This window comes from Magnolia sinica, chromosome 14 (genome assembly GCF_029962835.1).
Source record: "Magnolia sinica isolate HGM2019 chromosome 14, MsV1, whole genome shotgun sequence".
Classification (NCBI taxonomy): Eukaryota; Viridiplantae; Streptophyta; class Magnoliopsida; order Magnoliales; family Magnoliaceae; genus Magnolia; species Magnolia sinica.
The window spans coordinates 650,187-722,275 of record NC_080586.1 but is presented as its reverse complement, the minus strand read 5'-3'; the positions used below and the strand labels follow the sequence as shown (position 1 = coordinate 722,275).

General features: G+C 38.4%; 4 protein-coding genes and 1 long non-coding RNA gene across 7 annotated transcripts; 2 read left to right on the top strand and 3 right to left on the bottom strand.

Moving 5' to 3' along the window:
* The first annotated feature begins 2,266 nt into the window (after positions 1-2,266).
* Positions 2,267-7,264, top strand: LOC131225827 (mannan endo-1,4-beta-mannosidase 4-like). Its single transcript, XM_058221419.1, has 5 exons — positions 2,267-2,808; positions 3,140-3,334; positions 4,676-4,798; positions 5,552-5,748; positions 6,856-7,264. The coding sequence occupies exons 1-5, from the start codon at positions 2,476-2,478 to the stop codon at positions 7,211-7,213; spliced, it is 1,206 nt and encodes a 401-aa protein (XP_058077402.1). The 5' UTR covers positions 2,267-2,475; the 3' UTR covers positions 7,214-7,264.
* A 17,943-nt stretch (positions 7,265-25,207) lies between these two features.
* On the top strand, positions 25,208-39,904 carry LOC131225435 (uncharacterized). Its single transcript, XR_009161352.1, has 2 exons — positions 25,208-25,268; positions 39,736-39,904. It is a non-coding gene; the product is annotated as an uncharacterized LOC131225435 (long non-coding RNA).
* On the bottom strand, positions 26,725-31,162 carry LOC131225432 (mannan endo-1,4-beta-mannosidase 4-like). Its single transcript, XM_058220967.1, has 5 exons — positions 30,195-31,162; positions 29,822-30,016; positions 29,113-29,235; positions 27,408-27,613; positions 26,725-27,235 (listed from the first exon to the last, which is right to left on the bottom strand). The coding sequence occupies exons 1-5, from the start codon at positions 30,519-30,521 to the stop codon at positions 26,881-26,883; spliced, it is 1,206 nt and encodes a 401-aa protein (XP_058076950.1). The 5' UTR covers positions 30,522-31,162; the 3' UTR covers positions 26,725-26,880.
* Positions 39,904-44,895, bottom strand: LOC131225434 (mannan endo-1,4-beta-mannosidase 1-like). The gene is made up of 5 exons (XM_058220968.1): positions 43,973-44,895; positions 43,622-43,816; positions 42,941-43,063; positions 40,514-40,716; positions 39,904-40,340 (listed from the first exon to the last, which is right to left on the bottom strand). The coding sequence occupies exons 1-5, from the start codon at positions 44,297-44,299 to the stop codon at positions 39,986-39,988; spliced, it is 1,203 nt and encodes a 400-aa protein (XP_058076951.1). The 5' UTR covers positions 44,300-44,895; the 3' UTR covers positions 39,904-39,985.
* A 12,305-nt stretch (positions 44,896-57,200) lies between these two features.
* LOC131225328 (glucose-1-phosphate adenylyltransferase large subunit 1-like) lies at positions 57,201-69,319 on the bottom strand. 3 transcript variants are annotated; one of them, XM_058220851.1, is made up of 16 exons: positions 69,012-69,319; positions 68,457-68,823; positions 67,702-67,824; positions 64,387-64,560; positions 64,031-64,123; positions 63,728-63,811; positions 63,574-63,629; positions 63,357-63,450; positions 63,091-63,203; positions 60,531-60,603; positions 60,247-60,327; positions 60,069-60,155; positions 59,876-59,980; positions 59,432-59,538; positions 59,279-59,339; positions 57,201-57,849 (listed from the first exon to the last, which is right to left on the bottom strand). In XM_058220851.1, exons 2-16 carry the CDS (start codon positions 68,709-68,711, stop codon positions 57,748-57,750), a joined length of 1,608 nt encoding a protein of 535 aa, XP_058076834.1. In that variant the 5' UTR covers positions 68,712-68,823; positions 69,012-69,319; the 3' UTR covers positions 57,201-57,747. The 3 variants fall into 3 exon arrangements, with proteins under 3 accessions (XP_058076834.1, XP_058076832.1, XP_058076833.1); XM_058220849.1 differs by having other exon boundaries at positions 68,457-68,746; XM_058220850.1 differs by having other exon boundaries at positions 68,457-68,742.
* Positions 69,320-72,089: the final 2,770 nt, after the last annotated feature.

The following is a 72,089-nucleotide window of genomic DNA, read 5'->3' as shown; positions in this document are numbered from 1 at the left end:
CTCATTTTAAGGCATAAGTAGAATCATACCTCAAGTGAACCACATCACAGGAAACAAAGGTGATTGAAAACTTGTGATTTACAAAAGTTTTGCATCACGTGCATGTGTATATTTTTCATCCATGTAGGCTGGTATGATCTAATTAACAGGTTGGATTGCAAATAAAAATTACAGTTGGCCTTAGGAAGTTTTTAATGGTGGGCCTTCAACACCAAACATCCACTGTGTGAACACGTGGCATACATCAGCTCACACAAAAACGTCCACTCTGTCTAATCCACTTTATACAAGGAATTAGATTAGTTGAACGAGTCTAACCTACGATTCATGGGAATTTCTTGTTGAATTCAGATGATTGACTATTTTAAATTTCAAACGTCCATTAACTACTAACCAATCAGCTCACAACTTGTAAGGTTTAGTTATCTCTACTCCACGTGTGCAATTTTTAGAGCCTGCATATATCAACTATCATATTCTACCAGAGAAAAAGAAAAAAGAAAAAAAAGAAAGAAAGATCAGTGGCTATTGGTGCATTTTCAGCAGATAGATCACCAAGAGGACCCTTTGGTGGACCACGAGATCGCTTGGTGGCTGACCAAGTTTAGATAATTTAATGGATGGCTCAAATCTCATACCTGTATGTCAGTTTGGCAAATATTCTCAGGGATGGATAAATGCGTCCATCCTATGTGATATTTTATAAAGTTTTCTATCCACAGGAAAGCTATCAGATGGATGGTCCAGATCATCCAATTTTCATCCGGTTAGTGGGCTAGCTCTCACAACATCCACACCCCTGCTTACAGGAACGGGTTCTGATTTGTTGCATGCGCGTGGTGGTATAAAGTAAATCCAGACCGTCCATCTTGTTGACTTTTAGCTTGGATGCATACGGTACAAAAAGGGATATGGGACCTACGTGTTCGATTTGTGGTCCTTGGATAGACTTTGAAAATGATAACAAAAGGGAAGCTTCTTTCGATCAGATGGATGGTCAGGATTCACCGCAGCAAGGCAATGTGTATGGACACTTAATTGGGTCAATATCTTACATCAGAACCATTCATCAGATGGGTCCCACTGAAAACTTATCCTTCCAAAAAAAAAATCAATGTGTTCTAGCCATGGATATTGAACATGGGCCATTTATCATATTCTTTTATCCCAATTCTTTAGATTGTCTAGTTGTTTGTACATGTGTGGCCCACCTTATGAGTGGGATCACACGTCCGAATATGTCCCTCTTTTTCATATATAGTGGAGTTTAGACCGTCTAAAACAATCCATTTCTTATGGAAATCAATCAAAATTCCTTTCAGACGAGATAAACAGAGAGTTGATTTCTCGTGAAAATTGGACGGTGTCAACATTCCCAACTAAAATCTGCCAATCAAACAGTAAAATGGGATATACTAGAACCGGCCGACCGAATACTGGTGTTACACGGACGCGAATTAGGTGGTGTTGGCATGATGTATTGGGATCTGTGGGGCCCACCGTGATGTATTGGTTCCGTATCCACACTGTCCATCTGTTTTGCTAGTTCATTTTAGGAGATGAACCCAAAAATGATGTATAGCCGAAACTCAAGTGGACCACACCACAGGAAACAGTGGAAATAATGACACTCACCATTGAAACCTTTCTAGGGCCCACTGTAATGTTTATTTTCCATCCAACCTGTTGATAAGGTCACACAGACCTTGATGAAGGGAAAACACAAATATCAGCTTGATACAAAACTTTTGTGGTCCCCAAGAAGTTTTTAATGGTAGATGTTCAATCACCACTGTTTCCTGTGGTGTGGTCCACTTAGCTTCAGATCTACTTCATTTTTGGGTTTATGACCTAAAATGAACTGGAAAAACGGATGGACGGAGTGGATATAATACACATATATACATCAATATGGCCACAAACGCCACTTTTCTACACTTCACTCCACAAAATGTGAACTGTTTATCGAATATTTTTTGTCTGTCGGTTTAAATCCGAATGATTGTATGGATAGGATCATGAGATTCATAACGTTTTAATACATGTGCCCTCAACGGTAGGTGTGATTAGATGGACGGTTGAGGTGGGTCAGTGGAGAGACGGCATTACCATATTCCTATTCTACTGGCTCTACCACTTCATCAGTGGCTCATCACGAAAGCGTGCTTTCCAGCTATTTCGTCTCTCAGCAAGTATGGGGTATTCATCACATACTATCTCCGTTGGGAATCTGGGGCCATTTGATTCCTTACGCAATAAAAACAGCCATAGAAAAGGAAGGGAAACCCCTTGTCTTTTTCAGGTTCTCAGCACTCTATAATCTCAGAGAGGATACCCTTCTACCCATACATTCCAGAGAAGCATCTCTCTCTCTCTCTCTAGTGTTCATGTAATTTTGGTAAACTACGTTGTCAAAAGGCATTAGCTGCTTCTTCTTTCATCTTTATTGTTGTTGTTTCTTCTGGTTTGTGGAATATGAGGGTGAGGTGGGCCTTTGGTATTATTCTTTTCGTAGTTTTCATGGTAATCCAACATGAAGTAAAAAAACCTGTGAGTGTGGATGGAGGCTTTGGGAAAACCATTGGAACCCATTTTTTAATGAATGGGAGGCATTTTTACATGAATGGTTTTAATGCATACTGGTTGATGTACATGGCATCTGACCCATCTTCGAGAGGGAATGTGACTAGTGCCTTCCAACAATCCTCTGGCTATGGAATGACAATGGCAAGGACTTGGGCTTTTAGAGATGGTGGCTACAAACCCTTGCAGATTAAGCCTGGCGTTTATGATGAGATTATGTTCCAGGTACCGTAACCCATTAGGGTCATACCCCCCCAAACCTTTTTTTTTTTTTTTCCATTTCAAGGACTAATTTTGCACTTGTTTACAAGATCCGAGTGGTTCATCAGTTGGGCATCAGTTACCATTGTAAATGCTCGCATGGGGCCCACCAGATGAACGACCCAGATTTTGCACCCACGTGCCAAATTCGCATGTGGGGGCACTTGCAAGTAAGCCTTCATCTTAGGTTCATCAATCAATAAAGAAGAGAAAGGAAAGAAAAAATAAAGGTCGTTAGAAGTTGATGAGTTTTTTTTTTTTTTTTTTTTTAAATTTAAATTATTATTATTATCAGGGATTGGATTTTATGATTTCCGAGGCTAAAAAGTATGGAATCTATCTGATTCTGTGTTTGGTGAATAACTATCCGGATCTTGGGGGAAGAAAACAATATGTGAAGTGGGCGACAGAGCAGGGCCAGTCCCTGACCTCCGATGATGACTTTTATACCAACAATGTTGTTAAAGGCTTCTACAAGAACAATGTCAAGGTACTGAATACTCTCTCTCTCTCTCTCTCTCTCTCTCTCTCTCTCTCTCTCCATATTGTGTCTGTGTGAGAGGCCGCATCCATTCCATCCATAAGGTGTGATACTTCTTGCTTGATTTAAAACATAGGAACGTAGTCTCTTTTCTGTTGGGCGCAGCCACACGCATGGGGTGGTGAGAGAAAGAGAGGGAGAGTGTCTGTGTCCTACATGCACATTCTTTTTTTTTTTTTTCTTTTGATGTTCTTAAAGCAGTCACAACTCTCCCGTGGCCAGCATCCTTGGCTGCCTCGCTCTCCTATATTTTTCCTTCCTTCTCTTAAAAGTAGTAACATATGCACGTCTCTGGTTGCAGCTAACCATGGATTGCCATGTGTAGTGGGCTGGCTTATTTTTTATTCCGTTCATTAGATGCGCCGAATCATGGTGAATGGGCATTCTAAAACGCAGGGATTGGCTTATTTTTTATTCTGTTCATTAGATGAGCCCACGCACTGTTCACAGTTTTCAAAGTTAGTCAGAGGAGCTTTACTTTTAGATGATGCAGGGATTGGTGTTCTTAGACATTAGTAATTGGGGGCTAATATTCGTCCCATCACCTCAACTTTTTGTAGAGTATTTTTCGCTTAGTGGAGGGTTATTTTAACCCTCGTCCTGTTTATGTCACATGATAGGTGAGGCCTCCATCCTTTTTGTTGGGCCCAACCGGAAGGCTGTACATTTTGTTGATCAATGAAATCTCTCTGCCTTGCGCATTTAAAAAAAAATAAAAAAATCATGGTGAATGGGGCATTCTAAAAATCCCTCTGTTCCAAAAACATAGGTGGGCCACGTGATTTTACTGGTGTTTAATTTAGGCATGATTTTGCATGGTTTGGTCCACTTGGGGTTTGGATCAACCTTAATTTTGGGATCCAACGAGAAAGATTTAAGGGGCACACATGATGGACGGAGTGGATGTAATACACACATCATAATTGGGCCCACACACAAAATTGTAGGATAAGCTATGAGGTGAGTGGATTGCTTAATGAGTAAACTGTGGGGTCCACCGTACGTGATTTATGTATTTTATCCGCTCTGTCCATCCATTTTACCATAGGATTTTAAAACATGGTGGAATGGAAATTAAAACATCAAAGTGGGACCACATGTTAATTTGTACTGCAATGGATCCTGCCTCAATAGTGATACCATGTAACACCCACTCGTGAGATGCCCATGTCGGTGCCTATGTTGGAGAATTTTAACGTTTAAAATGGGTGGGTCCTACTGGAAGGGCCTAATCAATGGTCTAAAAAGTCTTCTCAAAATTTCTTCTTATTTTATTTAATTATTTATTAGGCTGTTCTTACAAGGATGAACACGTTTACTGGGGTGGCTTACAAGGATGATCCCACCATTTTTGCATGGGAACTCATAAACGAACCTCGCTGCGAGAGCGACCTCTCTGGAAATACTTTACAGGTAAGAAATTCCACACACACATACATTTCTATTTTAATTTTTAAGGGGATACCCTTACATGATAGCGAAAAAAATGTCAAGATCATGGAAACTGCTACATAAGCTTGTGTTTGGCTGCACAAAGTGAAGTGAATCACAAATTCTAAGTTTGATAAATGAAAAATATAACTTTTTGATTCAGTAATGCATCCAAACACACCATAAATCAGGCTCGCGCTGGTGTTTGGCAATTGAGTAAGAAAGCACTCAATGAAGACAATATGAAGATCTTTCACCGCCTCTTTTAACCGCTTGTTTTCATTTTTTTTCCAATTATATTCGTATGTACATTTTTCTTTTCAATTGTTTTTTGAAAAGAGAAAATTTAAGACACAAGAATAAATAGGTTTTCTAGCATATGGACCTAGATCATCAAGGGTGAGTATGGTTGCACCAAATATCATAAAATTTTATGAAAAATCAGTCAAATTAGGTGGAAATTTTCATGGTATTTCATGAAATTTGGTGCAACCAAACACACCCTAAACTTTTAATTACAAGAAACACCATATTCATATGTATTAATATAACACTACATGGATGCTAATGGTTGCACCAAATATCATAAAATTTCAAGAAAAGTCATTCAAATTAGGTGGAAAATTTCTTGATATTTCATGAAATTTGGTCCAACCAAACACACCCTAAGCTATTACAAGAAACACCATATTCATATGTATTAATATAAAACTTTTTGGGTTCTGTATTTTATAGGATTGGATTGCAGAAATGGCAGCTTTTGTGAAATCCATTGACAGTAACCATCTTCTAGAAGTTGGACTTGAAGGGTTTTATGGCGAATCCCAGAAGCAATCTAATCCTGGTGGTTACCAATTTGGAACAGATTTCATCTCCAACAATCAGATACCAGAAATTGATTTCGCGACGGTGCATGCCTACCCAGATCAATGGTATTTTTTTTTTTTTTTTAAATTTCTTTTTCTACATCTACAGTTGCTGTGCATGGACCCCACCAGGACATGTTTATAGCATTCAACCTATTCAGAAAGGTTGCCCCACACTATAAAAGTTGAAAGCCTAAAAAATCAGGCTAATCAGATTTGAGTGTTTTTTGAATGGTTGCCCATTGTTTTCTTTGGTGGAGCCAGATCAAGGGCATTGTGTGCCACCAATTTCATGTCTGATTGATATATATGGTTCCCCTGTTTGAAATGTTTTATTTGATTTACGTATGTAATTTTTTTAAATTTTTTTTTTAAAATGAAAACTGCCGTGAAGGCTTCTCATTAACAAAAGGGAGCCAGATATACATTTCAGGAGCCCCTAGGAATAAAATCTCCCGGGGGCGCCTATCATATAGAAGAGAACAAGAAAAAAGACACTATACAAAATAAAAACTGAGACAGGGGCTTGGGCAGACCCCCAAAGAACTCGGCCCCTCTAGGCTTCCCTAACCGCACCAAGACCAACCTTGTCCAGAAATAGAAGACCTCAAGCCCGGGCTGGGAGATCAGGCAACGTGGAAAAGATTTGAGAAGGCTTCTTATTTTTTATTTCTTGCTTTTGGGCTGTTGGATTCCATTAGTTGTGGATTGTTTGCTTTGTTCGATTTCTATTATTTGTTCCATGGTTTTCATTGTGATATATGGTCTGTCCCAAGCCTAGCTGCCCCAATAGTACATATTGCATTCTTCTCCTAACGATTGATTTATGTTCTCTCTCAATCATGGACATCATTTTTTTTGTTGATAAATATATAATTTTTATTTTCATATTTATTTTAGAAAGCATGATTTCAAAATTTAAGGGGTCATGATAAGATATAAATGAAAATCTCATATTTATTGGACAACTGTTACTTTCATCTCATAAACTACAAATAAAGCTATTTTCTTTTAAAGGTGTATGGTTTTTTGTGTATCCAAAAGGCCACACTATCTTTTTCCTTTGGATTAACTGTATTGGAACACACATATTTCCTTTAAAAATTGCGTTAGTTGTACTAACAAAATTCCAAATATGGTGTACTTTGTTTCTTGATTGGTCATTGCTCAAAGGTTAGCAGACTCAAGTGAAGAGGACCGGCTTAATTTTCTACATACTTGGTCTGAAGCCCACATTCAAGATTCGATTATGGTCCTTAAAAGACCGCTCCTGCTCACTGAATTTGGAAAATCATCGAAGGCTTCTGGGTATACCATTAACAAAAGGGATGCTGTTTTTGAAACTCATTACGACATTATCTACAGCTCTGCGAATAGTGGTGGCCCATATGCTGGTGGGCTCTTTTGGCAGCTCTTGGACCCTGGAATGGATTACATGAGAGATGGCTTTGAAGTTATTATCCCTGATAGCCCATCAACGGCTAATATTATTGCTCAACAGTCAAAGAAGATATCGGCCCTTAATAGGTAGAAAGCCCAAATCAATGAAATGTGATAGATTTACTTTTTCTTTCTTTTTTTTTTTTTTCATTTTTTTTTTTTTTTTTTATAAATTTTTTTATAATAAAGGTGGGATGATGCCACCACCACTATATAAATGAACAAAGATATACAGCCTTTCGGACTGGGCCTAACAAAAAGGATTTGGACCCAGCCTATCATATGAGATCTATACAAGGCTAAATAGAAAACAGTGAGAAAGAAAGCCAAGGGAAGGCAAGGCAGCGACTGGGAGAGCAGATGAAGGCGAGCCGAAGCACCGAAGAGAGCCGGTCCAGCCCCTTAAATTCATTTTTGTTGGAAGGAATGATAGAAATCAACTTGGTTCAATATGTTTAGAATAAAGAAGTGGTGCACTTTTCTGGAACTAGGTGCTTACAGATCCGTGTGAGATCCAAGCCTCTCATCACACAATACATGATTGGTAGATGTGTTGGTCCAAAAATCATGTTCTGAGTTGTTGGTTAATTTCTTGAACTTGTCTGTTGTTTCGGCATTTGTACCTGGCTTTTCTTGCTAATTAATGCTAACTTAACATGCAGTTCCATATTTGTATGACATCCACTCCCTGGAAATGGCAGTCATTGCCATGGAGACCAAATTAGGCTAGTAGATTCATCAAACAGGTCTCACCAATCAATTTACAGGTGCGGCCATGGAAGATGAGCTCTCATATATTCAAGGGTATTTTTGAAATTTCTGAAGTAAAAGAGCCATGCCCCACAATACCTTATTGTTATTATTATTATTTTCTAAAATAGTAAATGTAGATACATGGCTAACAAGAACTTACTAAGTCCATTTATCCAAGGTTATTTTGTACGACACTACAAGAGTTATTCAAATCTTGATAGTAGCACTCAATCAAAGATTTACAAAACAAAGAGGAATACTTTATAATTCTAAATTGTGCAATCTCATCTTTTAATAATTAAGAGTTGTCAATCCTTACTTTTGACGATGTGGGGTGCAGCAGGCCAGTGATAAAGATGGAATTCTAAACAGTTATTGAGATTGGGAAATCCTTACAAAAAAAACATAAATAAATTCTACTAACTTGATAAGATATAATTTTTTTATTTTGAGGTGAAGATGATAGGGCGTGTCAGTTTGACTCTAAAATGCTAATTACACAAGCATAGACAGAGAGAGATGACATTGAATTATTCTTAATATATTTATGTTTATATCAACAAAGAGGATGGTGCTTCTTCTTCTCCTCCTCCTCCTCCTTTTAGAGATAGCTACTGTTATTAAGATGACTATTTACAATAAGGCACTTTAATATCCCTCTGGTAAGAACGAATGTTGTAGAGTGCATGCACCAGGTCTAAAGACCCAGGTGCACCCGTCATTAGCGCATCGGTAGTAGTAGTCACTGTAGTAGTCCTAGGTCAGGACTAGACATGGTCTCTTCAACCCTTTAAACCAATACTGGCAATACTGAATTGGTTTCCATATAATTGAATAAAAATCATAGGGTAATAAAATGATTGCTGCACATCTCCTACCCCATATATTTCCAACTTGCTTGATTTCAATTTCTCCTTGGATTCCTCGCAAAGGATATACAATGGTACACTCAATTCATTCTTTATAAATTCTTGCTCTTCCAATGACCCATTCCAATTGCCCTTCCAATTCCGAGACGACAGCTAGCAGCATGAGCACCACCAGCAAACTACTCCATGCAATCCTCATTCCTTGTTTGTTCTTGGGATGAGAAGGTAGCTGATGGAGTTGCTGCTCTAATACTCTCAAATACCTTACCAATCTCTCTTAGTATTATATAGCCCATACAATAAGCTTGTGCAATAAACGCGTGGGCCTATTACACCTGACTATTACTGTCATTTATTATTTATATTATGGCGCCTCGTTTGCCATGCATCTGCATGTGGGGAACGTACGTTTCTTTTCATCTGCACCGTTCAAATTTTGAGTCTTCTTGTAGATCAACACTGGCTCAGATGATCTTAACATTTTCATTTTGGTCATTGAGTTCCAACCACTGGATGTTTTATTTTACCGTTGGCTTGATCACTGCAAGTCAGTGATGGTCTGAATCGCTTGATTGGGATGATTTTGTGTCTGCATTCTCCACGTCATAGTCTATGGTCTGGGTTTATATGCATTTTTAAGCTGCGGATGTAATGGATGAGACACCATAGCTTAAACAAAGGTGGTATACTCTCAACGTGGTCTTCTCCCGAGGGCAGTTCTTACTCCTGCAACGTCAAAGCTGAAACGGAATCGGATACTTCGCTCTGAATTAACTGTGTGTATGCTTTATTGTAAAGGGAATTTAAAAAACTAATTAATACGAAATTTACATTGTATGGCCTTTTAAAAAATGGTTTCAAAAAGCTACCTCAATAATATATATATATATATATATCATTCATCTACCTTCTATTACATTTTGTTAACTTTTTCACGAATAGGGCATGAGAGCAGATGGATGGGCAGCTTGGGTGGACCCCAAAATTGTGTTTATGTAAAATCCACCTCAAGTATCAAGTGAGTCATCTCATGTTAGGTGGACCCCATGGGCAATGATCACACTCACATTTAATTCTGTGCGTGGCATTTAATGGTTGAAGTGGATCTTATATAATTATCATGGCGGGCTCTGTAAAAATTAAGGGTATATATGCTGTTTCATTTCGTGAGGTAGTGGATGTCACCCAAACAACACAAGCATTTGGTGCAGATCGGTATGCTGGGATTCCAATGTTTCTCTTGCTTAGAAAAACTAACAATAAAATACAAAATAAGAAAAATAATGAAAATTAATTGCATTAAATGATTTTTTAAATATTATTATCTGTGACGTTCAAATTCACAAACATAGTTTAAATACGTTTGATTCATTAATCACACATTGATATATTATAAAAATACTTTGAATAACTAGGCTGACAGACATTTATAAGAAGCTCCAGTACAGCCCAGTTTATCTTTTAATTCTCCCTTTTTAGGTAGGCAATATTTTAATGGGTAGTTCCTTGATGCATTCTCAGAGTGTGGCATTTGATATGAAGGCACTCAGGAAATGTACATTTGACCTTTAACTCAAGTTGAACGATGAACCCGAAGATAGGACGTCATATGAAATTTAGTTTGATTGAAATTAATATAAGCTCACACTAATGGTCATCCTTATGTTGAATTAGAATTCATACCTAATTTTAATTCCACCGTCAATCAAATGTCCACAGATAAGAAATTTAGGAAGTCAAATTATTGATTTTTTTTTTTTTTTGGGTTCACAAGCCATCTTAGATAAGACCCACGTTTGTCTGGCCTCAGTAAAATTTTTACCTTTTATCCTTTTATGGGTGGTTATGACCGCCGGTAAATGTCATTTTTCTTATAGCATCGGGAGTAGTGATTTATAAAACAAAGAGGAATACTTGAAAACAAAAGTGTTATTATAATGGGGTGGTGTAAGCATGACTCCCAAAGGTCAAAGGAGTTGGAAGGAAAGGAAAACAAATAATCCTAAATTGTGAAATCTCATCTTTATGTTATAGGCTGTCAATGCTTACTTTTGATGATGTGGGGGCAGCAGGCTATAGGGATACATGAATCCTCTGTTTTGCAAGTCTCAACGACCCACCCCAAAGATGGGATTCTAAGCAGTTATTGAGATTGGAAAATCCAAGAGAAAAAAAAAAGTAGCATAAGAAAATGTTATTGTTGCCTTTAAAATGCTCATTACATAAGCATAAACAGACATAGATGACATTGAATTATTCTTAATATATTTATGTTTATCTTAAAAGAGGGGTTGATGCTTCTTCCTATCCTTTTGGTGATGTCTACGACTGTTATTATGATCGCTATTTACAGTGACGAAATGTAATTTTAGGCAATTTTGGATCATAACTTTGGTTGTAGACTAAATCACGTCGAAAGACCCAGCTGCACTCTGTAGAGCATCGGTTCATGTCAGTTTTGTTGTTGTAGGTCATCAGCACACACGGTCTCCTCAACCCTTTAAACCAGTACTCGCAAAAATCATTTGGTATCTCCTTCCTCCAAGGGGCAAAACCGTAATCAAATGCGAAGTATGTAGCTCCTAGCGGAAGCGTAAACCATTCCTTTGATCTCAATGCCTGCTTCGAAGGCGCGCAACGGATCCGGAGCTGTTCATTCAAAAAATGGGTTACTATCTTTACACTCGCAGTGTCGTACCACGCCGATTCTGATTCCGATACAGCAACCAGCAGCATGACTGCCACCACCGCATTACTCCATGCATTCCTCATTTCTTGTTTGTTCTTGGGATGAGAAGGTAGCTGATGGAGTTGCTGCTCTACTACTCTCAAATACCTCATCTCTCTTACTATTATTTAGGCCATACACTATAAGCTTGCGCAATAAACGCCTGGGCCTATTACACCTGACTATTACTGTCATTTATTATTTATATTATGGTGCCTCGTCTGCCATGAATCTGCATGTGGGGGACGTACGTTTCTTTTAATTTGAGCAGTTGAAATTGTGATTCTTCTTGTGGATCAACACCGACCCAGATGATCTTAATCTTTTCATTTTGGTCATTGAGTTCCAACTACTGGATGTTATATTTTACCGTTGGCTCGATTACGCTGACAGTGGGTGATGATCTGAATCGCCTGATTGGCATGATTTTGTGTCTGCATTCTAGACGTCATAGTCTACGGTCTGGATTTATACGCATTTTTTACATTGTGGATGCAATGGATGAGACACCACAGCTTAAACAATGATGGTGTACTTTCAACATGGTCTTCTTCCGAGGGCAGTTATTTTTCCTGCAACATCAAAAACCAAAACGGGTAATATTTGTTTTCTCAGTTCATCCCTGTAGTAGTGACGTTACGAAAGCTATGGATCGCATTTAAACATCACTGTCGACCCATGGAGGTTTCAACGGTAGGAATTTCCCTACCCACCGTTAGTGCGGCCCACTTTAGTCTTGGATCATGCTCACTTTTGCTCCCAACTCCTAAAATGAGCTAAAAAAACGGATGGATGGGATAGATTTCTCACAAACATCACGGTGGGCCCCACCTAGGTTTCTTGCGCAAGGCCGCAGGAAATCCGCGTACCCATACTTTGTTCTGTATTAATTGTGTGTGCGTTATGGTACATGGAATTTTAGGCAAAAAAAAGAAAAGAAAAAAGGAATTTACATTTCCAGACCTTTGTCAAAATAGTTTTTAAAACACCACCTCATAGTAGATATAATTATTATTCGTTACATCTCTTTAACCCCGGTTGGATGGGCTTGCGAGTACAATGGATGGGCTGCTTGGGTGGACCCCACACAATATTGTTTATGTAAAATCCACCCTAACCATCAGGTGAGTAACCTCATGGTAGAAGAAGTACCTAAAAATCAGTCCCATCCGTGATTCAGGTGGACCACATGAACAATAATCTCCCTCCAAACTGTTTCACCAAAGCCCTCCTAATACTTATGCTTCGGGCCTAATTATGTGTGTGGCATCTAATGGGTGGAGTGGATTTTGAATAATCATTAAGGTACGCCCTGTAAAAATCAAGGGTATGCATCTCTCTTCCAACTGTTTTCTTTTGTATGGCCCACCTGATTCACAAGTAAGCCTAATGTTCTGGTTATGTGCCTAAAGTAGGATTACATGTCTAATGGTTGGAGTCGATTTTGATTAAAGTAGGATTAATGGTTGGAGTCGATTTCTGATATACATTAGGTTGGCCGTGCTAAAAATAAAGTCCCTGTAGTTTTTTTTATTAAGCATCCCGAACATGCTGAAATTTAATAAAATCGTGATTTGAGGAAGTCTGTCCCAACATGCAATAAAATATTTGCCAAATGGACCTTAGAAGTTTCATTATTCAAGGAGATTGGAAGAATATGTGTAATTCGCAATGAGTACAATTCTGTATTTGCCAACATGTGGACATTCTCAAACTATGGACATTTGAAGGCAGATCTGGCAGCAAGCTTTGGACTCTCTTTAGCCTCTTGTTTAATGATGTAGAGCAGGTCATGGACAGTTTCATGGCCAATATGGATTGAAAAAGGCACGATCGGAAGTGGAAGTGATCTAGATTGTCCAGACCTTAAAATGCCTATCTCTCGCAAATCAAAATGAGTTATTCAACGTACCATATATGATTTTGGTGTAGGACGAGCTATGTAGCCACCCAACCCCGCTATGCCGGTTTGCGCACACCGAATTTGCGAAATACCATCTCATCGAGAGTCAAACTCCCGTTTTAATTTCGCTTTTACTATTTATACTAAGTTTTAGTTTGAGTATAACTCTTCATCCATTGGGCTTTAGGAGTTGCGCCCAACATGAAAAGTGCTTAGAATACTTAGAAGAATAGCATGGTGAAGCCAAATAGGACACTTACTATTTTTCCCCGAAAACCATGAGGTCTAGTGGAAATCCATCTATAAATAGAAAGTTTACTATTCATAGTAAGTCGTGATTTCTAGGAGTTTTAGATGTAGTTTAATGTCGAAACTTTTTTCATGGCCTAATATCCCTATTTAAAGGGTTGTAAACTTGTTTATTTGGATCATCAGTCAATTTATGAATTTTCTAAAATTTATTTATAATTTTTCTTGTTTTCCTTGTTTTTTTTTTTCTCGTGGATTCAAGAAGTCTCCGCGACGAGTCTAGAGAAGCTCTATCAATTCGGAGTTGTTATCCTTGAGGAAGACAGTGATCAACCTCATCACGTTCATCCCTGTGTCATTTAATGTTTACCCGATCATTAACAACCAACCCATTAGAGTCAGGGCCCAACAATGGCGCATCTGAAGGAAATGTCATTGATTTTTCTGTCATTGAGAGGCATTGTTCCATTTCTCATATTGTGGGATATATGGATTGCAAGGAACAAAGCTAAGTATGGAAATGATAATCCTAGCCAAGACATCTCTATAATTATATGGCATATGAAGGAGATTATCTTGCACCTCAAAGCTAATTATGAGGGCACAATCTTGAAAATTATGTCATTGCCATTGACAGCATCTTTACTCTCTGGTTCAATCCAAAACCCCCAGCGGTAACTAAGTGGAAGCAGCCGCCAGATGATTGGCTGAAACTAAATGTTGATGGGCCAGCCAGGGCTGTATGGATCAGATGGGATGACTAATATTTTCTTTTAGCAAGCACTATGGCTAGTTCCTAATTAACATGGTTGCTGAGATGAGAGCTCTCCTCCATTGAGTTTATAATTTGGAGATTGGATTTGATTAACAGATTGCAACCCCATGACAGTGGCCCCTGTGGATGGATGGCTTCTATCGTTTGACGGAGGCCAAAATTAAGCTTCAGCACCTGTACTTGAAGCTATCTCACATCTTTTATTTTGGGGGGGGGGGGGGGTGGTGCTGATGAGTGACAATAAGACCAGAATCGGGAGCATTAGATGTAATGAATGTCTTTTGCAAAATGTAATTAATATTATTATAGAGAGCATATGGTTGGTGTGCGGTGGCCGCGATCCGCCTTCAAAATATAAAATATGAAAATTAAAAAATATATATAATTATCCAAATTTCTCTAGGTAAACTTGTGGATCATCATGAATAGAGAGAGCCTAGCCATGAGTGCCCACCTCCCTTCCCTGCATGTGGATCATTATGATGCTTGACCCAGAGACATTTAGAAGTTTGCATGTCGCACAAATAAACTAAAATTAAACCATCCAAATTGTAGGGCTGTAGATGAGTCATCATCCCAAAATCGATCAGATCGCTTGAACTTGACCACTTATTTTTTTCAAGGACCCCCAAGTGCAGAAACGAGATTGTTCACTAATTTAATTATCATTTTAACTGTTAAGTAAAGGCCTGCCAATCAAATAGTTACAATTAACTAATTAAATTTTTGGGATATTGGGTTTATGTAATCCATTAGTAAGTGGACTCACCATTTCTAAGGTTTCTTATTGTTGTCCTATCAACCACTACAATCTGGGAGAGTATCATCTTTTTCTCTCTAGAGAACTGATCACCAACAACCGACTTGGTGCTAACTTAGCAAGTAGCTCCATATTTCTTGCTAATGCTAACTTAGCATGCACATCCATATTTGTAAGAGATCCAGGCCCTGAAAATGGTAGTCATGGTCATTGCCATGGAGAACAAATTAATTAGGTCAATAGATTCATCAAACAGTTCACACCATTCAATTTATAGGTGTGGCCATAAGAGATGATCAGCTCTCAGATATTCAGTGGTATTTTTGAAAATCCGAAAGGAAAGGAGCTACATCTCATAGGACCTTCTTTGTTCTACAATAAAGGAACTTTTGGACGGCACTACAGAGTTACAAATCTTGGGAGTAGTCAATTAATCAAAGATAGATTTATAAAACAATGAGGAATACTTGGAAACAAAAAGCGTATTCATGATGGGGTAGTGTAAGCATGACTTCCAAAGGTCAAAGGAGTTGGAAGGAAAGGAAAGCAAATAATCCTAAATTGTGCAATCTCATCTTTATGTTATAAGCTGTCAATCCTTACTTTTGATGATGTGGGGGCAGTAGACTAGGGAGACATGAATCCTGAGATTTGCCAGCCTAAATGGACCCACCCCAAATGTGTGATTCAAAGCAGTTATTGAAATTGTTAAATCCAAAAGAAAAAACCAAGTAGCTCAAGAAAATGTTATTGCTGATTTCGGCATTAAGATGATAGGGCGTGTCAGCGTGCCCTTAAAACGCTTATTAAACAGGGAGTGAATTAGCTGTTACCGGGTAAGAGATTAGTGGGTGTTACCTTAACCGTGTGGGGCCCACCTTCTTGTATTTTTTTTGTATATCCATTCCATCCATCTTCTTTTCCATCTCATTTTAGGTTGCCAATCTAAATCTTAAATATCAGGTGGACCATCCCAATAGAAACAGTGATGACTAACCATTAAAAACTTTTTGTGGGCCACAAAAGTTTTGGATCAATTTGATCTTTCTACTTTCCCATCATCCAGATCTTTTTTACAATATAAACAGATTGGATTGCAAATAGACATCACGAAAACATTACGATGGGCCCTTTGCAATTTTTAATAGTGAGGCATTCAATCACCATTGTTTCCTGTGGTGTGGTCCACCTGAGATTTGAATCTACATAACGTTTTCTATCCCTTCCTAAAATGTCCTGTAGAAACGGATGGACGGTGTGGATATACAACAAATCATCAAGGTGGGCCCTACGGTAGGGGTAAAATGTACTAATCTGTCACCAGGGTAACACCCAATTCGCTCCATATTACACAAGCATAAACAGACAGAGATGACATTGAATTATTCTTAATATATTAATGTTTATCACAAAAGAGGGGTTGGTGCTTCTTCTCTCCTTTTGGTGATGGTTACTGTTATTATGGTCGCTCTTTACAATAAGGCACTTTAATATTTGGCATTGGATTAAAAACAGTACTATAGTAGATCGCATCAGTCTCAAAGAACCAGTTGCACCCTCCATCACATCGGTAAATGTCAGTTATATTGTTGTAGACCATGAGCACACACGTTTTCTTCAACCTTGGAAACCAGTACTCGCAATACCGATTTGGTATATCACTCCAGTGAAACCCGTAATCTAATGCTGTGTACTTTTCTCCTAGGTCTAGCAAAATCCATTTCTTTGATTTCAATTCCTGCTTCGAATCCGCACAACGGATCCGGAGCCGTGCATACAAATTGCGGGTGTGAATTACTACTAATGCACCATTCCACCACGACGATTCTGATTCCGAGACAGCAACCAGCAGCATCACCGCTACCAGCGCACTACTCCATGCATTCCTCATTTTTCTTGGGATGAGAAGGTAGCAGATGGAGTTGCTGCTCTACTACTTCCAAATACCTTACCAACCGTTCTTACTATTATATACCATTGCTGTCATTTAATTTTTATATTATGGTGCCTCGTCTGGCATGCATCTGCATGTGGGGGACGTACGTTTCTTTTTCCTGCAACATGAAAGTTGAAACGGAATGGTATACTTTGTTTTGAATTAATTGTGCGTGCGTTATAGTAAAAGTATTTATTTATTTATTTTTTTAAAGGAATTTACATTTACAGATCTTTTTAAGATGGTTTTTAAAACAGTACCTGAATGGATATAATTATTATTCGTTACATCTCTTTAACGCCGGTTGTACAGGCTTGCGAGCAAATGGATGGGCTGCTTGGACGGACCCACGTATGTAAAATCCACTCTGACTAGCTATCAGGTGAGTAACCTGATGCTAGAGCAGTGCCAAAAAGTCAGTCATATCCGTGATTATGGTGGACCACATGGCCAATTATTGCCCTCCATACTATTTCACTTGGTTTGGCACACCTGAATGATGGATGGGCCTGATATTTATGCCTCAAGTATAATTTTGTATGTGGCATCTAATGGGTGGAGTGGATTTCGTATAATCATCACAGTCAGCCCTATAAATATCAAGGGTATACATCTCTCCCAACTGTTTTCTTTTGTGTGGCCCAAATGATTCACAAGTCAGCCTAATGTGTTGGTACTAGCACGAAAGTGGGATTACATGTCTAATGGGTGGAGTGGATTTCATATATATATATAACGGTTGGCCCCACCAAAAATAAAGTTCTTGTATAGAGATTATTTGAAATAAATAAATAAATAATAATAATAAGAGGAAAATTTAATGGCATGCCTCTTGGTTTTAATGGGACGCACTATGGTATTGATGTAAAATCCACTCCCACCATTCTATATTTACTCCCATATTAATGGGATCCGCACCCATCATGAACGGGTGGGAGGGCAAATAAATATCATGGTGGGCCCTAGGAAGGGTTCAACAGTAGGCATCATTATTACAGCTGCTTCCTATGGAATGATCCACTTGAGCCTAGGATCTGCCTTTTTTTTTTGGGCTCACACCCTAATAATAAATTGTAAAAATGGATGAATGACTTAGATAAAATCAATATATCATGGTGGCCCCACGAAGCCCCTGCCTGGACTGATTTAGGTGTGGTTAGGAGCAGGAAAGAGTCCGCTTCCATTAGAGTCAGGGTCCAGCAATGGCCTATCTGTATTGAAATGTCATCCATTTTTCTCTCATTGAGAGACATTGTTACATCTCTCATATTGTGGGAAATATGGATTTCAAGGAACAAAGCTAAGTAGGAAAATGAAATGATTAATCCTAGGAAAGATATCTCTATAATTATATGGTGGATGAAGGAGATTTAGCTGGCACCTCAAACTAATTGTGAGGGTTTGTTGGAGAGAAGGAAAGATTATGTTTCTATATTTGTAAGTAGTGCTAATATGGGATGTGCTATTTTTGGGATTCATTATTTTTATTTTTTTTTCTTGGCCCATAAGCTTCTTGTATCTTTATGTATTGAGGTGCTCTTGTTACGAGCAATATGAATAAAAAAGCATTTTCTCTTCTTCTCTTTGGATGTAGGCTACCAAGCTGAACTATGTAAATTTCTATTATCTTATGTCTGTGATTGTGTTTGTTAGCCTTTTGATGCTATTATAGTGTAAGGTTATATGTCTGAATTATGGAAGTAGCAAATATGCCATCGGAATATATTCTCTCACGGGGCTGTTTATGGTGTGAGTTGTGTGTCTTTCCACTTGGGTGTGAGTTATGTCCTTCAATCATTGCCTACTTCTATGCGGAGTTCCACATTGCACGTGTGGGGAAATGTTAAAGTCCCTTGATATACATTGATACACCATCCTCTAACCGTTGAAGCTTTTAGAGACCGTGATTGTTTGACATGACTCAACCTTGGAAATTATGTCCTTGCAATTGACAGGCATCTGTACTCAGCTGGTACAAATCTAAACCATCAGTGATAACTAAGTGGAAGCCACCGGAATAATTGGGTGAAACTAAAAGTTGATGGGTCCATCAAGGTGAAACGGCCACCAATGCAAGCACTATGGGCTAGTTTTTAACATAAATGTTGAGATGAGAGCCCTTTTCCGTGGAGTCTCTATTTTGTTTTAAAAAGGAATGTCTAATTTGGAGATTGAATATGAGAAATAGCTTGCTATCCAATGATGGGGATGACTTGGTATTGTTTGGCAGAGGTCAAAATCAAGCTTAAGCACTTAATCCTTCAAGCTATCTTACATCTTTCACGAGAGCAACTCCATTGCGAACGATCCTGCCAGCCCTAAGGAGGGTTCTGATTTTTTTGTGCCGATGATAGCCAGGGTAAGTCCAATGGAAACCATGAATAAGTTTACTATTTATAGTTAGTCACAAAATTTTAGGGAGTTTGATTATGAAACTTCTTCTAAGGTTTGGTATCAGTATTTAAAGGGCTGTAAATTCCTTTTTATCATCTATCAATCAAAATTTAAATTTTTAGAATATTTTTTCTATATATATATATATATATCCTCATGGATTCGAGATATCTGAATGAGGAGTTAAGAGAAGCTCTGTGGATTAGGAGTAGTTATCCCCTTGAGAAAGACGGTAATCATCACATCCATCCCTGCACTAGTAAGCAGCTCCATATTTCTTGCTAATGCTAAATTAGAATGCAGCTCAATATTTTTAAGACATCCACGCCCAGGAAATGGTAGTCATTGCGATGGAGACCAAATTAGTCCAGTAGACACAATGGACAGGTCGCACACCATTTAATGTACAGGTGTAGCCATGGGAAATGAGCTCTCATATATTGAAGGCGATTTTGAAATTTAGAAAGGAAAAGAGACATGTCTCAAAGTACCATGCTATACAATAATAAATATAGATACATGGGTAACAAGAATTTATGAATTGACTCCACTCACCAAATTATCTAAGAAGCTTTTGGATGGCGCTATAGAATTACAAATCTTAGAAGTTTTCAATTAAAGATTTATAAACAGAAAGAAATACTTTGAAACAAAAGTGTACTTATACTCCGGCGGTGTTAGCATGACAACCAAAGGTCAAATGAGTTTGAAGGAAAGGAGAGCAAATAATCCTAAATTGTGCAATTTCACCCTTTTGCAAAATCTTGAGATTTGCTAACATTAACTTGTTTGACATGCCGGATTAAATGGTACTGAATTACATTAGGTGGAATTAACACCTTTCATGCATAATGAATATTGAATGTAGGAAATGCCATGGTATTTTTGATGGTCTCGGGATCAAATTCTTCCTTGAAACTTGTGTTTGGCTGACCATAGAGTTGTAATCAATGTATCAGATTTCATAATCGATGCTAGTCTCTTAAACACATATGCAACTTGAATTTCACATGTAAAAGTCATATATAGATGGACAGCATGTATGAAACACATACATCAACATAGGGCCTACAAATGTAGTAGATTTTGAAATGCGCCAAAAATCCTACAATATTTATTATTGTGGCGGGATGATGTGATACCTGGAAAAATCCAATCCTGCCAAACATCAAATAAAATTTGCATGGACCAAGTGCAATTCCATCCCACCTAATCCCATGTTCCAAACAGGCATCAAAGATGCATGGGATTCTAAGCAATGTTTTATATTGGGAGATTTAAAAAATAAAAATAAAAATCCAGGCAGTCAAGAGAAAATGTTATTGATTTTGGTGTTAAGATGACAGGGCGTAAACAAACAGAGACGATATTGAATTATGCTTAATATATTTATGTTTATCACAACAAAGGGAGCAGTACTTCTTCCTCTCCTTTCGGTGATAGCTACTGTTACTATGATCAGTTTTTACAATAGGGCACTTTAATATCCGGACGCTTTTGGGGTTCAGAGCTAACGTTGGTGATTGTATCATGTGTAAAGACCCAAATGCACCCTTGGCCAATGCATCGGTAGTAATAGTCACTGTTGTAGTCGTAAGTGACGAGCTCACATGGTTTTTTCATCCCTGTAAACCAATACTCGCACACCTGTTTTGGTTTCCCAACGTGAAGGTAACCCCAATCCTCTTCAAATACTTTCTGCTTCCCATTCGGCCTAAATATCACCCATCTTGTTCCTGGAAATCCCATGGGTGGTACGCAACGGATCCACAACGGTACTTTCAAACGGTTCGATATGTATGCTACCCCTGGTTCGAACAAGGCCGATTCTGATTCCGAGACGGCAACTAGCAGCATGACTGTTACCAGCACACTACTCCATGCAATCCTCATTCCTTGTTTGTTCTTGGGATGAGAAGGTAGCTGATGGAGTTGCTGCTCTAATACTTTCAAATACCTTATGCCAGCCTCTCTTACCATTTTATATCCCATACCCCAAGCTTGTGCAATAAACGCCTAGGCCTACACCTGACCGTTACGTTACGGACGCGGATATCTGTGGGGCCCAACGTGATTTAAGTGTTTTATCCACTCTGTTCATCGTATTTATCAGATCATTGTGAGGTATGAATCAAAAACTGAGTCAGGTCCACCGCTCTAGTGGAACACACCAAAGGAAGCTGCAGTGATAATGACACCCACCGTTGAAACCTTTCTAAGGGCCACCGTGATTTTATTTTATTTTTTACCATCCAACCTATTCATAAGGTCATGTAGATGTGGATGAAGTGAAAACACAAATATCAGCTTGATCAAAACAACTTCCCCAGCTCCCAAGAACTTTTTAATGGTGGACGTTTAATCCCCACTTTGTGGTCCAATTAAGCCTTGGTGTCTTTTGTTCAGTGTCCTTTTCATGGAATGAAGGCTTTGTTTTTATTTATTTATTTTTTTTTTAAAAAAAGCCTTGGACCTTCCTCATTTTTTGGATTATACCTTAAAATGATATGAGAAAAGCGATGAACAGCGTGGATAAAATACTTACATCACGGTGGGCCCCACAGATCCCTGCCCGGTGTAGGACGCAATCCGCGTCCGTTACTCTGATTTATTATTTATATTATGGTGCGTCTGCCATGCATATGCATGTGGGGGACGTACGTTTCTTTTCATCTGCGCCGTTGAAAGTATGATTCTTCTTGTGGATCAACACCGGCCAAGATGATCTTAACCTTGTAATTTTGGTCCCTTTTTTTTTTAGGTTTTTTTTTTAAACGCACGCACACACACTCACACCGTTGGATGCTACGTATTTTAGCGATGGAATCGCTTGATAGGCGTACAGTCTCGATTGATATATGTATTTTTCCGCTGTGGATGAAATAGATGAGACACCACAGCTTAAACAAAGGTGGTGTACTTTCACTGTTGTTTTCTCATGAGGGCAGCTCCTCTGCCGCACAGAATCGTATGCATTGAATTGGATTAATGTGCATGCGTTTTACAGGAAGCTACCTAATTAATATGGAATTTTATATTTTGGTACTTATTTCAAAACAGTTTTTACAAGCTATAATTACGTTCCACTGCTGGTTGGATGGGTGTGGGAGCAAATGGATCAGGATGCTGATTGAGTACTTACCGGCCCCTGATGTCTAGCTAGCTAGGTATGGACAAGAGCTCTGAGAGGCGATCTATGAGTTTTATCCACACCGTCCATCTTTTCCTGTATCATTTAAGGTAAAGCTAAAAAATGAGGCTCAAGTGGGCCACATCACAGGTAGCTCTGGCACTAATGACAACCACCGTTGAAACCTTCTTTCCACCGTGATGGTTAATTGCCATCCAACCTGTTTATATAAGGTCACAGAGACCTGGACGAAGGGAAAGCATAAATATAAGCTTCATCCAAAACTTTTGTGACCCTTAAAAAGTTTTCAACTGTAGCTTTTAATCCCCAATGGGTGGTCCAGTTGAGCCTTGGATCTGCCTCATTTTTGGGCTTACAGCCTAAAATGATATGGAAAAATGGATGGACAATGTAGATAAAATTCATACATCACAGATAGCACATGGCATTTAGGTCTAAACGGGAATTGCACATCTAATGGTTGGAGTGAATTTGGTATATAAATTTGGCACGGGGAGATATCGTCACGAGGATCACTAACTTTCTTAGGGGATAACTACTCCGACTCCTCAAGGAGCTCTCCGGACTCCTCAAAGAGCTTCTTCGAAACAAAAATAATTCCTAATAAATTCAAAATAAATAGTAAACTTAAACTCAAACACCCTAGACTTGATTTTTGACCCAAAATAGTAAGTGTCCAATTTGGCCCAACCATGTTATTCTCCTAATTATTTTAAGCCATTTTCATGTTGGGCACGACTTCTACTTCTCAAATGAATGGAATCTCGCAAATCCGGCCTGGGCGACGCAACATAGCAGGGGTTGGTTGGCTTAAGTAGGTTCTTCTACCCCAAAAATCATATATAGTATGTTGAAAAACTCATCCCAATTTGCGAGATACAACTAATTTAAAGATTTTGACTGTCCAAATCAAGTCCACCTCGGATCGGGCCTTCTCTGGTCATTCTTTGCCATAAAAGTGTCTGCAACCCACTCTACATCGGCCCAACAAGCCAGCTCTATTTAAAATTTTGATTTTGCCTCCCCCGGTCAATCTATCGATAACCCTACTCACAACCACATACATGGAGTTATATGGTAAGGATTCAATGCAAATACAGAGAGGGGAGAGAGAACTCTACCATGTAATAGAAGAGGAGTCCCTGGATATGTGTTCTCCCAGATGAATCCTAATCTACCCCCTCATGAGAACTCTTTGATGACGTGAAGCTTTCACTTTAAAAGGTGAAACCACTGAGATGTGAGATCCTTAGTATATCTACAATTTGATCATAGAGATGTATATTGGAATGAAATTTCACCAATAATTGCCTTTTTCCAAATCTCTATATATTTTATGGTTTGCATCTTTTCTCATTTTTATTATCAATATTGTTCTGTGTGTGGTTGAGATGAATCTCTTCTCCCAACAAAAGAGAGAGCACTAGTTGATTAGATTAGAAACTAAAAACTAAAAAAAATAAAAATAAAAATAAAAATGAAGTGCATAAAAGGGTTCAAAGGTTGGCTGCTTACTCTAATACCGTGAAAACTTTCGTAAGTAATAATATAAATAACTTTTGATCTCACAATCACAACACAAATAGTTTAGATCTTCTCCTATAAATAGAAAGATATACACAAGAGTGTACAATATAAAGAGATATATCAGGAGATATACACATAGAAGTGGAGATTCAAATACAAAGAGGGAAGGGAATCCTTGGATAGCTCTTTGAGATGATACAAAGATATCTTATCAGTTTTTATAAAATTTTGTTTTTCAATTAGTACAAGTGAGGCTAAAGCCAGGATGGGCCACATGCATTGAATTGTTTAAGCTGAATGAAGTAGGGATGAACGTGGTGAGGTCGATCACCGTCTTCTAAATCCACTAAGCTTCTCTAGACTCCTTACATAAACTTCTCGAATCCACAAGGAAAAAATAAGAAAGAAATAAATTCTAGAAAATAATTACTAAAAATAGTAAAATTCAAACTTTAATAAAAATCCTAATTCTAATAAAACACTTCTAAAACCTAATTTCTAAAGATAAAAATTCCAAATAAACTTTTGCTAGAAGAGTCCTAGCATAATTATAAGTTATTTCTGAGAAGAAAATCTAAAACTCTAAAAATAAAAAAATATTAAAAAATTAGGAATTACCAAAAAAAAATAAAAAATTTCTAAAAATTAATTCATTTTTGAGCTGAAAGTGTGCGTTTTCTAATGAAAGGGATAGATGAGACCCATAAAGTGGGTTAGTTCACCTTAGATGACCCGTTTCAGTAAAGATTGATAGGTTATGCACCTCGTAATGATACCCGGATAAAAAAGTAACGATCAATTTACCGTTCACCTTCTTTTGGCCCAACCATGCTAGGAGTGTATCCGTGACACGTTTTACATAAGCACATGTCCAAGGGTAACAATTCCTCTATTCTAGTGACCATCACTACAAGGGCTATCCACACCAAACTATGGGCCTTGTTCGTGCAACATGAAAATGGAAACACCACTCTACAAACTTTTGGCTGGAACAATTCATAATACCTTGCTATACCTAGTAACAAGAAGCATTTGCACACTTTCTATAGAAGAAAAGGCAAAATCAATCTAATTTTCATTTGTAGCCACTAGCTAGAAGCTGTGGCATGAACTACAATCAGCAACTACAAGTGAAGAAAAAGTAAAGTCTATGTTATTTTTCACTTGGGGACTCTATAACCCTATTGTAAGTCATAGGATTGTAACAGATTGTAATAGCCCGTTAGTTTTTCTATTAGATTAAGGAAATCAATTCGCTATTTTTCATATACATTTTGTAGCAGTTAAATACACATACGAGATAACAAACATTTGTTTGAGATCCTAAAATATAGAGCAGTTTGAAACTGTTTCCTAACACTAAGGAACAACTATTTTGAATGAATTCAAAATAGAGAAACTAACGGGCTGTTACAATCTGTTACAATCCTTTGTTAATGTTCTTGCTCATCGGTTTTCAATTAAGGATCTTGGACAACTATCTTATTTCTTGGGTGTGGAGGTAGTCCCAAATCAGCAAGGTATTTTACTGTCTCAAAGGCGTTACATTCTGGATATTCTGGCTCGAACTCATATGACTGATGCTAAACCTGTGTTAACTCCCATTCCAAATAGCTCACCTTTGATGTTAAAATCAGGTTCTCCTTTGCCTGATCCCACAGAGTACAGAACAGTTGTTGGCAGCCTTCAATATCTCTTGATTACAAGACCAGACCTTGCATTTGCGGTTAACAAGCTCTCTCAGTATATGCACACTCCAACAACTGACCATTGGAGCTTTATTAAACGTCTATTATGCTATCTATGTGAAACTATTAATGAAGACCTCCAAATGCATCGCCAGTCCCCATTGAATCTACACGCTTATTTAGACGCAGATTGAGCAGGTGATAAGGATGATTTTTCATCTACTAGTGCTTATGTCATCTATCTTGGTCGCAATCCAGTCTCCTGGAATTCTAAGAAGCAAAAAACTATTGCAAGATCTTCCACTGAAGCTGAATACAGGTCAGTAGCTAATGCAGCTGCTGAGCTCAACTGGCTTTGTTATCTCCTGACTGATCTTGGTGTTCAACTACCTTGTTGTCCCGTCTTATACTGTGATAATGTTGGTGCTACCCAACTCTGCTCCAATCCCGTGTTTCACTCCAGAATGAAACATGTTGCCATTGATTTTCACTTCATCATGGACCAAGTACAAAATGATGTCCTTCGTGTTGCTCATGTATCTTCAGCAAATCGACTTGCTGATGCACTCACCAAGCCTCTTCATCGTGTCCGCTTTCTTGATCTCAAATTCAAGATTGGACTTCTATCTGGAGCTCCATCCTGAGGGGGCATATCATAAGTCATTGGATTGTAACAGATTGTAACAGTTCATTAGTTTCTCTATTTTTGAATTCATTCAAAATAGTTGTTCCTTAGAGTTAGGAAACAGTTTCAAACTGCTCTATATTTTAGGATCTCAAATAAGTGTTTGTTATCCCATATGTGTATTTAACTGCTGCAAAATGTAAATGAAAAATAGCGAATTAATTTCCTCAATCTAATAAACCCTACATTCTAAAAAATGGTATCAATGAACGAATACAACCCCTCTCTAAGAAGAACCACCAAAGAAACTTTTTTTCCTCTAACAACAACAGCAATGTATGCCATGTTATAGGAAATTTACACCTTTTATAATTAAGGGCTACCCCCAAAATCTACCATATTAATTAAGGGCTGATATTTTGTGTGACTGTTGAGCAACGATATTTGCTGTTGAGGGGCATTCAGCCATGATAACTTCATACCCATCTCTGAAGTTATCCATCCCTTGGGCGAATAGCTGCCAAAAAAGCCCACCACCACATGGGCCACCACTACTTGCTGAGGCATAGACAATATTATATACAATCCCCAGGAAGTTGTCCCTTACGCTTGTCGTATATCCTGGAATCTGAGAAGACTTGCCAAATTCTGTAAAGAGGATTGGTTTTCTAAGGACCGTATTCGCATCTTGGAAGTGGGCTTGTAGCCAGCTTTGAAGAAAATCAAATTGGGCCTGCTCGTTCGAGTTTGGTATCCTGTAAGTGAACAATCAAACATGAAAATAGGACACCATAAGCATAATGCTAGTATGAGTTTGAACAATCTTGATGGGAAAAGTTAATAAATTTATAATTAAGGTAGACTAACTCACTAGTAGTTGCTGGCAAGTGAGTCTGACGAATTCATATTAAACAGAATATACATTACCATTGATCTGGGTAGGCATGAATCGTCGCAAAGTCGATTCCTGGAATCTGGTTATTTGAGATGAAATCCGTTCCGAATAGGTAATTACCAGGATTAAATTGCTTCCTGTCGGGCATCGATTCGCCATAGAATCCTTCCATCCCCACCTCCAATAGATGATTACTGTCTATTGATTTAACATAAGCTGCCATTTCTTTGATCCAATCCTGAAAGATTAGCATACACAATTACCAATAGAGAAGCCCAAATGGAGTTTTGTAAGCTCGCTTGCGTGTAAATCCTATTTCATGCACACAGTCTCATGGCACACGGGCCCTTCACTGGAAACCAACTACTCAGGGCCCATCACGAGCAACCATTAAGAGACTTTTATGTTTGTGATCAGACAAGTACAATAGCAGTAGTTTATCCCTTTCTTTTCAGAGAATCACAACAGAAGCCCCTCTTTCAATTTCTTTCAATATACAAGGATCCAAATGTCAATAAATGGTACACCCACTTTTTTAAAACAGGTATTTAAACCCGGTTGAGGATTCTATTTTTCATAGATTCCATTTAGTGATTTGAATTCCAGTTAGGAATATCCAAATGACTCCAATGAAACTCCACTCTCACTTGAATCTTCAAATATATAATTATCATAGAAACCAAAGTGTTGTTTAAAGATGCTTCTATATTTGGTAATCATGTATCTGAAAATAGGTTTACATAGAATGTGGGCCCTGCATGAAAGCTCCCATGTGGGGTCTGGTTGACATGCATCAGAGTAGTATACATCAGGTCAGCCATCAGCCATTGAGGATGTTCAATTTTGACCGTTGGATATTTTTTTCTAACCATCCATTTTCTCATTCACGTTTAGCATACCAAGTAGTGGGTCAATATTATTTTTGGTTCATAGCTTGTTCACATTATAACTTACCTGATGAATGGCCCCAATATCTGAGAGATGATTGATTCAATGTAATTTCCAACCACTCACACGAGGAGATCCCCATTCTATCAAGTATCATGGATACCTTGGCTGGATCACATGACAATGGTTCATATTTCAAAAAATAAATTAATAATGAGAAATGATCCAATGCTCTTATAATCCAGAGACTTAGTGCAGCTGATCGATCTGGACCGTCCATGAGGTTTTAAACAAATTTGATGCCCACCATGCAAAAAATCACATCAATCGAATAAGTTTACCCATTCCATCAATAGCCTACAAAATGGAAAGTTAAGGTCTTTTATATAAAAGTAGTGATTTTTGACCCTGTCTCAAGTGGAGTTTGCATTTGATAATATGGTGTACTTGACAGGAAAGTCCCTGTTTCAGATAGCTTATGGTCTAGTGTCCCACCACACACTTGACTTGGTCCGCATATGTGCAAGCCAAGTTGCAAGCTTCGAACAACAAGTAAAGGAGTAAGGTGACAAGCATCAGCGACAAAAGGTGTTCGAGTAGGCAATTATTGGCTAGGTTAAAAAATCCCAACTTATAGATGGATCAGATCATCCGGTCAGTCAGTTTATTTCACAGTAATCATGAAATGTGTGGCAGAGCTAATGGATGGTCCAGATTGATTGATTTGACTGTCCAAGTGTCTCGATGCATTTAGGAGAGCACTAGATCATTTCTCATTAATCAAGAGTTAAAAAAGGAGTTTCTCATTAATCAAAAGTTAAAAAAAGGAGTAATACGGATTTTTCTAACCTGGATAGTATTTCCAGAGAGATCGCTTTGGCAGCGAGGTTCGTTCATGAGTTCCCATGAAAAAATGGTGGGATCATCCTTGTAAGCTACTCCTGTTACCGAGTTGACTCTTGTAAGAATAGTCTGCGATAATATTTTAAAAATACAGAGTTGATTAGTAATGAAATTAATCTAAGGATTAAAAAATCATAAGAAATATTAATGACTTTTTTAAAAAAAAAATACCATTTTCATCATTTGTGTGTGTTTTTTGGTGAGTGAATTCTTGTGCCCAATTAATTCAGGACAATGTATGTAATTCATGAACGTCTTAATAGTTTAATACCAAACTGCCCACTTAAAACAGAGAATTTAAGAAGAGCAATGAATGAACTATTTAAATAAGAATCGGTACAAGGATGGGCCAGGAAAACCTGACCCCGCCAAGAAGAAATTGATGATGAATGATGATACATGGTTACAATTTCAGAGGAGAATATGAAGACTTCCCCCAAAACCATGCCAGCATCAGAGAATTCTTAGTCAAAAAAAAAAAAAAACAAACAGGGGATAAAAAAATGAAGCACCTGGAAAGAGTCGAAATTTCAGGAAATCCAAAGAAGAAGAAGAAGAAAAAGGATAGAAAACAAGAATCATGGCATTTCCTTTCATCAAAGAAGTAATTATAAGAAGAAGAAGAAGAAAATCGTGAAAAGAAAAGCTCACATACCTTGATATGGTTCTTATAGTAGCCTTTAACAACAGCGTTCCTATAAAAATCATCATCAGAACTCAAGTATTGTCCTTGCTCTCTTGCCCATTGAACATATTGTTTTCTTCCCCCAAAGTCGTCAAAGTTATTTACCAAGCTCAGTATCAGATAAACACCATACTTTCTAGCCTCAGAAATTACAAAATCAAGACCCTGAAGAAAATTTTAAAATAATTAATTAGATAAATAAAGACCCATCAAAATTACAAGTATACTACATTTTTTCTCCTTTTTTAAAAAATTATTTTACTATTATTGATTTTTTATTGTCATAATTAAATGGTGTGTGTGAATGAGAAAATGTATGTTGGGTTTGTAAGGGTTATGGTACCTTGAACATGTCTTCATTGTAAAAGCCAGGCTTATACTGCAAGGGCCTGTAACCACCATCACTAAAGGCCCAAGTTCTTGCCAGAGTCATTCCATGGGCTGAAGCTTCCTGGAAGGCAGATGTAACTTTCCCCCTCTCAGATGGGTCAGATGCCATGTACATGAGCCAGTATGCATTAAAACCATTCAAATAAAAAGGCCTCCCATTCATCACAAAATGGGTGCCGCTGGTTGTCACGAAACTGCCACCAGCTCTGACCCAATTTCCACCATGGAATGCAAAGAAAACTAAGAAAAGGAAGATGTAAAATGCCCTCCTACCCAACATGTTTGATCAATCCAAAACCAGATGAAAAAGAAAAAAAGAAAAAAGAAAAAGACACCTATATTACTTTTGCAATGTAGTGTACCAAAACCACAGCAGTTGCGCTTTCTATAATTAAAAAAACACCATTTCCAAAAACACCCACTAATTTAAAAGCAAGCTAGAATATGAGAAATAGAGAGAAGCTTCTATTGGTTTGGATAGGAGGTGGTGGTGTTGATGTGGGGTTTATATAGATCTGAAGATGTTTCTATTGGTCTGTATTTATAGAGCAGATAATACAAACGTTTGTTTGAACAGATTACAGTTTTAATTGAAATTTGAAACTTGAATTCAATATGGATAGAGTGGTAACCACCTGAAGATAATTCAGGTGGAGATAAGGTCGGATTGTTAACGACACAAAGTGTTTGTTGGGTAGAGATGGATCGAATGGCCATGAAGAAAGGACAAAGGAGATGAGAGAGATGATCAGACGAACACCGAAAAAGGAGATGTGAAGAAAGGAAGGGTAAGGTGTTCATGTTCTCTGCTCCAGTCTGTTTGAAATTTCCCCATTGATTTGAGTTGGGTACTTTTACCTTTCAACAAGTCACACTCCCGGATTCTCTCCTCTGATTAATTCGTTGGAAAATACCTGCCGAGACGTGCTCGAGTTTGGACCAAGAAAGCTATGCAGGCGAATTGCTTGTGACCCCAGCAACAGGGAGTCGCCGGAAGATATGTGGGGCCCACAGAGATGCCCGTGAAAATCCATTCCGTCCATCAGTTTTGCAGGACCACGGTAGTTATGGAGTTAAAGAATTAGTTAGATCCAAAACTCAGGTGGGCAACACCAAACTAAAGAGTTAGAACATAAACGTTCACCACTCAAACCTTCCTGCACCCGACCATAATGTTTATATGGTATCCAAACCGTTTATAAGGTTATTAACACTCAGATTAACTGCAGGAACAAATATCATCCTTATCAAGAACTTCTTTGCCCCTGTTAGGTTTCCAATGGTAGGTGTTCAATATCTGAACTTTCGTGTGGTGTGGGCCGCATGAGTTTTATAATCCTCTAATTTTTTACATATTGTCCTATTGTATTCCTGCAAAACTGATGAATGGAGTAGATTTATTGTAAAAATCTCTGTAGGCCCACATAGCTTCCTTAGGCAACGCGGCACATCACGGTGGGCCCTATTAAGGTTTCAACCATGGGAATCATCCTCACCACTACCTCCTACGGTGCGGTTCACTCGAGCCTTCCATCTAACTCCTTTTGGGCTCACGCCCTCAGATGATCTTTCAAAATGGATGGACGACTTGGATAAAACAAGTATATCAAGTTGGTCTTGACAGGACCGTCCGTCTCTATTTAGGTCCCGATTTGTACCTGCGGTAGACGTGCCAACAGGGTATATGTATAGGACCTCTGAGTCGTCATGCATAGGGTGCACCGTATTCTGAAGGGAAACGGATTGGCTGGTGGTCGGTGCTCTGTGGCCCCACCATGATGTATGTGTTTCATCCATTCTTTCCATCTAGGTTTCTAGATCATTTTATATATGAGACCAAAAATGAGGTACATCCAAATCTCAAATGGACCAGGGAAACAGTGTTAAATTAACGTCGACCATTAACTTTTTGGGAGACATAAAAGTTTTGGATCAAGCTGATCTTTGCTTTTTCCCTTCATCTGGGTCTTTATGACCTATTCAACATATTGGATGTCAAAAACAGTACAATGAGCCTTAGGAGGATTTTAATGGTGGATATCCAATCACTATTGTTTTCGTGTGATGTGGTGCAACTGAGATTTATATCCCTCTCATTTTTGGGTTCAAGCCATAAAATGATCTTGAAAAATGTACGAACGGAATGGATGAAACACATACATCATGTTGGGTCCCACAGAGCACCGACCATCAGCCACGGGCTGGTGGCAGGGGGAGTAGCCAATCGGTTTCCATCATGAAGAGGGCGCGGATTGGCTACTGACAAGTGACAGGTGAGACTCCTACTGAAGTGACGTCAGCAAGATCTGTGGGCCCCACCATGAATGTATGTTTTGTATCCACGCCGTCCACCCATCTGGAGAGATCATTTTAGGGTAAGATCCAAACAATGAGTCACATCCAAAGCTCCATTGGACCCCACCACAGCAAACAGTGGGGAGATTGACACCACTATTAAAAACTTCTAAAGGCCACCAAAGTTTTCGATTAAGCTGACTTTTGTATTTTCCCTTCTTTAATGTCTTTTCTAACTTTTGAACAGGTTAGATTTCGAAAAAACTTCATAGCAGGCCTTAAGAAGGTTTCAACGGTGGGAATCAACCTTGCCGCTGTTTTCTGTGGTGGGTCCACTAAAGCTTTAGATCTGACTGGTTCTCTGAGTCATGCCTTGAAATAATATCTCCAAATGAATAGACGTTGGGATACAACACATGCATCACAGAACTTGGTGACGTAACTTCGGTAGCGAGATTCTAAACACGAAATGAATGTAAAACTTTGGATCCCACTAATGATGTATGTGTTTCAACCTGTCAGTATCGAATCCGCGTCCTTACGAGGATGACCAAACACGAAAGTCAGATAGGGCCGGCACGTTTGCCTTGTATGTTACCATTTACAAGTTCATTTGGAGCCCTCCATTCTTTTTCACTTAGGTGTGCCCATCTAATATATCAACCGTCATTATTTTTTTCGTAAATGATCGTCTCCACAGAGAGGGCCACCTTATGACGGTTCAGATGTCCCCTACTTACTCACGCTGGTAGACGTTCTGGGTATGAAATTGCTTGTTTTGGTAGAGAGATGATTAAGAAAATGGGAATATATCGCAACGGTTTATCAGATCCTGAAATTCAGTTGTACAGTAAGGAGTAACACGCGTACAGAGTAAACTCTGCGAGGTTCACCATGATTTATATATTTTATCCACTTCATCCATTCATTTTATCTGATAATTTTAGGTCCGAAGCTCAAAAGTGAAGTATATCCAACGCTCAAATGGACCACACTAAACGAAAAAGTGTGAATTGAACATCTACAATTGAAATTTTCTTAGGGCCGCAGAAGTTTTAGATCAAGCTTTTTTTTTTTTTCACTTCATCCACGTCTGTATGATCTTATTAACAGGTTGGATGACAAATAAACATCACTGCAGGGCCTAGCAATGTTTCAAGGGTCTAAATAATTATTCCCACTGTTTCCTGTAGTATGATCCGCTTGATCTTTGGATATGCTTCAATTTTGGCCTCAACCCCGCAAATTATATGGAAAAAACGGATGGACGGCATGGATAGACTACATACATTGATGGTGGGCCCAACTGAGTTTACTCAGTACGATATGATCCCGCCACCACATACGTCCGTGGTGACCTATCATGACATGTTGATTGGGCTAAACGCAGCAGTGACAAATGGACCCGTTGAGTATTAAATAGGCCACGTGTCATTGTTAGAAATGGAGCTTAGTCTAATTATATACTATATAAAGTAATTGTCAAATTCGTCTAAAATATTCCTGATGACCTGGGTATTGGAATTGGAGATTAAATTACTGTCAGATGTTACTTTCAATCAAGCAGAACATCATCCCTTCCAATGGCACTTGCCGACCTAGACCTTATCCCGTCAAATCACCAAGGATATTCCCTTTCAGCCAAGAAAACAGCATTATCAACAACTTTTAGTTGAATTGTCCATGACAACAGACCACAAGAAAATTTTGTGGTTGAAAAAGAAATAAGCTTCATCCAAAACTTGTAACTGATGTAGTCATGCAAAGATTATCCAGAAAAAGTCGGATCAAATGAGGAAATGATTTGGACTATTAATATATCCTCAAATTATTTATTTATTACAAAATAGAATGAGTTTTTTAACATATTATATATAATTTTAAATTAGAAATATTCACTTAATACAACCAACCCTACAATGTTGGGTTGCTTACTTTGGATTTGTGAGATTCCATCAAATCAAGGGTGGAAAGTTTAATTTAGTTTTGTTTTTACTATAAATAATAAATTGTAGCTTTATTATATATATATATATATATATATATATCATAAACAGTTTATAAATAGTAAGTCATGTTTTTAAGGTGTTTGAGTTAGATTATAAGTCTAAAACTCACTCCTACAAGTTCCTTATTTAAAGTGTTATTATTATTATTATTATTATTATTATTATCATCATCGCTCAAGTTATTTTAAATTTATTAGGAATTATTCATGCTTTCATAGCCCGTGGATACGATGAAGCTTTGTGAGAAGTCAGAAGATGTCCATGAATTCGGAGTGGTTATCCTACTAGGAAGATGATGATTGACCTCATCATGTCCCTCGCTACCCCCAATGACCAATTCAGCCATGGACTAATGTGACCCATTCGATCTATGTCAATTTTTATTTTTATTTTGGCTTATGTCCTAGCATAAGCTCCAATTGGATGAGTAGATTTCGAGCTCCAAATGGATGAGTAGATTTCTCACAAATATCACAGTGAGCCTAAGTAGCTTCGAGAGGCAATCCACATCTTATTAGTTAGCCTTTTGGGTTGTGGGACCTGTAATGAAGTATTTAAAGCAGACACAGTTTGGTTGGCAACTCTATCACCTGCCAAGTGATTGGTGTCAAAGCTCCAGCCATTGTGGTGTATGTGTTTTATTTCCACTCATTCAATTTTAGAGCATGAGTACAAAATATAAGGGTGATACAAAGCTTAATTGGACAAAATATGAGGGAGAAAACAGAGATTGAACACTTACTATTGAAAACTTTCTTAAGGGCCACCAAAGTTTGAGATTAAGCTGATATTTGTGTTTTATTTTTATCCATATCAATGTGACCTTATGAACAGATGATAGGTAAATGTTATTGGTGGCCATAGGAAGGTTTCAATGGCGGACATCATTTTCCCTATGGTTTCTTATAATGTGGTCCACTTGAGCTTTGGATCTACCTTATTTTTTAGTTCATGCCCTAAAATAAGTTGTCAAAATGAATGGAAAATGTGGATAAAACAGATAAATCATGGTGGGGCCAATAGAGCTTTGACATCAGCAAGCTGGCTAGTGTCGGGTCACCAACCAAACTATGTCAATCTAAAGCATAAATCCCACACTTGGGATGTAGCTACATCAATCAAATAGGTGTATGTACTGTAGATGGAGCATGGCCTGAAGTTAGATTTTATCATACAATCATAACCTCTGATCAATGGATATTTGTTTGTTGAATTTGGACAGCCAACTATTTTTCTTTTACAACCACCATTAGATGTTTCAGATCATACTTCCATCTTAATGCATAATAGATGACCCATCCATGGTAGGCCCAACTATTGGAATGCTCCAATTTGAGTGCATGTGTGCGACATGTGCAAAATCTGCGCGCGTGCAAGAGGTGCATGTGGGGCTACAGTAGATAGGGCTGAAAGTTGAGCAAGTTGGGTTGGTGCTTAACCCTAGCTAGCCCAAACTAAGGTTCTTATACCTCAACCCTAACTCAACTAGAGGTGGGCAAAATGGATCCAATCCGCCTCGATTCGAACTGAATCGATGGCCTGGATCGGGCATGTTCGAGTAGGATCGGTCAGATCCAAACGACAATTGGATCGGATTCGGGTAGGTAACAAATCCGACCGAACCAAACCGAAATCAGAAAAAACAGCTCAGTGAGTGTGCATGAGGTTGGCCAGGGCGGCACCAGTTCATGGAAGTTGGGTACACTCACATGCAAGACATGCATTGCTTTCTTTTTCCAAGTGGGTCACGATCAGAAAGACCAACCAGGCGCTATGTTCTTCATCCAGTTCATGACTCGGTACCGGCATGGAAACTCTGGGATCCGGTTAAGTCGAATTCAACATATATCACATACCATATATCCAGGATAACTTCAAATTTTTTGCTTGCATCTCACGCAAGCTACTGTCAATAATGACAGTGACAATGACAGGTTGAGTAGCAGCTGAAGTGAAGACATCAGGTTCTATGGGACCCACCATGATGTATGTGTTGTATCCACACCGTCCATTAATTTGTAGAGATCATTTTAGGCCATGAGACAAAGAATGAGTTAGATCTAGATTTGGAGTGGACCCCACCACAGAAAATAGTGGGAAGAGTAACTCTTACCGTTGAAACCTTCTTAAGGTCCACTATGATGTTTATTTGAGATCCAATGCATTCACAAGTTAATACAGACATGAAAGAAGGGAAAATACAAATTTCAGTTTGATCGAAAACTTCCGTGGGCCTTAGAAAATTTTAATGGTGGGCGTCACTCTCTCCACTATTTTCTATGGTGGGGTCCATTTGAGCTTTGGATCTGACTCATTCTTTGGCTCAGGCCCTAAATTGATATCTCCAAATGAATGAACGGTGCAGATCCAACACATATATCATGGCGGGTCCTACAGAAGTTGGTCACGTCACTTCAGCAGCGGTTAGGGAGTCTAGCTACTCAACGTCACCTGTCATAATCCGCTCTCACACGCAACCTACAAGTACATATGTGTCGTGCAAAGGCGAGCACGTACGTGCCTCGAGCTTCTAATTGTACGAACGGCTCAAATGAGATCAAACTTACATGGGCCCCACCATAACGTTTATTTTCCATCTAATCTGTTAATACTGTTAAAAATACATTTATAAAGTGGAAACATAAATTTCATAATGATCCGAAACTTCTGTGATCTGAAAAAAGGTTTCAATGGTAAACGATCAATCCCCCACTTTTTTTTTTGCAGTGTGGTCCAACTGATCTTTAGATCTGTCTTATTTTTTGGCTCAAGCATTAAGACAAGCTCTCCAAAAGGATGGATGGTTTGGATCAATCCTCTACTTCTCTCTTCCAATCCGAACTGTACCCAACCCGATCCAATTCGGTTTTCCTAGCGGAGTCGAACTCGGTTTGAGTCAGACTATTAGTGCATCGGATCAAATCGAGGTAGATGATCTGGATCCGATCTCGGATCGGATCAAGTTTGGGTCAGACTCCATAGAATCCGTATCCGATCAAGTTGGACCCAATCCGATCCGACTCGGTTTGATGCCCAACTCTAACTCAACCCAACCCGAATTCTCAACCCAAGCGGGCTCGGTTGGGTTGGTTGGGTGGATACATGCTAATATTTTCATTATTATATTAATTTATTATATTTCAATATACGTCTTATTTTTTATACTTATGATTTTATTAATTATATACATAGTTATTTATTATAAAAAATTTCATTTTTTTAAACAAACAAGCTAAAATATGGTATAATTAATCATTTAAAAGTCATGTTGTGTAGCACCCAACGTATTTGGAAGAGAGAAATCTAGTGTATTTTGTTAGCTTGAATCATAAAAAATGACGTGGACCAATGAGACCTGACGGCATTGGAATTTCTCGTGCCTTCAACACATACCATCCACACTCAATCATAATTTATAAGTAACTTATATATTGGTTGGGTCGGGTCAGGCAACTCGAGACTTCAACTTGAGCTTGACCCAAGTTTTATTAAGTCGGTGTTTGTATAACACAAGTCCCATACTAAGCCTGATACAACCTGGCCAAGCCCAACCAAAGTCGAGTTGAACCCACCTGACTTTTAGCCCTACCAGCAGACGTCATCCCGAAGAAATCAAAGCACATAAGAAAGAGAATGAATCAGCCGGTTGGACCAAAAGTTATGGTCCACCTGCCTGGCGCCGTGGGGATTTCATAGTGTAAAAATCAGCCACATCCACTATTAGACTTGGCCACACCCGCATTTTGCTATCTATCAATGACTAGAAATTGTTTTATATGATTTACGCCACCTTAACAGATAGAATTTATTTTTGCACTAGGTAATCATCTCAGTGGGGCCAACATATTGGAGGGGATTGATGTTGCATTCACTTAATAGGTTCGAAGTAATTTGATGAGAGGAACGTATAATTGAGGTGGTATCAAATCCAAACGGTTAGACCATAAGGTACGGTCCACCCAGCTGAAGATTTTCAGCTTATTAATTGCATGCATACGACAACCAACCCTTTCAATAGGATGGTCCCTCAATGATATCACCTACTGCAAAAATCAGCACCATCTACTCATCAGGTGGGCCAGATTACAGAGAAGAATGTTTTAGCCATTGGTAAACAGCAAAATTCAAGTGTAGTTCGCTTGATGAGTGGATGTAGATATTTCTGCACAAGATCATCTAGAACAAGGGCTAGCCTATTGGAGGGGGTTGGATTTTCCACAACATGAATGGTTTGAAGTTATCCACAAGGTCGACCACGACTAATAGTCCAACGAGTTGGACTCAAGACGACCTATGTAATTAATAACAAGGCTGAGGAGCGGTTTACCTGGAGAGGCGCACATGCAAGTAGCGTCCTTTGTTGGCATTTCTCCCAAAAACTCCTATATCCGTTATTTGGTTTTGATAATATAAATTTCAGTTTTATAGAATTTCGGGCATTAAAAATAAATGTTAACATTATCAATTAAAACCTTTCTAGTGCTCAGATGTGTGTGCACACGAGCTTATGACTAAACAAGAAAGTAGATGCAAGATCCAAGTCGTTCATTAGGGAGCAACCCCTCTAGAAGCGTCTTGGCAAAATAAAAATAAAAATAGATAGTCTGATATTGTCTAAATATATGTAATGCATGCATAATTTGTTGAAGTATAACAAAATAAATACAAAACCTTTTAAGTAATAGTCATTTTTCCGCTTTGCAGTATAAAACTTGTATTCCACATTGAACTGGAGAATATAAAGCTGTTTGTCAAATATTTCCCTTAGGTTGTAGCATGTTAATGCACATGGGTGACACAGGAAAAGGTTTGAGGAGAAAGATCACTGTCTATATCAAATATGTAAAACTTTAAATTGATAGGGTTATTCTGGAATCCAGAAAATAAAAAGGAATTTTTAAAATTTTATCAATCAATAATCCTCATACTTATGAGTACATCGCTTATGAAGAAAAGCAAAAACTCTAATTATAAATTTTAATTCAACTAAACTAAAATTTACCCAAAATATAAAATCTTAATTTAATCATGCAGGATGAATCTTAGAAAATGAAAACAACACCCTACAAACTTTTGGCTGCAGCATTTCTTGATACCTTGCTATACCCAGTAACAAGAAGCATTTGCACACTTTCTATGGAAGAAAAGGTAAAATAAATCTAATTTTCATTTGTAGCCCCTAGCCAGAAGCTGTGGCATGAACTACAAGCAGCAACTACAAGTGAAGAAAAAGTAAAGTCTATGTTGCTTTTCACTTGGGGACTCTTTAACCCTACATTCTAAAAAATGGTATCAATGGACGAATACAACCCCTCTCTAAGAAGAACCACCAAAGAAGATTTTTTTTTTTTTTTCCCCTCTAATAACAACAGCAATGTATGCCATGTTATAGGAAATTTAAACCTTTTATTAAGTTGGGCTACCCCCAAAATCTACCATATTAATTAAGGGCTGATAGTTTGTGTGACTGTTGAGCAATGATATTTGCTGTTGAGGGGGATTCAGCCATGATAACTTCGTACCCATCTCTGAAGTTATCCATCCCTTGGACCAATAGCTGCCAGAAAAGCCCACCACCACATGGGCCACCACTTCTTGCTGAGGCGTAGACGGTGTTATATACAGTCCCCAAGAAGTTGTCCCTTACGCTTGTCGTATATCCTGGAATCCGAGACGACTTGCCAAATTCTGTAAAGAGGATTGGTTTTCTAAGGACCGTATTCGCATCTTGGAGGTGGGCTTGTATCCAGCTTTGAAGGAAAGCAGATTGGGCCTGCTCGTTCGAATTCGGTATCCTGTGAGTGAACAATCAAACATGAAAAATAGGATACCATAAGCAGAATGCTAGTATGAGTTTGAACAATCTTGATGGAAAAAGTCAATAAATGTATAATTAAGATAGACTCATTCACTAGTAGTTGCTCATAAGTGAGTCTCATGGATTCATATTAAATAGAATATACATTACCATTGATCTGGGTAGGCATGAATCGTTGCGAAGTCAATTCCTGGAATCTGGTTATTTGAGATGAAATCCGTTCCAATTTCGTAACCAGGATTAAATTGCTTCCTGTCAGGCATTGATTCGCCGTAGAATCCTTCAATCCCCACCTCCAATAGATGATTACTGTCTATGGATTTAAGATGAGCTGCCATTTCTTTGATCCAATCCTGAAATAGTAGCATACATAATTACCAATAGCGAAGCCCAAATGGAGTTTTGTAAGCTTGCTTGCGTGTAAATCCTATTTCATGCACACAGTCTCATGGCAAAAGTGTGCGAGATGCAAGCCATCTATTTTACCTGACCCAAAAAAGGCTCGTCCACTTATCAAGTGGGCCACTTTATACTAAACAGGTACAATTAAAGAATGGTTTACCTGTGTCCACATTCAATGGGGCCCCACTTCTGCACTGGCCCTTCACGGGCAACCTACTGGTACGAGCCTCTTCACGGGCAACCATTAAGAGACTTTTTTATGTTGGTGATCAGACAAGGTACAATAGCAGTGGTTTATAGAATTACAACAGAAGCCCCTTTTTTAATTTCTTTCAATAGACAAGGATTCAAATGTCAATAAATGGTACACCCTCTTTTTTAAGTACACAACCCTTTTTCTTACCTCGACTGGATGGGTAAATAAAGAAAATGTGAGTGCAAATAGGGTGGTTACTTCAAAACTACAAGGTAAAATGTAAATATTAATTTCCTTTGATTGATGATAAAACATGGTAATTGGAATCAATATGAAATAGAATACAATAAAATCACGTGAATTGAAATCCTCTCAAAAGGTTGAGAATACGATAAAAATGATAGAAATGGTCGGATTTTTTTAAGTGGGCCCAGTTTGATGACCCACATGAGTCTCCTTTTGTTTTTGGACAAAGTATATATATTTTAAATGGATTATTACAATTTTTATGTGATAAAAATATCTTACTAGTTACTATAATTATTATGTCAAATGTCAAATGGTAATGCATTCCAATTACAGGCATCTAAACACAATTTTTGAATTCCAAACAGGTATTTAAACCCAATTGAGGATTCTATTTCACATAGATTCCATTTACCATGTGATTTCAATTCCAATTAGGAGCATCCAAATGACTCCAATGAAACTCCCCTCTCACTTGAAACCTCAAATATATAATTATCTTAGAAACCAAAGTCTTGTTTAAAGATGCTTTATATTTTAGTAATCATGATCTGAAAATGGGTTTACATAGAATGTGGGTCCTGCATGAAAGCTCCCATGTGGGGTCTGGTTGCCATGCATCAGGTAATATACAACAGGTCAGCCATCAGCCATTGAGGATTTTCAATTTAGACCGTTGGATATTTTTTCTAATCATCCATTTTCTCATTCACTGTTGGCATACTAAGTAGTGGGCCAATATTGTTTTTGGTTCATGGCTTGTTCACATTATATCTTAGCTGATGAATGGCCCAAATATCTGACAGATGATTGATCCAATGTAATTTCCAACCACTCACATGAGGTGATCCCCATTCCATCAAGCATCATGGATACCTTGGCTGGATAACATGATAATGGATCATAATTCAAAAAATTAATTAATAATGAGAAATGATCCAATGCTCTCATAATCCAGAGACTTAGTGCAGCTGTTCGATCTGGACCGTCCATGAGGTTTTATAACAAATTTGATGGCCCAGTACCATACAAAAAATCACATCATTCGCATAAGATTACCCATTCCATCAATGGCCTACAAAATGAGAAGTTAGGGTCTTTTATATAAATTGGGCTTAGGGATTAGATAATTTTGTCTGTAGCAGTCCATCATGGATTGGTTATAGATAATCACTTTTATTAGGCAGTCCATGTCAGGTGCCAAGCCGAAGTAGTGATATTTGACCTTGTTTCAAGTGGAGTTTGGATTCAATAATATAGTGTATTACTCGACGGGGAAGTCCCTCTTTCAGATAGTTTATGGTCGAGTGCCCTGCCACACACTTAACTTGGTTCATTTACCCAAACTCTCGGGCATAAGCATTGCAATAGAACATATGGTGGATCGAATCGTGGGCATTCATGCATGTATGTAAGCTAAGTTACAAGCTCAGGACGACAAGTACAAGGAGCAAAGCGACAAGCATCATTGAAAAAATGTGTTCAAGGTAGGCAACAATCCCATCCATGGCTTGGAGAATTGGTGGCTAGGTAAAGAAAGCCCAACTTATAGATGGATCAGATTTTCCAATCAGTCCGTTAATTTTATGGTAATCACATAATGTGTGGCAGAGCTAATGGATGGTCTGGATTGATTGATTTGACTGTCCAAGTGTCTTGATGCATTTAGGAGAGCACTATATCATTTCTCATTAATCAAGAGTTAAGAAAGGAGTAATACGGATTTTTCTAACCTGTATAGTATTTCCAGAGAGATCGCTTTGGCAGCGAGGTTCGTTCATGAGTTCCCATGCAAAAATGGTGGGGTCATCCTTGTAAGCTACTCCTGTGAACGAGTTGATTCTTGTAAGAATAGTCTGCAATAATATTTTTAAAATACAGAGTTGATTAGTAATGAAATTAATCTAAGGATTAAAAATTCATAAGAAATATTAATGATTTTTATTATTATTATTAAATACCATTTCATCTTTTTGTGTGTTTTTAGGTGAATGAATTCTTGTGCCCAATTAATTCATGAACGTCTTGATAGTTTAATACCGAACTGCCCACTTAAAACAGAGAATTTAAGAAAAGCAATGAATGAACTATTTAAAGAAGAATCAGTACAAGGATGGGCCAGGAAAACCTGACCCCGCCAAGAAGAAATTGATGATGAATGATGATACATGATTACGATTTCAGAAGAGAAGTTGAAAACTTCCCCCAAAACATTGCCAGCATCAGAGAAATCATAGTCAAAAAAAAAAAAAAAAAAGGGCAGAAAAAAATAAAGCACCTGGAAAGAGTTGAAATTTCAGGAAATCCAAAGAGAAGAAAAAGGATAGAAAACAAGAACCATGGCATTACCTTTCATCAAAGAAGTAATTATAGGAAGAAGAAGAAGAAAATCAAGAAAAGAAAAGCTCACATACCTTGATATGGTTCTTATAGTAGCCTTTAACAACAGCATTCCTATAAAAATCATCGTCAGAACTCAAGTATATTCCTTGCTCTCTTGCCCATTGAACATATTGTTGTCTTCCCCCAAAGTTCTCATAGTTATTTACCAAGCTCAGTATCAGATAAACACCATACTTTCTAGCCTCAGAAATTACAAAATCAAGACCCTGAAGAAAATTTAAAAATAATTAATTAATTAATTAAAGACCCATCAAAATTACAAGTCTACTACATTTTTTTCTCCTTAAAAAAAAATAAAAATAAAAATTAAATGGTGTGTGTGAACGAGAAAATGTATGTTGGGTTTGTACGGGTTATGGTACCTTGAACATGTCTTCATTGTAAGAGCCAGGCTTATACTGCAAGGGCCTGTCACCACCATCACTAAAAGCCCAAGTTCTTGCCAGAGTCATTCCATGGGCTGAAGCTTCCTGGAAGGCAGATGTAACTTTCCCCCTCTCAGATGGGTCAGATGCCATGTGCATGAGCCAGTATGCATTAAAACCATTCAAGTAAAAAGGCCTCCCATTCATCACAAAATGGGTGCCGCTGGTTGTCGCGAAACTGCCACCAGCTCTGACCCAATTTCCACCATGGAATGCAAAGAAAACTAAGAAAAGGAAGATGTAAAATGCCCTCCTACCCAACATGTTTGATCAATCCAAAACCAGATGAAAGATTTTTAGATTTTTTTTTTTTTTTTTTAAAGGAACCACCTATTTTACTTTTGCAATGTGGTGTACCAAAACCACTGGAAAGAACTTTAGTTGAGTTGAGTTGGTTGAGCAGTTGTGCTTTCTATAATTAAAAAAACACCATTTCCAAAAATACCCACTAATTTAAAAGCAAGCTAGAACATGAGAAAGAGAGAGAGAAACTTCTATTGGTTTGGATAGGACGTGGTGGTGGTGATGTGGGGTTTATATAGATCTAAAGATGCTGCAAGAAAACAAAGGGATTATGTGCTTTCTGTTGTGGTGGTTTGTTGGGTAGAGATGCATCAAATGACCATGAAGAAAAGACAAATGAGATGAGAGGGATGTTCAGATGACCACCGAAAAATGGTGATGAGATTAAAAGGAGATGTGAAGAAATGGAGGGGAAGGTGTTCATGTTCTCTGCACCTTTTCTGTTTGAAATTTCCCCATTGATTTGAGTTGGGTACTTTTAGCTTCCAACAAGTCACATGTATGTCTCCCGGATTCTCTCCTCTGATTAATTCCTTGGAAATGGATATTTTTTGCCGATAAACCGTCAAAATAGCAGCCCAGACCTGTTCGAGTTTGGACCATGAAAGCTATGTAGGCGAATTGCTTGTGACCCCAGCCATAGGGATTCCCTGATCGGAAGCTATGTAGAGCCCACAGAGATTCCCGTGAAAATCCACTCCGTCCATCAGTTTTTTGGGACTACAATAGTTAACGAATTTAAAAATTAGCCGGATCCAAAACTCAAGTAGGCAACACTAAACGAAAGAGTTATAACATAAACTTCAACCATTCAAACCTTCCTGGACCAGACGATGATGTTTATATGCTATCCAAACTGTTTATAAGGTTATTAACGAGATAAATTGTAGGAACAAATATCATCCTGATAAAGAACTTCTTTGGCCCCTGCAAAGTTTCCAATGATAGGTGTTCAATCTCTAATCTTTCGTGTGATGTGGCCCACATGAGCTTTATAATCATATAATTTTTGACATAATGTCCTACTGTGTTACTACAAAACTGATGAACGGAGTGGATTTGTAGTAGAAATCTCTGTAGGCTCCACATAGCTTCCTACCACAAGAACCCTCGTGTGGACGGGGCACAGGCATTCGTGTCCGAAGGGCATTGAACTTCGTTAGCGGGGATTGGATACTACCCTCACGCGGACCCAGCTAGAGATGGACGGGGGCCATGTGGGGCCCACCTTAATGTACTTGTTTTATCCATGCCGGCCATTCAATTTTGACAAATCATTTTAAGATATAAGTCCAAAAATGAGTAGACAGAATGTTCAAGTTGACTACACCACAAGAAACTGTGAGGATTGAATGTCCACCGCTGAAAACTTCTATGGAGTTCCAGAAGTTTCGGATCAAGCTGATATTTCTATTTTCCCTTTGTTCAGATCTATGTGATCTTATGAACTGTTTTGATGGCAAAAAAACATCACAGTGGGCCCTAGGAAAGCTTCAATGGTGAAAGTCATCATCACCACTACTTCCTACGGTGTGGTTTACTCGAACCTTCAATTTAACTCCTGCTTTTGGCTCACTAACTCAAACGATCTATGGATGGACGACTTGGATAAAACACAAATATCAAGGTGGCCCACGAAGAGCCCTTGACAGGACCGTCCGTTTCTAACCATGTCCCGACGGCCGTGTGGTAGTTCCGCGCCCGAACTTTGGACAGTTTCGATAGCCCCACATGCACCCCTCTCCGTAGGCACCTTTGTGCTTGCGGTACACGTATCAACATCTATGTATAGGGCATCCGGACGCGGATTAGCTACTGTCAGGTGCAGACTCGCTAATGAAGTGACGTCATCAAGTTATGTGAGCCCCACCATGGTGTATGTTTTGTATCCACACTTTCAATACATTTTGATAGATCATTTTAGGGTATGATACAGAGAATGAGGTAGCTTCAAGGATGGAGTGGACCCCACCACAGAAATCAATGGAGAGAGTGATGCCCACCGTTGAAACCTTTCAAAGGTCCACCATGATGTTTATTTGAGATTCATACTGTTCATGTGTTAAAGCAGACATGGAAAAAAAAAAGGGAAAACACATATATCAGCTTGATCGAAAACTTTTGTGGCCCTCAGGACTTTTTAAGGTGGCCGTCTCTCTCCCCACTGTTTTCTGTGGTGGGTCCACTTGAGCTTTACATCTGACTCATTCTTTGAATTACACCTTAATATAATCTCTCCAAATGAATAGACGGTGTGGATACAAAACTTACATGATGGTGGAGCCTACAAAAGTTGATGACGTCACTTCAGCAGCAGGTCTTGCTAATCAACCTGTCATTGTCTAATCCGCGTCCACATGACGTCTGAGTGGTGCATACGTTGCAACGTATCCTGAAGGAGTCGGGATCCTCTGTTATCTGGTCAACAGGGATTTCCTGTTACCCTAATCCTCATTGGTCCACGTCACCACATACTTGGAAAAATACAAAATAAAGCTTAGACGCCAAACCATTAGGGTAACAGGAAAACCCTGTTGACCAGATAACGTAGGATCCGGACTCATCCTGAAGATGACCATACACAAAAATCAGATAGGGCCGACGCGTTTGCTTTGGATGTGACCATTCACAAGTTCATTTGTAGCCGTCCATTCGCTGCCCATCTAATATATCAACTGTCCTGAATTTTTTGTAAATGATCGTCTCCACGGAGAGGGCCACCTTATGCCGTTTCAGATGTCCCCTACTTCCTCCATGCTGGTACACGTGCTGTCTATAAAAGTGCGTGTGGGAGAGGGTTGATAAACTGGGAGAGATGCTGAAGAAAATGGGAATATATCGCAACGGTTTCTCAGATCCTGAAATTCAGTTGGACAGTTAACAGAAGAGCATCATCGTTTTGAGACGCCGATTGCGTGGTGATCCCAACATGATAAGTTGATTGGGCTAAACGCACTAGTCACAAATGGACCCGTTGAGTATTAAATAGGCCACGTGTCATTGTTAGAAATGGAGTTTAGTTTAAATATATACTATAAAGTAATTGTCCACTTATCAAATTCACCTAAAATATTACTGATGATCTCAGTAGTTAGTAAAATTGGATGATAGATTACTGTCAGATATTACTTTCAATCATGCTTGTCATGACCTTATCTCTTCCAATAGCACTTGCCGACCTAAATCTTATCCCGTCAAATCACCAAGGATATTCCCTTTCAACCAAGTAAACATCTTTATCTATTAATTAACTTTCGTAGTTGAATTGTCCATGACAGCAGACCACAGGAAATTTTTGAACCCGGTCCAAGACTAGTATGACTGATATAGAGTAGGTTGCAGGCACTTTCACGACAAAGATCATCCAAGGAAGTCCAACCGAAGGAGGAAACCATTTGGACTATTATATCCTCAAATCACTCGTGTGGAGCTGGGCAAAATCTGGACCAATCCGACATATCCAACCTGATTTGACGGATCCAATCTGAATTGAAGATCAGGATCGGGTCGGAACGAGTTGTCTCACTCAGATTCGACTATACATCAGATTGAGTTTAGATCAGTGATCAATTCGGACCGATCTAACCAGATCCGGTTAGGTCTATGTAGGAGTACCTGGTGCATGACATAAAGATCTTCTTCTCCTCAAGAGAACTCCAAAATAACTACTATGGATGAAAAAATTAAAATAAAATAAAGAAAGGTATAACCATTTCGGCTCTCTTTACAGCGAAATGATTAGATCTGTTGCAGGTTTTTTGCCCCCTCTTTTATCTTTCTCTCCATCACCGTCTCCTGCAGAAATTTGATACTCTGGCAGAGTGCAATGGATGATACACAGTACTCACAGATTATTAAAAATTGCATATATATTATGTACAATTAATTCAATTAAACCATCTAAAATATATATCCTAGCTTAGATTTATCTTGAACCAAAAATTTCCCTTATTTGATGATTTGATAAACAGATTAGTGGATATTTATTAGACGCCTAGAAATGAGAACGTCGAACGATGTTCATGAATTAGAGAGAGGATATTCGACTAGTTTCATTTCTTTGAGTTTATTTAAGTATCAATTGGTTACATAGTTTAGTCAGTTTTATTTTGAGTTAATACACACTATCTGTATCATTTTTAAGTGTCTGCGTATCAATCTTCATAGGCAGTCAGAGTATCAAATAACTCTCTTTAAAAAAAAAAAACCAACGATGACATGACTGGGCACGTAGGCGGATTTCCTGCGAAAGCCTTCCGCAAGAAGTTCCTGCGTCCTAAACTTAGGTGGGGCCCAATGTTTTTCAGGAATCCGCTCCGTCCATCTATTTTTTGAGCTCATTTTAGGAGAGTATATTAAAATTGAGCAGGATCTAAGACTCAAGTGGGTCATGGCTCGCTGTTGGAATTTTTTTAGTTTTTTAAAACTTTCCAAAGAAAGAAAAACAGAAGCACCGATCCGAACCGTACCCAATCCGATCCGACTCGGTTTTCCTGACCGAGTCAAACTCGGATCAAATCAAGCCAGTAGTGTACCAAATCGGATCGAGTTAGATGACCCAGACTCGGTCCCGGATCAGATCGAGTTTGGGTCCGTCTATGGAAATTTCGGACTGAGTCGAATTAGACCCAATCCGGTCCGGCTCGACTTGATGCCCAGCTATACACTCGTGTATTACAAAATGGGATGAGTTTTTTAATATATTATATATGATTTAAAAATAGAAAGATGCACTTAAACCAACCAAACCTACTACACTGGGTTGCTTATGCTAGATTTGCCTGATTTCATCGGATCAACTGTCAAAATAAGCTGTAGTTTCTTTTAAAAAAAATAAAAATAAAAATAAAAATCATAAATAGTAAGTTTTAGTCCGAGTATAACTTTTGATCTTTTAAGATGTAGAAGTGCTGCACAATATGAAAATGGCTTAGAAAAGTTAGAAGAATAATGTGTTGGGCTTAAACTTAATATTTTTAGCTGAAAACCACATAGTCTAATAAAAATAGAGGTAGTGTATAAATAGTATGTCACGTTTTTATCATGTTTGTGTTAGAGTATAAGTCTAAAACTCAATCCTGCATTTGAGTTCCTTATTTAAAGATTTATAATTTCATTTTTTTATCATCAATTAAGTTATTTCAAATTTATTAGGAATTATTCATACTTTTATAGCTTTTGGATGCGATAAAGCTTGGAGTAGTTATCCTATGAGGAAGATGATGATTGACCTCATCATGTCCCTCCCTACACCAATGACCAATTCAGCCATGGACTAATATGGCCCACTTGAATTTTCGATCTATTTCATTTTATTTTATTTTGGCTTATGTCCTAGCATATATAAGCTCCAATTGGATAAGTAGATTTAGAGCTCCAATTGGATGGGTAGAATTCTCACGAATATAGTGTGCCAAAGTAGCTTCGAAAGGCAATCCACATCCTATTAGTTAGGCTTTTGGGTTGTGGGACCTGCAATGAAGTATTTAAAGCAGGCATGGTTTGGCTGGCAACTCTATGGTTTGGCTGGCAACTCTATCACCTGCCAAGTGGTTGGTGTCAAAGCTCCAGCCACTGTGGTGTATGTGTTTTATTTCCACTCATTCAACTTTAGAGCATGAGTACAAAATACAAGGGAGATGCAAAGCTCAATTGGACAAAATATGGGGAGAAAACGGGGATTAAATGCTTACCATTGAAAACTTTCTTAAGGGCTACCAAAGTTTTCGATTAAGCTTATATTTGTGTTTTCTCTTTATCCAGGTCAATGTGACCTTATGAACAGGTTGGATCATAGGTAAATGTTACTGTGGGCCGCATAGGAAGGTGGACATCATTATCCCCATGGTTTCTTATAGTGTGGTCCACTTGAGCTTTGGATCTACCTTTTTTTTTGGTTCATGCTCTAAAATACTCTGTCAAAATGGATGGACAACGTGGATAAAACACATAAATCATGGTAGGGCCCACAGAGCTTTGACATCAGCAAGCTGGCTGGTGTTGGGTCACCATCCAAACTGCATCCATCTCAAGCGTAAATTGTACACTTGGGATGTAGCTACCTCAATCAAATAGGTGTATGTCTTGTAGATGGAGCATGGACTGAAGTTAGATTTTATCATACAATCATAGCCTCTGATCAATGGATATTTGTTTGTTGGACCGTTAACTATTTTCTTTTATAGCCATCGTTAGATGTTTCTCATCATACTTCCATTTTAATGCATAATAGATGACCATCTATGGTGGGCCCAACTATTGAAATGCTCTAATTTGAGTGCATGCGCACCACATGTGCAAAATCTGTGTGCGTGCATAAGGTGCATATGGAGCTAGCAGATGGGGCTGAAAGTTGGGCAGGTCAGTGCTTAACCCTAGCCTAAACCAAGGTTTCTATACCTCACTCTAACTCAACCCAATCCAACCTTCCTTGGGAATTTTCAACTCAAGCCCAACTCAAGCCAGGTTGGTTGGGTGGATGCATGCTAATATTTTCATTATTATATTAATCTACTATATTTTAATATATGTCTTATTTTTATTTTTTGTACTTACAATTTTATTAATTATATATGTAGTTATTTATCGTAAAAATTTTCATTTTTTCTAAACAAATAAGCTAAAATATAGGATAACTACTCATTTAAAAGTCATGTGTGTAGCACACAATTTATTTGGGAGAGAGAAATCTGGCGTATCTTGTTGGCTAGAGTCATCAAAAATGATGTGGACCAATGAAATCCAATTGCACTTGAATTTCTTGTGCCTTCAACATAGGCCATTCATACTCTATTATAATTTATAAGTAACTTATATATTGGCCGGGTTAGATTGGGTTGGATTAGGTCAGGCAACCCAAGACTTCAACCTTAGCTCGACCTAAGTTTTATTAAGTTGGTGTTTGTATAACACAAGCATGATGTTAAACCCGGTATATCCTGCCCAAGCCCAACTAATGTTGGGTCTGTTACTAGTTGGTCAGATTGAACCCACTTGACTTTCAGCCCTACTAATGTACGTCTATCCTCAAGAAACCAAAGAATAGAAGAAAAAGAATGAATCAGTCAGTTGGACCATAAGTTATGGTCCACCCGCCTGCCGTGGGGATTTCATAGTGCAAAAATCAGCCACATCCACTATTTGGCTGAACCTGCATTTCGCTATCTATCAATGGTTAGAAATTTTTTTTATATGATTTACCCCACCTTAACAAATAGACAAAATTTATTTTTGCACCAGGTATTCATCTTAGTGGGGCCAACATATTGGAGGGGGTTGATATTGCATTCACTTAATAGGCTAAAAGTAATTTGATGAGTGGACCGTAACTGATTGAGGTGGTCTCAAATCCAAACGGCTAGACCACAAGTTACGGTCCACCCAGCTGAAAATTTTCAGCTTATTAATTGCATACGACAACCAACCCTTTCAATAGGATGGTCCCACCATGAGATCACCTACTGCCAAAATCAACACCATCTACTCATCAGGTGGGCCAGATTGCAGACAAGAATGTTTTAGCCATTGATAAACAGCAAAATACAAGTGTGGTTCACTTGGTGAGTAGATTTAAGTATTTCTGCACAAGATCGTGTAGAACAAGGGCTAGCCTATTAGAGGGGTCAGATACAGCATAAATAGTTTGAAGTTATCCACAAGATGGACCACGAGTAATAGTCCAACGAGTTGGACTCAAGACGACCTTTGTAATTAATAGTAGGGCTGAGGAACGGTTTAACTGGAGAGGTGCACATGCAAGGAGCGTTCTTTGTTGGCATTTCTCCCAAAAACTCCAATTTCGGTTATTTGGTTTTGATAATAAATTTCAGTTTTATGGAAATTCAGGCATTAGAAATAAATATTAATAACATCATCGATTAAAACGGAACGCTGAAACCTAACCGCCTGCAAAGCTCATGCAGCCAACATGTCACGTGTCTGTGACGTTCAACCCATTGAGATGGTACACGTGAATGCACACGATTAACACAAGAAATGGTGTGAGGAGGAAGAACACGGTATATATTAAGTATTCAAAACATTAAATTCATAGGGTTAATCTTGAATCCACAAGATAAAAAGAAATTTTAAAATTTTTATTAATCAATAAAGCACATACTTCCAATTACATCACTTACTAATAAAATTAAAATTTCTAATTAAGAGTTATAATTCAACTAAACTAGAATTTACTTAAAATAATAAAATTTACTAAAAATATAAAATCTTAATTTAATTATATTGTATAATTCCTAACATGATTAGAAACAATTACTAAACAAATTGCATATGCTAAAACTTTGAAACAAATGAGATATATCTAAATTAAAACTTACTAAAAATAGTAAGTTTTTTTTTTTTTTTTTTTTTAACTTCAATTTTCAATTGGAAGAACGATTTTTATTTTTTTTCACAAATTGAACTGACGTAACCAACTTATGACGGTTAGTTGATTCCGAATGACCTATTACAATAAAAATTTATAGGTCATGCGTAGCGTAACAATATCTAAATCAAAAGTTATAATTATTTTATAGTTCACACTTTGAAAGACAATTTCTTTTCACCTAAAATAAATTTCTTCAATCTAAACACACATAGGCTTAATTGTGTTAGGTCCTACATAGGATTGGCCCCGAATCTAATAAACTATGTCTGCTTCCATTTAGACTTCTTTTGGGCCAATTATTCCAAGAATAAGTATGTAACCTGCCCTACATCAACAAAGCCAGCTAATGAAGAAAGTGTTATTGCAAGTCAACATATGGAGCGTTTTACAATGTTGGATGAACCTAAACTTGTGGGCCCCACCATGGGTAGATCATTATATATTAAACTCCTCAAAATGAGTTCATTTCATTTTAGTTAATTAAAATTACATCCAGGTTTGCTTGGTTACAGCAAATTTTAAGATATCAGTTCATTTTGGCTAACTATAATTATAAGTCAGGGTGTGTTTGGTTGCACCAAATATCTTAATTAACTAAAATAATCTTGGTAAGCCGACATTCAATAGGAAGGTCACCAATTAGATGACATAGATCTTCGATGTTGGATAACTAAAACATGGGCCCCATTGAATTGACTAGGACCAATGGCACAGGACATTGCATATCCTCGTACGAATATCATATAGCTGCTCTGTGGATGTTTTTGGGACGTCTCCTTTTTCTTTTTTCTTTTTTTCTTTTTCTTTTTTAAAATCCTATTTTCTCAACTTCGATCCGAAGCAAATTCATGTAAATCCGGTTCGTTGAGCTTTTCGTCTGAATCTGCAACAACCCACGAAAGCCCTCACGTGACCTTCTCAAGTTCCAAAGCTCAATGTCTCTATCACGTGACCATCCCAACCATCGATGCATTTAATTCTACAGGGTTTGTATTATACGGTGCTCTTGTCCAACCGTCTGCACCGTGCTGTTCAGGTCTTCCATTTATACAAGTGGGGCCCATTGTTCAATAATGAAAACCATTGATGTGATAGGCCTCACACTCAATGCACCGAAATTTCCCGAATTGTCAGCTCTCATAGCCTATTCAGACTTCTCTCGTTCAATCTGAAATGTTAATTTATTTTCTGAACCGAATCTCTGTTAGCTCAACCATTTCAAGGGTGATATTGTTCATCTTATAGATTTTTTGTTCGTGGTCCATTCTAGTAGGGGATCAATGGTTTGGATCATGGAATCATGGCCGCTACTTGTGCAAACTGAATAACTGAACAGTATGGAAGGGACTTTTCCACGTGCAGTGGGGACCATACGAACGGTTAGATATATTTGATATAAGGTAAGAGAGCTTTGCTAATTCTACACGGGTGCGGAAGGCAGCTCATGTGCAGGCCACACATGTAACAGACTGGCACATTAGTACGAGATCAAATCCATTTACTAGAGGCAATCCACTATGTAGAAGCTCGTGCTAAGGAATTAGGTTGATTCCATGGTCAGGTGGTAGACAGCTTACAAAACAAACATCTGAAAAAAATATTTTGCTGAAGTTTTCTTAATCGTCCAGCTGTTCTGACATTGTCACCCACTAACTGAATGGACTAGATTTCTTTTTAAAAGAGAAAAATACATGGTCAGACCCACTTGGATATTGCACAAGTAGAGGTGGGCATCGAGCCGAGTCGAGTCGAGGTGGGCCAAGCTTGGCTTGGCTTGTCCATGATGTACTCGAGTTCGAGCTCGAGCTCGAGCTTGGCCTCGAGCTCAACATTGAAGCTTGGCTTGTTTGCCAAAGTTGTCGAGTCGAGTTCGAGTCGAGCTAGTGGTTCGAGTCGAGTCGAGTTTACCTCGAGTCGAGCTCGAGCTTGTTGGGTGAGAGAGTAATGGATTCTGTTCTTGATCCTCCTCCATTGATGAAAAATTCAAATATGTTAAGAGAATCAAAGCAAAACCCGATGAAAAAACCAAACAAAGCTTCGAATCGGATGAGAAAACCTGTAAGAATCGATCTGTTCTTGATCTTCTTCCACCAGCAAAAATCCAAGTACTAGAAAAAAGAAAGAGAGCAAAACACAGATTAGAAATCTAAAGTAAAGAGCTCTAGCCAATAAGATCATTGGATTTCCTTGAAGCTCAAACAAATTTGAGAAGAACCCATCTCGAATTTCTTGAGTTTCTCGCCTAAGAAGTAGATCTCAAGAGATTGAAATCGTACTATTGTGGAGCTGAAATGAAAACTAGTAGTGGTGGTCGGGGCGGGCGTGCAGCTAGCAGTGGGCAGAGAAAGAGAAGAAAGGGAAAGGGAAGGGGGTGCGTGCAGTTGAGTAGAGACTCTAAGTTTTTTTTTTAATTTTTATTTTTATTTTTATTTTTAAAGTTTAAACTTAAAACTTATATTAATATAATATAATATATAAATATATATATATATATATATATATATATATAATATTTAACATTTAATATATTTATTAATCGAGCCGAGTCGAGCTCGAGTTCGAGCTTCGAGTCGAGTTGAGTTCGAGTCGAGTCGAGTTGAAATATCCCCTGGTCGAACTTGGCTTGAACTCAACTCGAGCTTCAAATAATTAGCTTGGCTTGGCTTGAATCGGCCATTCAAGCCGAGTCAATCCGAGCTGACTCGAGCAAGCTTTTCGAGCTAGCTTGACTCGTGAACAGCCCTATGCACAAGTCAACATTGCTTTTAAAAAATAAATAATAAATAAATAAATAAAATTGTTAGCTTGTTAGTACACCCCACTGTCAGTTGACACTTCACTGTTAGCCACCCCCACTAGGGATCGATACCAAGACCTCACTGTTGAAACAAGGTATCTTTCACTCAGTCTACCACTTGAGCTATGGATCAAGGTGTCCAAGTCAACATTGCTTGGTGGCGTATATATAAGCTGATGTGGTATTAACAAAGCTCTTCATGCATAAACCTCCTAATCTAACGTTTTTAACATTTTAAAAATACCTATTCGCTTTTTTATTTCTATACCAAATTCCTCCACTTTAAACAATGTTATACTTGGGGCTGGATCACAAGCGATACGAAGTAGGCAGCCACACACGTGTCCCAGCATTGCCTGAGCAGAAACTGCTGAGCTCCACGTGTCATAATTTTAATGGATCTGTCACATGCATGCTCCATAGCATGACAATGGTGGGCCAAACGTCAACGTCGAGAAAGCTTGCAAGCTTTTGAAACGCCACTGAGCATTGGCAAATACCAATCTCTCGGAGAAGCTTGGAAAGCATGACAGAGTAGGGGATGGCAAACCAAAACATGATATATATCGTATAAAAGTAAAAGATACCTTTTGCATGACATTCCAATATTCTGACTTTTAGGCCCATTCACATTTTAGCCATAGGCATATGCACATAACGTTGCTGGGCCGGTGACAATGTCCCATTGTGTCATTTTTTTTGGGTACCCAATAGCCCACCAATTTTTATTTTTATTTTGGTATATACACGTCGGATAAGGATTCCTATGTTACGACCGTAGACATGTGAATTTATGAGAAACAGCTGCGTCCATTTTTGTTCATGAACGATTATATATGAAAATAGATTAGAGATTAAGAGGCAGCATGTTGTTGTTGTTTCTCCTTGTGAAACTGTTTTCTGCTCTGAATCCTAGGTCTTTCTTGTTCTGTATTAATGGCTGCTTCATTTCCATCTGAGCCAAATTTCAGCACGAAACCAACTTATTTTACGTTCCTAAATAACATGTGGGCCCACCATTATCATCCAGTGGCACCCCAAATATAGATGAGGGGATTTCAACTTGAAGAATTTCCTGCTTTTCAATTCATTCTTGTTTTGAACAACTCAAAAATCAGCCCACATGTTTCTGAAACCAAAATAAGGGGAAAAACCAGCGTTTACCGGCCCAAGCCATCCCAATAAAATGAGTTGCAACATATGGGGCATGAATTATTTTCAGCCGAGATTTTGCACTGTTCTGGCGATCCCTTGTTCAAAGTTTCCGTCACCCAGGGCCCATTTGAAGCGAGCCCCCCCCTGCCCACCAAATGCCATTTGAAAATGGGCTACTAAAACCAGAAATCATAAGCATGACTTGCACTATTGTCATTGTAGTAGACAATGGTATGGAAAGAAAAGTACTAGCCATGGTAAGATCTTTCATTATTTTGAAAATTCTACTATAATAGTAGGAAAAAAAAAAAAACCACAACTTATTTATTATAGCTGCCCACCTAATTTCTGCACCAAAGGTTGCATATACGAGGCATATTATGCATCCATGTCTGTGATTTCAAAGGGTGAAATGCAAAATTTTGATGAGAAATAGCTGGTGCAGTGGTCAATGGCGGCAGCATGCATGGTGGATACACATGACAGTTCTCCAATCAGGTTGGAGGTAGGTCACATGTAGATAGGGCACACCAACAAGACAATCTACAGATATGATAATAGTTCCAACAAAGTTCAAAATGATGGTGGCCTGCAATTGCTGGTGTAGCAGTACCACATGAAAGATGACGACATTTACACTCTGCAAGTAGACCACCAGTGAAAGCAAAGAATAAGATAACGGTACCCACTGTAATTGGATTAAGCTTCAATATCTATCCCAGTGCTCAATTAGATGAGACTTGCGTTGGATAACAATCATCTCATCACTGCTGAAACTTCAGAAAGGATGGTCGATGAGATTTATGCTTAGTTAACCCTCATTGCTTAAGCCATTCACTTCAGTCTATGGTAGAGAGAGAGAGAGAGAGAGAGAGAGAGAGAGAGAGAGAGAGAGAGAGAGCACAGTTGCATTCATCGTAGAGCCTGTACACTGAGAGCAGGAAAAGACAGTTCTCATCTCTGAGCATCGACCTCTGTTTTATTGCAGCTCTGATGTGTTGATGATATTTACATGTTACTCTCTGGTTGATGTTACTATCTGGTTGATGTCTGTCACTGGAAAGATCTCTATATGACAGTTCCATCCCGAATCGTGGAATTCTTCGACACCACTGTAATCCCAGAGCGGATATAGAAGCCATCCGATGGTCTATCTGCCTCTTCCACCTTCTGCATCAACAAAATGGGTTTTGCATGAAAATTTATAAGCATTAAAAGGCAGAGGGTTTGCGTAGTTTGAAAACTTGGTGACTCAACTTGACATTCGGCCGAGTCAACTCAACTCGATGAGAATTGAGTCGAGTCACTGTGAAACTAGCTGACAAGCTCAACTCGGCTCAGACTCGTCATGACTCATTAAGTCAGCTCACCTACTGGATCAACTCAACACAAATCGGCATTAATCGAACCAAGTCACTCACTGAGTTAAGTGGTTAAGATGAAAGTGATGGTGGGGATCTGAACTCACAACCTCAAATAGCGAGACAACAGTGTCTACCAACAGACCACAACTATTTTTGTTTTTTTTTTTTTTTTTTTTTTCTGTGTGTGTTTTTTTATTCTCATAAAGTTCTAAGTATCTATTAGTAGTTAAGTATGATTCCTGGTTGAATTGTTAAATATTGAGTTAAGTTTTCAAACTATGGAAGTTAGCAACCTCTACCTTCATAGTAACAGTAAGAAATTTGCTCTACTGTAAATAACATCTAAATTTGCTAGTTGCAGCACATATAGATACTTAAATTCAGAATATTCAAGTTTTCTTTAATGCAATGCTTCGTGAGTTCCAAGCTCTCATAGGAAATGCAGCAGCAGTTGTAGCATTATTCTCATCTTTCTTAAACCTTAATCACAAATAACCTATTTATTTACAGATATGATAACTGCACCAACACCAATTATTTGGATATACCTATTTTCTTTTTTTGGGACGAATTAAACTACTGCTCTGTTTTAATTCCCAAGCAGAAAATAGGTGTATACAAATAGATCAGGACAGGTAAACTCCCTCATTTTAGTGTGTTCTTTCTATTTAAGTTCTTCTACATCAAATATCAATTTGAAGATTTCCAAGACTAGGTATATGTCAGAGAAAAAAGAAAAGAAAAGAAAAAACTAAAGAAATGAATTTATCAAAAACATCATGAGTTGAATTTGTAAAATGACCTTTCACATACATTTCATGTGTAAAAATATTTCATTGTCTTATCTGCATTGGCACTAGGACAATTATTACAAAATGTTGCAGCATGTGATCTTTCCAATGTGTGGATCATTGGGTTGATTATTTATTTGCAATGTATTGGTGGTCAAGTTGTTTGATTCTAATTCAATGACTAAACAAACATCAGAAAAGTTAAAGAGTAAAAGAATCTAAACAAACAGAACGAGGATTTTGAGTAAGAATCCATCTAATTGGCAGTTTGCAAAGAATGAACCTACGAACTGAGAATCTTGTGAATTCAAAAACATACACATTAAAGCTGAAAATACAGCAAAAAATATAACATCTACCATGAAACGAAGATATTTCGTGAAACAGACAATTCATCATGCTGCAAATAAACAACGGGCTAGTGTTACAGTTATAAATTCTTACATCCGTGTTTGATATGACAACATCCTTCCCAATCTTGGCGTTCTTGTCAATAATACAGTTCCTACAATAAAGATCATTCATGTCTTATCAAGCAGAAATGGTTGCCTGAAACATCTGGTAATTCATTATGGTTGTTAAATCAGTATAATATACCTAATTTTGGTGTTTCTTCCAACACCAATTGGAACTTTTGATTCGGCCAGGAGGGATGCAATCTCTGCCTCCGTTTGATAATAGTCAGCACCCATCATCATGGTGTCCTAGTAAGGGCATTCCAAGCCGTTTTCTTAGACAGAACAATTTGGAGTTGAAAAAGACTAATTTTAGCTTCCAAATAACAGCCCCAAATACATCACTATTCATTGAAGCCAAGAAGAACACCATTCAACTCAGACCGCAAAGAAATGGATAGAGAAGAGAGAAAAAGACATTCTAAGGAAATAAATGCTAGGAAACAGAGGTATTCTTTCTAATTTCATTGGGTTTAATATGGCAAAGTTTCAACTCATCAAGATGGCAAAAAGAATTTCATCGGTCGCAGAAAAGGGGTTATAAGGTTTCCACATATACAAACAGAGGTAAAATAAACCTAAGTACCTTCAACTCAGCTCCATACTCTAGTCTTGAGCGAACCCCTACTATGGAATGTTCGACACTGCATTCCCTCAAGAAGCAACCATGAGAAATTATAGAATTCGAAACCTGTAGGTGTCAAAAGTAAAAACCAGTTACATAATCCGTGCTAAAGGCAGTCCAACCTCAGTAGCAAAAGCAGTAAAGACAATCATACATGGCACTTCTCTATTTTACTTGGTGGTAGAAACCGAGGAGATGTGAAGATCGGCTTCAGTGGATCATAAAAGTAAAACTTGGGAGGCTTTCACAAAGAGAATTAAAACGCATCAGCTTGCAGAAGTTATTGGAACTCAATAGAATTGAAAGCAGATAGGTATTGAAAGAGAGAATACCTGATCAGTGAGTGCCAAATTTGCATCAAAAAATGATTTTATTGTTCCAATGTCTTCCCAATAGCCATTGAAAAGATATGCCTGCCATGGAATGAATCCACAACACAGTTATTACAGACATGTTGTCCTCAGAGAAACCCAATTCAAGTCATATCAAAACAAAGTAAAACTTTCAAAACATAGTAAAACTTAGTTCAATCTCAAGCACAAGAAGGTGGCATCAACTACCAAAGCAGAAGGCCCCTATGCACTGAGGTGGATATGCATCTTGAGGAATAAGTCACCTGAACATTGTAATCTTTAGCAGCCCATGGAATTATCTCTGATCCAAAATCATTAGCGGTCGGATACCGCCACCTGAAAATGGTCAAATAGGGTAGAAATTGTATTGGTAGATTCAATTTACTAAATTCAATTTGTTCATTTGAGCAAATAAAATCAGTTTTTGATTTTGAGAGAACAAGGAATCATTTAAAATAATGAGTTTCAGTTCAATGATTCACTCATACAAATGCAACATAGACACACCATTTTCATCAGCAAAAGGGTGTACGGTATGCAGGTTTTACATGTGAATCACATGCAAGTCAGCATGGCAAGTGTACAAGTTGCGAATAAGAGAAACAAATGTACAGTTTTAATTGAAGAATTATGGTTACCAATGCATCAGTGTGAGTAGTGTCCTGATGCATCCATTCTATACCAGTGGGGACATAGTTTTAGTGCATGGTGAAAAATATTGGCTGCTATGTATTCTTAATTTTGGATGAACCAATCATTACCATCATCATCATCTAAGCCTTATCCCAACTAATTGGGGTTGGCTACATGGATTATGTTTTGTCATTCCACTCTAACAAGGATCGTATCCTCAGTTAAACCAATAGGTAATCAAGTCTTTTCTTACTACCTACATCCATTTCCTTTTGAGCCTTCCCCTTGCCCTTTTAGAGCCTTCAACTTGACCAACTCAGTCTTTATAACCAGTGCAGATCTTGGCCTCTGTTGCACATGGCCAAACCATCTAAAATCTACTTTCCCCATTTTATTACCTGTTGCTGCTACTAGTAAGTTCCCTTAAATGCATTCATTTCTAATTCTATACTTCCTAGTCTTTCCACTCACCCATCTCAACATCTTCATTTCAGCTACGCTCATCTTATGAACATTTTGTTCCTTAACTGCCCAACATTTTGTCCCATAAAGCATTTCTTCCATTACAGCATCTTATAAAGTCCCCCTTCAGTTTGATTGTTTTGTAGTAACCACGTAGAACTCTAGACGCACCTCTCCGCTTCTTCTGCCTAACTATAATTCTATGAGCAAAATCCTTCTCAATCTCTCAACTTACATGAATCATTGACTTTTTTTAATTATTATTTAATAGCTTAATTCAAGAGAAACTAAGGTGTACAATCCTTCGGGCGGGCCCCAACAAAAAGATCCGGGGCACGCCTATCATGTGGAAATCGTAGCCAAAGCTATACAAGACGAAGCTGGAAAAATGACAAGGAGAGGGAGCTGGGGGGCAGATGACATAAAAGGGGCAGCAGACGAGCAAAACACTGGCGCAAAAGGAGGATCCCACAGGCGGGACCGGTGGAAGACACTAGCGAGAGGGACGGCCAGGACAGAGGCCCAAGATAGGGGGGATTAGCCCACGCCTTTCTTGATTTTGCAGAGGCGGATCTGCCCTACTCCTGCTCTATCTAAAACCAAAGATCCTTTAATGAGCTTGGGGAGATATCAAAAATGGCATTTTGGGATACTTCTTCAGCAATCTTAACTAGTTCCTTGTTTCCGCTCCGTTCAATATACTCCAACTTTACCCAACTGTTTTTAAAACTTTTAGATCTAAAGTATCCCTCCATAGTTCTAGCTCTTTATTTACCATCTTCCTTAATGTCGTCAATCAAAACTATGCCATCTGCAAACAACATACACCACAGGACCTCTTCCAGTAAACAACATAAACCCACCCTAGGTGTATGCGTACAATAATTAGAAACTCATCCCTCGACCACGTGGAGATCCGTTCTCTTTGGATTAAAATTTTACCTCAACTAAGTAGGAAAATAACCTCATTTTCAATAAACCGAAACACTGTATTTTTCATATCGACCACCTATACAAGCCTAATCAGTTAAGTCACAGCAATACAACCTATATATCAGTGCAATACTAGGTGGGACCTCACTGGAATGTGAATCTCTGCCATGGCTGGTTCCAAAAGCCCAGGTAAAAGAGGAAGTCGGTGTCCGGTGGACAGCCAAATCATAAAATTTTTGCCAATCTACCATCTAAAAAGTAAACACCAAATTGTTGTGAGAAAGGCTAAGAATTTACCAATATGTATTGGTTTTGGAGTTGATCAATACATACTAGGATGCAGATATTTTGTACCTTGGTTTGGTAATCCAAACCGTTCACCCAATGGTCCCCACCATGGATGAGAATTCCCTGAAAAGCTTCCAGATTGGATGACCCAGCCACCAAATCTATGGCTTTATTTTGGACCATTTCTGTTTATTTCTACATTTATCCATGGATTAGGATATTCTACCCTTGGAGCTGTTTTAGGCATCAACGATCCAACACTGGGCCCACCAATCAAATTGTTGGAAATGAACTGTCACATGTGACATTATTCACTTTCTTATCCACAATAACCATAATTCCCTCTTTTAATATTGATTGTAAATAAAAGCTTCAAGTTCAACTTTGACATCATATAATTCAACAACTCTATTGAGCTGTGGTCACTCAGGAAGATGCAAATGCATATAGCTCAATGCAAAGGGTGAAAGGTTTGTATTCCGGTGAGGAGCATGTATAGAAAGTTACCTTAGAAGCTTTAGCAGAACCTCTGTTTTGAACAAATATATCCCCATTGAGGCAATATATGGAAACTTCTTTGCATCCTGAGCAGACAATCCTAGAACAGTCGTATCCACTTGCTGCAGTCACAAAAGTCTTTTGTTCAGACAAAAAGCTGCATGAGAGAATGTTCTGGCCAACTATTTCTGGTTTTACACTGTTTATCTTCATTTTCTGCATGCATGTGTGCAAACTCAAACCAAGAAGTGTATGTGAAAAGGAAGAGTGGCTACCATGGACTCTAGACTTTCACCCTTGGGTTTTTCAAGAAACTGATGGATTCGACCAGTATCGTCGATCTTCATTAATCCAAAATCAGAAGCACGGCTGCAGGTACAAAAACCAAACTTGATCAGATAGAATGATAAACTTAACTCTTGTTGGAAAAGCAAGCCTAAAAAGGTACAATGTTAAGAAAAATAATATGGAACCATGTTCAGAAATGTTTACCTGTCATCCATTGGGACACAAGAAACAGATATATCAGCACCCGAATCGATGTGCTTCTGTGGATGGGTTTTCATGATTTTAATCAGAATCTATGGAAATAATTAAAAAAACAGAAATAAATGCTGATGAATATCCACAAGAAGACTGGTTAAACCTGCACGAAATCCATGTAATCCATTCTATAAAGATGATCGCCGGACAATATCAGGATGTTCTCTATATGTCTATTCTTGGCATCCTGCAAAGATTGTAGGAACAATGCAGATGAATACGCTGAGGATTTAAAAATATATATATTTATCCCTGTGAGCTCAGCAGGCATCTGCATCAGCATCTGTCTAGAAGTCTTGCGCTTGTATGCCCCTTGTGTAGCTTTCATGCATGAATAGTTGCTTGGCTATGAGTTATTTGGTGTAACATTGGAAGTAGAAAAAAAGGTTATCTGCAGATTCCTCACCTCAAAGAGCCATATAAACTGTCGTACAGCATCAGCCGTTCCCTGGAACCACTTATTTCCAAATTCACCAGGTGTCTGGGTAGCTGCTAACACCTATTAGGAGATGAATCAATTACGTAGGGAAGAAACTCCATCAGAATAGGAGACAGAAAAGAAGAAACTAAATCTCCCTATTTCATTCAAACCACACTTCTCCCATATGCCACTCTCAGTGTTTTACCAGTGTTCTTAACCAGGAATGAAGGTACTGATTATCTCATTCTTTTGTTACCATAATGAGTTTAAAAATTTTAAAAAAAATTTAAAAAAATTTAAAAAATTAAAAAAAAAAACCACACACACCAGATCTAGCATACCTCAACAAATCCATCACCAAAGTTAACACCATTCCCAAAATCATAGGTTCGAGCAAGATGACGATTGAGAGATTGCGAGTTGAATTGGGTAAGGATGTAAATTTTGTTTATTCCACTATTAATGCAGTTGCTCATTGGAACATCAATAAGCCTATAACAACCTCCAATTGGCACCTATGGACCAGACAAAAGAAGGTTAAATGCAGATAAATGGTATTCCACACATCAAACTATTTAAGGAATGTATTTCAGGATAGGAATGGTATACCCAACATAATTAACTTTCCAAAAAAAAAAAAAAAACAGAGAGAGAGCTTGTAATTGTATCATGACAATGCCTAGCAGGTTTTATATGAAATGCTGAGACGTCTTTCAAATGTAATAATAACTAATAAATCAGCCAGGTGATAAGGTGACTCTAGTCATGAAACACCCATGTTAAGTGGTCATGCACAGGCAAGTCACTGGACTCTGCCAATGCATGAAAGACCAACTAAGTGGGACAGACTGTGAGTTGGCATGATATGGACCAAAGTGTGATGCATGAGCAAAAGTTGCACTAGCTGACCAGTGCAACATTTAGAGAAAGGACTGGCGGTTGGGCACATGCCTGAACCCCAGCAAGTGGGTGGACAAAAGAGAGGTTACAAGCAGGTACTGCTGATGAGGCAGTTGTGAAAGGCTTGGCAGTCATTCATTGCGCTGGGACACTTGTTTGAGTAAGATATTAGACATGTGGCAGCAGTTATTGTAACTTCCTTGTAATTAATTGTATGTCTACTTACGATACCCCATGGCCCATGGGAGGACCTTGGGCTTGGTGTATCATGTAAAGGACATTTTCCTCAGAATTCATAAGGTTGGGTTGGTACCTGTAAAAATTGTGCTGCTTGTGTGTGTACTTTTGAGTTCCCTTTATTCCTCTGCAGCTGTTGGATTGTTTTTGGCTGAACTAAGGGCTGAAATCCTTAGGGCCGTTTGGGAGCTTGGATTTGGAGTGCATTGGAATCCAAATCACAATTTCATTGGAACCAAGGTGATTCTGAATCCTTATTTGTGTTTGGTTGAAATGGACTGGAATTCAAATACTGTTTGGGAGCTTGTATTTGGAGGGCATTGGAATTCTTCGGTATATTCATAGGACTTAGATTAGATTGACGAAATTAGGTTTCATATCCGTAATTAGTATGTATATGTGATATTTGATTGAACGATTGTAATAAGCCCATTAAAATATATGTTTTGGCCAAAAAAGAGGAAATTTTGAGCCTTGGATGGGCCACAAATGCAAGGATCACTAACAGGAGACTCATTGACGTTTTTAACCGTCCATTTAGATGTCAATGTTTGGATGTTTCAGATCATGCTATTGATGTGATTTTAGTATTGCAACTGATAATTGGATTGTTTTGGGGTATCATCAGCGTGCCATGTGTTCAATGGATTAGTAGCCTAGAGACACCTTTGTTATGTGTGCAACTCTCCTGCCCTTAAAATGAAGGCAAAAAAGGCACTTCCTTTGGATTACACTGAAATCTAAACATTTTGCTAAGATTTCAAAACACAGCAAAAAGGTAGATTTGAAATACCTCTAATTCCATTTACCTCCAAATTGAAGGCCGCCAAATGCAAAAGGCAATTATTTGGATTTGAAATACACCCATTTACCACCAAATCCAAGGTGCCAAACAGGGTATTAGGGAGATCAAAGAATAGCAGCAACCAAGGAGTACCCTTCATTCTCCATTCTTCCCACAATAGTCACCAAGGTGACTAATGACATCCAGGAACTGGCATTCTATTTTCTAACATGAAATGACACTGAACCTAGAATATCTTATGAAAAAATGCAATCCAATTACCTCGTTTGTGCCAACAAAATTCCATGACATACTATTGCCTCTTTCATGTCAAGAGCCTAAACAAAGAAAAGTGATTTTAGGTAGCCGCTTTGTCCCTTTTGAATTAATGAACTAGCAATAAGGATCAATGTCTCATCTTGAGAAAGAAGGCTCCAACCAAAGCTTTTAAATTCTGTTATGTATTTTAAGTTTACAACAACAAGGCCTTATCCCAAAACTCAGTTTGGGAATTGTTGCACCATGCACTTTCTTCTCTTTCCTCCCTATTCTTGTCACTCCCCTCCAGATGTAGACACCACTAGTCGTTGCTGGTGTACTTTTATGATGCACTCTCCCTTACACAATTCAAGATAAGAATCTAGCCAATGGATCAGGCCCAAGCCTAGGAATTCAGCTTATTATTTCAAGCCCGAGCGCATTCATTTAAAGGATTCATGGTGCATAGCTTTGAGACCATGTTTCATGCATAAGAGAAGGAAAGAAATTTTGAAACTCATACATGTCTTAGGAAAGTCTTTTGCATGGTTTTGAAATTTGTATATGCATTGGGACTCAGGATTATTGGAACCGATTTTTATATGAAAATTTTAGTTATGAGCTGGTTGGTGTAATTGGTCTTATGTAAGGACTTGTTTTGCAATGAGAAAGGCATTCTATTTCAAATTCAAATAATAATAATAATTGTCAATTGCAAATTTCCAGCAAAAGAAAAGGTTTGTGTGATTCCTCTTTAATAGGAGTTGAGTGATTCCTCTTTAGTTGTGAGTGATTCCAACCCACACCAGTGTAGTGATTGATGGTTCATCAATAGCAATTTTTGCTGCAGAAAATTTCAATTCTAATAGCTCTATTGCTTGCAACGTTTCTAGTACTTCTGGTTAGTGAATTATTTTTGTAAATTTTTTGGGTTATTGCATATCAATTCTACATTTATCCAATAGAAATTCAGGCCATTCCAATCACCAGAAAAATTATTAAAATTCCCACAGTGCTAGCTGTCTAAAAGTAGCAATTTTCTGGACAGTTTGTGAACGTCCAAAAATCAATTGCATTTGAGCATCCTTTTCTTTTTCTTCCCTCTGTAACAAGACTTGATAAGGTTTCTCTTGGGTTTTGAATCACCTAAATCCAGGTTGTATTCAAGGAGATAAATCATTTTGAAGTCAGGGAATGTAAGCTGTCCATTTCCAGTCTTTTGCAACCACAGCGGACTGCATCATTTACAAACTTTCTGGTTGAAACTGATACTGCAAATTAGCAGGAATTAAGTAGATGCACTGCAAAGCTGAAATACCTATTTCTAACTGACAAAAGCATTATGGTTTTTTAATTGTTGAATTTAAAACAAAACAAGCACAATGAAATCAGGCCCTTGGACAAAAGATCAACAAAACAGAACATCGCATGGTTTAAGCATAAATGAACAATACTCAAACATCCCAAGTTTGCTTACAGCTGGCTTGGCCCTTCTTTCAGTTAGAGGGAAAAGTCGTGTTCCAGCCCCACCACCCAATATGATTGAGGCAACAGTTTTAGGATCCGCTTGTGGGTCTGTAAACATCGGTGCCTGCAAGGTCTGTTTGCCAAGTTCAAAAAAGGAAGGGTAAGCTCTCCAACAGTCTCCAAGACAGAACCTAACAAAACTCAATTAAAAAATAAAAAATTAAAAAATAAAAAAGAAGAAGAAGAAGAAGAAGAAGAAAATAAAATAAAAGCTTTGCATTAAAATTGTACGGAAACACAAACCAATATTATCTACACATCATTATTGTAACACTGCATAGACATTAAACAGAAAAGGTGGAATACCTTTGCTGTTCATAGCTATTGCAGCCAAGGATATCTAAATCCAAATTCAACAAGGATATTGGGAAAAACCCACAAACTTCTAAGGGCTAAACATATCAAAACTCAATCAATTCAGAGATAGAATACCCAATAATACAGTTTTGATATTCCAAATATTGATTAAGGAAAGGGATATGGCCCTTCATTCATAACAAAACACAATGGATCGTCTTTTGTTCATCCAAAAGACATCCTGACAAGAACATTTATTTCTCTGATTGAACGCAATGTAAACATGATTAGAGCAATGATTAAACTAAACAGAACAACACATCAAAGAATCTGTAATTGGGAAAAGAAAATTCGGATTAAAAAAATTCTCACTTAATAACATTAGAAGATTCAGAGAGAACATTTTACCATGAACTCGTTCGCAACGTCTGCAAGAACCGAGTTAACCACTAAGCTTTTCACCCTGGCATCCCTTCCCCTGCAGACACTATGATTTTCCAACAGCTGACCGGATACCCTGCTCTTTAAAACTCTTTCACCAAAGAAAGAAGACGACGACGAAGATCGTGCAGAAACCGAAACCCTGTCGTGGTGAAGTGGCATCTTCAAAGACAGGTCAACGGATCCGAGCATAGAAGAAGGCGTCTGTAATGCTCTCGCCATGACTACGATCAAAGCAGATCAAAACTCCTCTCTTCCTTGATTAACAACAACAAATAGGCAAGTGAACAAAAGCGTCTATAAATGCGATTCTTTAAACCCGAATTTTCAACACCTGCATTTTTTAGGTAGACTTGGATCGCAATCACAATCCTTATTAAAAATCTCCAATCGCAATCGATTGCGATCGATCCTAATTATAATATTAAAGAAATGATAAAAGAGACCTCGACTTCGTACTATTATATTATTTAAATAATTCTTTTAATGAGAGATCTGAGAATGCGGACAAACAGCTAATACCTGATGCTGCTGGCACTGCTCCTTCAACTTCAAATGAAGAAATCCCTTCGTTTTCTTCTTATTTCCAAAGTCCTTTTGCCGCGGAATCGAGCAAGGAATGTATCTGTCTTTGAATCCGTATGGAGATTCTTCAGCAGCTTAACGGAAAAGTCATCGACGAGAATCTTCCGTTATCTCAGAAAGGTTTGATGATCTCCTGATGAGAAATTTCAGAAGATGAGCAGATGCAATGGAGAAAATTTCCCTACACCGTATAGATCTCAACTGATTTAACGAAAAATGGATTTGCTTAATCTATGGGATTAGAGTAGCAGAAGAAAATAGCGCCGATTCGGTACTGAACCCTCCACTGCTGACGGTGGTGTTGGAAAATCTCTGTGGGCCCCACCATGATGTATGGGTTTTATCGACCCTGGCCATCCATTTCTCCATATCATTTTAGGGCATGAGCCCAAAAATGAGGCAGATCTAAATCTCAGGTGAACCACACTACAGGAAAGAGTGGTGATTGAACACCTACCATTAAAAACTTATTTGAGTGAGCAAAAGTTTTAGATCAAGCTGATATTTGTGTTTTCCCTTCATCCGAAATCCATATGATCTAATCAACAGGTTGGATGGAAAATAAAGAGGCTTTATAAAGTTTTTAATGGTGGACATTCACTTACCACTGTTTCACGTGGTGTGGTCCACCTGAGATTTTAATCTGTCACAATTTTGAGCTCATGCCTTAAAATGAGCTGCTAAAATGGATGGACGCTTTTCCAGCACATCATGGACATCAACCTGTCGGCACCTAATCGGCGTCTCATAGATCGTATGTCTGTTCTGTGCTACACGCAGGCCCGTGTGATTCCACTTGCTCTGGTATGCAGTGTGCATGGTACCCCACGCCTTGAACGGTATACGCGAGCTTTCGTTTCTGATGGATGGAGCCGATGCATGTGTGATCCCGACAATGGTATATTGCAACCCACTTTGGATGGATCATATTCAAAAGATCTCCTTCATGGAACAGTATTAACCTTTGATTTGTGACCTACAAATAGACGGCTTAGAATGCAAGTGTAGTAACTGTCCACATTCAAGCGGACAAAAAAAAAATGCAAAGGACAAAAATCCAAAAAACAAAAAACAAAAATAAATAAATAAATTCCTAAAGACCCGTGACTTGGAAATTTCAATCTGAAATATTTTATTGGGAAACAATCCATCCACGCTGGATAAAATAAAATAAAATAAAACGCCAATGGTCTCGATTATCAAAGTATTGTGCCCACTTCTCATAATGGAGAACACGTGTACGATGTGCAACATCATCGGTCAGTATCATATCACATGAAAGGATAGGAAAGAGTCCACTAGCGGGGAAAGGTGTACTGTGGAGTACAGGAGCATTATCATGCGGACCGGAAACTTCTGCAACACCTGTTTCAGGGAGCGCGTGAAACATCAAGCTATTTGCGGCCATCATGAAATCCGTTCCGTCCATCATGTTATAAACCTTATGTTCGCCGTACATTTAAAAGATCGGCCTCTTTTTTAAATGCTAGCAAGCCTCGTCATGCTGAGTAGGACCGTCTGATCATAAATAAATGCACAATTACTTTATTCATCTCCTTGTGCATCACATTTCGGGAAGTGTTGACTATGGCCCTACATCACGTATGTATCAGATTTACGCTGTCCATCCATTTTTATACCATTTTAGAAATGAGATGAAAAATTAGGCAGATCCCACCCTAATTTTAGAATGAGCTCACAAAAGGGTTAGGCGGGGTGGATTTCCATACATCATAGTGGCCAAGCTAGGTTTCCAGCACAAGAGCTTTGGCAGGAAATCCGCGTCCGTATACCCCAACGTGGTGCATTTATTGCCGTGCAGTTGCCTGTCAAGAAGGGCCATGAACGTAAGGACGCGGACTGCGTCCTACCCCCGCCCGTTTATAGCCCCGAACGGGCAGTTCTGTGGGTGGGCCCACCGTAAGGTATCTATACATCCAAGCCGTTAATCCCTTTTCTTCATGAGCTTAAAAAGAGGCAGATCCAACAATCAATGGGCAACGCTAAATAATAAATTTGATTGCATGCCAGTTGCATTAAATGTAAGAGTAATCTGTGGTGTGGTACATTTGAACGTTGGATCTACCTCATTTTTGTTTTTTTGCTTTTAAATAATCTGAGAAAATGGGATAGACGGTTTGGATGTACAGATATAGACGGTGGACCCGCCCACGGAACTGCCCGTTGGAGGCTAGGGACGGGCGGGGGTAGGATGCAATCCGCGTCCTGAATGTAATCCGACTTAGAAAAGTTGATAATTACACTTTGATATGACTTTCTTGGTCTGCACCTCATGTTTATATGCCATGTAAACCGTTTGGAAGGTTATTTTCATTTCGATAAACTGAAAATATAAAACTTTTATAACCGTACGAATGTTTCAATTGTGCTCACTGATCCCTAGTGTTTCCTCTAGTGTCGCCCACTTGAGATTTGAATTCAACTAATTTTTTATGGCATGTCTTAAAATGAGATCACGAAACGGATAGACAGGGTGGACTTCTCATAAACATCGCAGTCTAGCATCCTTGCGGTGCAAAGGCTTTCACAGGAAATCCGCGTCCTATTGGAGAAGGATGAAGCTACATTCACGGTGCAGTAAATGGATGGTCCCGATTCATCTCCCTCTGTGAAACCACGCTGATCAGATTGTTCTAACCTTGAGGTTAGCACATACGCGACAGATCTGCACCAATATTGACCTTGCCGGATAAATCAGGCCACTCCGCTTATCAGATATGCTACACAAATTCCAGAAAAAATAGGCTCTTTGAGAAAACAGCCACTACCCTATATTCAACATATAAGTATGGCGCACTTGATGATTGGACCAGCCTGTTTTTCGGTACAAGATGGCCACTTTGGCCTTCATGCAGTAGATGGACTCCATTTCGCACGTGTGGCGATTGCCCTCTTCAATCTATCATCACGCGCATTGCTTCCGCATTTCTCATTTGGCAGGAATACCTGATGGATATTAACCACGTGAGATGCACGTGTCACGAGTCACTTTTC

Coding starts and splice junctions, on each gene's coding strand:
- LOC131225827 (XM_058221419.1), top strand. CDS start 2,476: ATGAGGGTGAGGTGGGCCTTTGGTATTATTCTTTTCGTAGTTTTCATG. Junction 2,809..3,139: donor ATGATGAGATTATGTTCCAG/GTACCGTAACCC, acceptor TATTATTATCAG/GGATTGGATTTTATGATTTC. Junction 3,335..4,675: donor TCTACAAGAACAATGTCAAG/GTACTGAATACT, acceptor ATTATTTATTAG/GCTGTTCTTACAAGGATGAA.
- LOC131225432 (XM_058220967.1), bottom strand. CDS start 30,521: ATGTTGGGTAGGAGGGCATTTTACATCTTCCTTTTCTTAGTTTTCTTT. Junction 30,017..30,194: donor ACAATGAAGACATGTTCAAG/GTACCATAACCC, acceptor AATTTTCTTCAG/GGTCTTGATTTTGTAATTTC. Junction 29,236..29,821: donor ACTATAAGAACCATATCAAG/GTATGTGAGCTT, acceptor ATATTATCGCAG/ACTATTCTTACAAGAGTCAA.
- LOC131225434 (XM_058220968.1), bottom strand. CDS start 44,299: ATGTTGGGTAGGAGGGCATTTTACATCTTCCTTTTCTTAGTTTTCTTT. Junction 43,817..43,972: donor ACAATGAAGACATGTTCAAG/GTACCATAACCC, acceptor AATTTTCTTCAG/GGTCTTGATTTTGTAATTTC. Junction 40,341..40,513: donor CATGCCTACCCAGATCAATG/GTAATGTATATT, acceptor GTTCACTCACAG/GATACCGAATTCGAACGAGC.
- LOC131225328 (XM_058220851.1), bottom strand. CDS start 68,711: ATGGCGAGAGCATTACAGACGCCTTCTTCTATGCTCGGATCCGTTGAC. Junction 60,328..60,530: donor CTAAAGATTACAATGTTCAG/GTGACTTATTCC, acceptor ATTCCATGGCAG/GCATATCTTTTCAATGGCTA. Junction 59,981..60,068: donor GTAAAATAGAGAAGTGCCAT/GTATGATTGTCT, acceptor TGACACCTACAG/GTTTCGAATTCTATAATTTC.